This window comes from Staurois parvus, unplaced genomic scaffold, assembly GCF_062004578.1.
Source record: "Staurois parvus isolate SC_StPar_1 unplaced genomic scaffold, SC_StPar_1.0 ptg000417l, whole genome shotgun sequence".
Lineage (NCBI taxonomy): Eukaryota > Metazoa > Chordata > Amphibia > Anura > Ranidae > Staurois > Staurois parvus.
In genome coordinates this window covers 1654410-1726498 of record NW_028318213.1, presented here as the reverse complement: position 1 = coordinate 1726498, position 72089 = coordinate 1654410, and the positions used below count along the sequence as shown (strand labels likewise).

General features: G+C 40.9%; 1 protein-coding gene across 1 annotated transcript; it reads left to right on the top strand.

The window, feature by feature from the left end:
* Window positions 1–23582: 23582 nt before the first annotated feature.
* On the top strand, window positions 23583–34238 carry LOC149454774 (serine/threonine-protein kinase SBK1-like). The gene is made up of 4 exons (XM_089687096.1): window positions 23583–23750; window positions 29174–29231; window positions 33116–33318; window positions 33705–34238. Exons 1-4 carry the CDS (start codon window positions 23583–23585, stop codon window positions 34236–34238), a joined length of 963 nt encoding a protein of 320 aa, XP_089543222.1.
* Window positions 34239–72089: the final 37851 nt, after the last annotated feature.

Below are 72089 nucleotides of genomic sequence, written 5' to 3'. Positions count from 1 at the left end.
CCATCAACTTCTCCATAAAGCTCAAAATTTTTAGTAGCTATTCAACAGTACACCACCACCAAATAAAAAAAAACGTATCCCACAATGTTCTAAGACTGGAATATTCCATAGAAAGGATTGAGGCACAAAATTTAGAATAACAATGGTGTCTACTTTGAATAGCCAACACCTGATAGTCAATAGACAGAGGAGACATGATGAACAATGGTGATGGGATCCTGTATGTACAGTAAGCATGGAATGAACAATAGTACAGGTGGACCCCCCAGGAAGACAATAGGAACAGTAAACATTGGCAGTGTTATGCTAATAACTACCACAAGCAATTCACCAGCCAATGTTAGGGGGGCAGTACACCTCAAAAGTCAACCTCAACTTATAATAATGTATTCTAGATGTAACAGATATTAAAAACACAATCCAACAAATACGTATCTGCTAAACTGACCACACATACACAGCTCCATACCCTAGAACGTTTTTTAGCCTTGCACAGAAAGACCAAAACTCATCTATTTAAAATAATTGGAAGTAATGAATTCATTTCCACTTTCCCAGCAATGAGAATGCTTAAAACATTAAAATCATCTCCATAAGTTTCTCCTAGTTTCACTTTCCTGCAAAATAAAATGGGGTTGATTTAGTAAAACTGGAGAGTGCAAAATCTGGTGCATCCCTGCATAGAAACCAATCAGCTTCCAGTTTTGTTTGTGTCAAAGCTTAATTGAATGAGCTGAAGTTAGAAGCTGATTGGCTACCATGCAAAGTTGCACCAGATTTTTCACTCTCCAGTTTTTATAAATCAACCCCAATGCATTTCAGTGACACAAAATTTAAATAATGAAAAAACTGTTAAGGCTTTTATTAAAAAAAGTCAAGCTTTTTTACCTTATAAAAAAAAAATATCATAGTGAGAAAAAATAAGTAAAAACTTTAAAAAAAAAAAACAATCTTTCAATTCCCTCTCAATAAAAATATGTCACCAACAAAAACACAAACCCAAGAAACTGAAGTAAGTTGAGCACATTTTAAACAAATCAATTAAACCAAAAATTCCCTCTACTGATATCCCATTGTCTAGATAACTACCCAGGCACTGGATAGTCTCCACCTATTGTCACACTTTCAGGCATACAGTATCACCTGTAATTAATAATAGAATATCAAACAATTCCCATCTTTCTTCAGAACTTGGACAGATAAGACAACATATTACACAACCACATCCATCAAACTCTAAATAAAATATATTTCTTGTTATCAGATTATTTACATCTGTCAATGGAGATGTCACATAAACGTAGATTGTAACTCATGGGGACCATTATGTGTAATTCCACTTTAAGCTGAACATTGTCATATACAAATCTAAATGATTTACATTTTGTAGAAAGAGTGTCTATGCCATCCATTCTCAACTTTTTCAACAAGGAGGAACCTTTGACATAACTTCCAAGTCTCAGAGAACCTCTGCTAATAATAGATAGAGCTTCAGCTCCGTGTACATTAGTGTGATGGTCAGTGGGAAGAATGTTCCTTACATTTGTGGTCAATGGAAGAAAATGCCACCTACAGATAGCTTGAAAAGATCATTGGTGTCAGTGGCAGAAATTGCTTCTTTCTCATAAAATTATGTCACCAACAAAAACACAAACCTAAGAAATTGAAGTAAGTTGAGCACATTTTTAAACATATCAAATTAAACCCAAAAATGCCTTCTGATAAAGTAAACCTTTTAATATGCAAATCAGCAACAACAGTCCGGGTTTATTTACACAACATTTCTATTAGAAGTCAACCAATCAAAAACCTCCCTTCTCTGCCTTTCCCGCCCATCTCCCTTGTATAAAGCGGGCCTCTCCCTCCTCTAATCAGTGACTCTACTTCCAGAGATTCCGGTATACTCATCTACTACAGCCCAGCTGGAGATTCGGTGACGTTGTCCGCTGTTGATTTGCAGAGGAACCCAATACTCAAAGAAAACTGATTTGACTTCATCACAGCGGAATCTTCACCACATTAAGGTAAGGTCACTTTCATCCTTTTCTTTTTTTTCTCTCCAGGACACTATGGCCTCCAGTGCTTATTATGTGGAACGTCTTCTGGATAGAAAGGTCTCCTTCTATTCCCGAGGATTAAAGAAGATAGACTTAGAGAAGCACGTCCACATTGTGAAGAAACTTGGAGAAGGTGGATTTGGGAAAGTATTCTTGGCAAACGACAGGAAAACAGGTCAGTGAATAATTCTATCCACCATTTCAATATCCTCTATAAATATTTATGTATATGCATGTAAATACAATCTGCAACACATAGACTTTTTTTCAAGAGATCACTGATTTTAGATGTACTCTAAAAGCAGAAGTAAAGTAGAATTCCCATGTAACACTTTAAATGAAGAATATCAGGAATATGGAGTGAACCTATATGGCCCAATGATAGAATTTATGACATCTTTATGAAAGGAATACTTCAGGGTGCAAGAGATCTTATTAGAATGATTTTCAAGTAAAATATTCAGAAATTACCGGCTTAAAATGTCCAGTTATTGATCTAAGGTAAATTTTTTTTTTGCACAGGTGGAAGAATGGCATTGAAGGTCACAGAAAAAAACCGAACCACTCAGCGGTCTTTCCTCTGGGAATTCAGTATTTCGTGTATACTTTCCATTCATCCTAACATCATCAGATGCTATGGCAACGCCTTCACCACCACCGACCACTTTGGATTTATCCAAGAATTGGCACCTTTTGGTGATCTGCTCTCCATGATTATACCAAATGTAAGTACATTAAGATTGAAGTATAGAGAATTATTTTTTCTTTGGTTTGCATAGAGTTAAGAAGAGTTACAACTCCTGTCAAGTTATTTTATGTTGTCTGTATCCTTTTGGAAAGATCTCCTTTCACTTCCTCGCCTAGAGATGCAACAGGAAGTGAGAGGAAACTCTTTTAGTTGACATTAGTAGAGGTGTCCATGTTGAAAGATTTTCACTTGCCTTTTGTTCTGACTACTCGTACTTGTTCTGAGCACATACAGACATACTTATGACAAAATAATCCATCCCTAGTCTAAAACTAAAAATGTTGCAGCTATACATATCATTTAATTGTTTCTGGATAAATACTCTATATTTCCAATCTCTGGATAAGTAATCTGAAGTTCCCCTTTATTTTTTTAGGTGGGAATTCCAGACGATGCAGTAAAGAGGTGTTCTGTGCAAATTTCAAGTGCCCTTGAATTCATGTCAGAAAAAGGACTGGTGCACATGGATGTGAAGCCAGAGAATGTTTTAGTCTTTGACCGGGACTGCCATTCCATCAAGCTCACAGACTTTGGCCTTGCTAAGGTCAAAGGAACAGTGATTCGAGGCAAGTGTGGCACCGCGTCCTACATGGCTCCAGAAATGTTCCAAATTGACACTTCAGATGGCCTGGTTGTAGGTGGCAGCCTTGATGTGTGGGCGTTTGGAGTAGTCATCTGTTGTCTACTTACAGGAGAGCTTCCATGGGAGGATGCCATTCCGGACGATGAAAAATATCAAGGTTTTGTTGACTGGCAAAACAATGTCAAGAGTGAGAATCCTCCGGAAGCACTGACCAAGGTCGCCTCTGGGATACAAAGGATGATTAGTGATCTTTTGGCCATTGACCATACTAAAAGAAGTCGGACTACGGAAGTGCTGAAATACACAAAGGAAAGCTGGAAAGCAGAAAGCCCAGGTTTAGCCACAAGGCAAAAGGATGAAGATGCCATAGAAATCTATTCGTCTTTGGAATCTGATGAACCCTTGTGTGAGGCCTCCCACCAGAGCAGCAAATCCATTGTGTCAAGTTTCAGCTCCACATCTGGCCAGTTGATCATAGACACTTCTGAATCCCAGTCGGAGATGACTCCAGATCCACCCAAAGATGACATGGAAGAGGCACTAGTGATTTTTGACGATGAATTCTCTTTACACATTGGAGCAGAAATACACATTGAGTAAAGAAGAATTGGTGAGTGATGGCACATCTGAAAGAACATCACATATGGTCAACTTTCTCAGGTATGTGGCTTTCTTGAGAAAATTAAAGCATCAAAAGATCCTATATGTATTTTGTAGTAGTCAGCTCCACAATTCAAACTTTTAGGGGCAAGCCACACTAGAATTTCTGATCTAAGTGTGTAGTCATTACTCTTTGTCCCACCATATTACCACTGTTGAACTGACCACATGCAGTTTGTCATTATAAATTTCATTTTCTTGTTTGCATTTCACAGATCATTTCTTTATTTTCTTCTAACAATATTTCTTTAATTTTTTTAGCTGACAAGTCTTGACTATCCCCAATGGATGAACAAGACCCCTGCCTGGTACATGGGAGATGTAACTTGTACATATATAAGTAGTTACTCCTCCTTTGCACCGGGTGGTGCTCTTGATGTGTCTCTGTACAGAAAAAGAAGTCCAGTGAGCTCCTAAATTCCTCTTTGAGCTAACAACACTTTTTCTGTTGCACTGAAATTTCAAGCAAATCTTTCAGCCAGGTTTAGAAATACATGCCTATATGCATACATTAGTAAGTCAACCACTTAGCCATGTTTCTTGCATGAATTGGCTTCATCATCTCTTCATCTTTAATCCTCAGCAAACCAACCAGACTTGTGTAGGACAGTCAGGTACATAGAATCTTTAGAATGAAAGGTCAGCAGTGACTCTGTAATGATTTCATTAGAGGTTCTCTCTCTCACTCCCTTGTTTTTCCTTCTCTCTTTTTACCCTTTTTCCTCTCAAATTTCTATTGTCCTCGCCATCCTCCTTCCACTCCAATTTCCTGCTCTCTCTCTCTTTCCATTTTCTCTTTCTCTTCCCCTCTCTTTACCCCCCTTCACTCTCTCACTTTCCTCCACCCTCTCTCTCTCTTTCCATCCCTTCCAATCTTTCTCCTCCTTTCTTTCACCCATCCTGTCCCCTTTCCTTTCTCTCTTTGCCTTCCCTACCCACCATTCTCGCTTCCTCTCTTTTCCATTCTTTCTTCCTCATTTCTACTCCTTCTCTCTCTCATCCTCCTCTCCTGTTCTCTCTCTCTTTCCCAATCTCTACCCTTCTCTCCTCTCCTCTCCTCTCCTTTCCTCTCCTCTCCTCGGATTTTTATAATGATATTATATTATATTATATATATTATAGATATAATTAACCATTAAGAGGGTCCAATTATACTGTTTTCAAATATTACATACTTTCTATACATCAGGTATTTACACAGGGCAGGCGGCTTGCCCCCCCCAACTTTGTGGGGATCCCCTCATTGACTGGCCTCTCATGGTATGCCCGGATGCTCCCTCCCATTGCCTTTGTGCAGATGCATGTATCTTATGGTATTTTAGTCTTCCAACTGGTCTGATATGTATACAATTGGTAATGATTATAATGTGTGCTCATCACCTTATATCTCTTCATATAGAAGTCTCCTTACAGCTCCTGAAGAAGTGATATTATCACAACACATGTTGAGCTATCGCACTTACTACTATCAGAGTGTCTTCCCTTAACGTTTGCCGAGTTACAGTGTTTCTTACTGTGGGACCTACTAGCAGTACATGTATCTGCATTGATTACACATAGCTGTATGTTACAGGGGTGGTTCACACTCTGTAATCATTTTATAATTGTATGTATCATTGTATGTCTATGTATGCTTAATAAAGAGATATTCTTTTATGGACCATGTTGTAGTGCCTATAAAGTCCTTAAGGGTCTTGTTCTTCCAATAGTATTTTAATAGGACATGGCACTTTGGAGCGATGTTTATGTCCCCACAGTAACCACCCTGTGCTGGGAATTGATTTCCACATCTCAATGCTTTACAGGAACCAATCATCTCCATTTTCCTCCTGAAACTGCTGAAATCTGCTTGCATTTAGAGACTGCAGGAGGAAAATGTTCATTACGCTGTGCAAAAATAAAAAAAAATAAATTCTGATCCATTTTATCTAATCGTGGCCCTTGATTGGTTATGAAATCACTTACGTTGCCCTTGCTCTTCAAAAGGTTGAGCTCTCCTGATCTACATACTGTACAACATAATAGATTTCACCAAAAATAAGATTTGTCCATTGCATTTAAATTTAAAGAGGATTCAACCATCATATTTCATCAAGATTCACTCATCAGCAGTGAAACATATAATCAATTCATGAAAGTGGCAAATAAATTCTCATCAAATCCTATAAATCATACTTATAAGTAAACCATTACATATCTTTGTGATCAATGAAATAAAACGGTGCTCAGTGCAAAAAATAAAGGTGAATTTGTGCAAGGATCCACTTCCAGAAATCCAACCAACAAAGACTGCGGGTGGGATACCAAATACCCTTGTTTTCTGTGTCTATGGGACATTCGAGACCGACAAAATCACTGGACAAAGAAGAGTTGGCAGCCGAGGGTGCTAACAGTCGGTGAAGAAAATGTCCTCCGAGAAACTTTGGTACCTTCCCATAAAGTTCTTCTACCACCTCTCCACATTAATATTGGGATTGATGAAGCAATTTGTAAAATCACTTCCAACAGATGGAGAATGCTTCAAATACTTGGTCACCAAGACTCCAGGCCTGTTGGAGGCAAAATTGAAGGAAGGTGTGTTCGTCGGACCAGACATTAGAAGGCTTATAGTTGATCAAGAGTTTGTCAATGCCATGATGGATCCTCACAAAGAAGGGTGGATTGCATTTAAAGAAGTCGTACAGAAATTTTTAGACAATAACAAAGATCCTAACTACAAAAAGATCGTCGGACAAATGCTGAAAGCATTTCAAGCTTTAGGTTGCCTGATGAGTTTGAAAGTTCATTTCCTCCAGTCCCACCTTGACTACTTTCCTGAAAATTTGGGAGCTGTGAGTGAGGAACAAGGTGAACGATTCCACCAAGACATTAAAGAGATGGAAAGGCGATACCAGGGAAAATGGAGCATTACAATGATGGCAGACTACTGTTGAATGCTTCAGAGAGACATTCCAGATGCTACTCACAAGCCTAAATGCACCAAGAGGAGCCTCACAGGGAAGAAGAATCGAGTTTAGTGTGTGTAGGTGAGCTCATTTCAGTTCAAAAAAGGATTTTCATGAAAAAATTGTAATAAAACTTTAATTTTATAAGTCTATTTCCATTTATTTTGAGGTATTGCCTTATTTAACATAGTTACCTAAATTGTCAGGAAACGTGATGTCCTATGACAAAATGGAGGTCATGTTCAGGTTCAGCGCAACAAAAAAACAAAGATTACGGGGAATAACCAAAACTGCTCTTCAAAAAAATTTTTTTGCAGACCTGTGTAATAGTTGGGTTGTTGATGTTTATGGCAACTCTTGCAATGGTTGCTAATGTAAGCAGTTGTGTCCCTTCCAATACTAAGATTATCATGCAAAATTGGCATTCCTGAGGGCCACAGTTGGACACCCCTAGTCCCAACAATGGAGGGTGGCTTCCATAAACATGTCCATTGTGATGGGAACAGTATCATCAGTCACGCCTCAGCCAGGTGTTCTATCTCCTCTTTACCATATCAGTTCACAAGTCCATCACCATTATTATGGTCAGTTCTGTCCTGGGGGTAAAAGTTCTCTCTATATTTAGCAACTACATTTTGCTATGAAGCAAAACCAAAGTGTATTTTAGTGAATATCACAATCTCTATTGTATTGTTACATTTACCTAAATTGTTACATTATTTGTTTTATATTTTTCACTACATTTCAGATTTTAGGTGCTTCTTTTAGTGACCATCTCCATGCAGTAGGCCTCCTTGATGAACAACAGCTGACATGAGGGGGAAGCTACACAGCAAGTGTATTGATTGTATTCAGTCGGTTCAGACAGGTAGAACAATAATGAGAAGAGGTGAATTACAACAAATATGATAAGATGGAATCAGATTCTCCTTATAATGAGCCAATATGACTACCTTCCTGCAACCCGGTCTATTGTTATGTCATACAGTATCACCTGTAATTAATAGAATATCGCCCCTTGGCAGCTTACATTTAAATCAAACAATTCCCTTCTATCTTCAGAACCCGGACATACAATATAAGACATATTACACAACCACATTGATCAAACTCTAGCTTTGGGGGGACTAGACCCTATAGGCAGGCAGCAGGGAGGGGGACTAGACCCCATAGCCAGGCAGAATGGAGGCAGATTGGACCCCTTTGGCAGGCAGCATGGAGGTAGACTCCAGTACAGCTCTGTGATCTCTCTTCCATAGATCTGGATCTCAATATCTGTAGTCCATCATTTGCTCTGGATGTACTAAGTTCATAATCACAAAAGAAAAAAAAAATCACAGATCACAGTTCTCAGTAGTCCAATAATAAATAAGTCTGAAATGCGATCTGATCATGTTGCATTTTTTTCTTTAACATCCTTCCATAAAGATTTTAATTTGGTATAGCTGACTTAGTTAAGTCCTTTGGATCAGCTTTCTTGGCTTCCTGAAATTATACTTTTTTAGTGTGAGCACAAATTATTATTATTATACAGGATTTATATAGCGCCAGCAGTTTGCTCAGCTCTTTACAATATAACGGGAGACAATACAGCAACAATACAGTTCAATACAAGAGGGATAGGAGGCCCGGGTATCCAAAGATACTCAGTCAAAGTTCTTCTTTTTGAACCTTTAAATATTCACACTGCTCAACCATCCAACAGCAGCAAATGTTAGCCTTGTCTTTCCATCACATTTACTGAATTTTATTGACAAACCTTAATTTCACATCCTCCTGTGTCTGGTGCCATGGGCTTCCTTCATTACTTTTATCATTTCAGTCCTTTCTTCAACTTAACCAATCTTGTCCATCTAAACCATATAAATGCTGCGCTACATTCAAACTAATTTGGGTGAATGTGGAATTCAATATCTCAAATTAAAATAATAACAATATCTCAAATTAAAATAATAACAATAATAATATAAATGTAGATGTGCTTAGTGATAACAAAAATGATGGCAAAACACAAACTTGAATCCATACGCATGTGCATAAAAAATGCACATACATATATTACATCACACGTGCAAAAATGTGGAGTGAAATGATATCTAAATAATAAACGCAAACTCAAAGTCCAATAATGGAATATTAAAGGTGAAAAAAAGTCCAATAATGGAATATTAAAGGTGAAAAAAACTGTAAACTGTGTTTCCAATAATACTGTAAAGTGACCACAGGTGAAACAAATCGTGCAGATATCTGAGTGTAGATAGAGCTTGTGAATCCAACCACCTTCTGGATTAGCCTCTCACCTCATCACTTCGACCCTTGCGGGTCAAAGAGCAGTAATGGATCCCTCTCACAGATCCTCCAGGCACCAAAGCACTCCAAAACCACTTCTCAGGATATAATATTCCCACTCAGCTCTTCTCCAGGTATAGGTGAAATATCAATTTCTCAGAACAAAACAGAGGGATCCTCCCATAGTGTAGTATGTTTAATATACCATAGGAACATCAAATCTTTAGTAAAAATGCACTTACGTAGCAGCCAGTCCACATTAGACCCTCATGCTCTCAAATGAGGATATATCTATGTTTGTAGGGTGTACAGCTGCATCCACAGGTGTACCAAGATGGCCGCCACGCCGGAAATACGTCACCGCGCTACGCCGACGCGTTACGTCACAATATCACGTGACTTCATCAGGGCATTTATATGGTTTATATTCACTTGATCACTGGTATATGATTTAATGTTAGCAGCGGTTTGGGGTTCATTTATTTTTTAGTTTGTCTAAACACACATTTGGAGCGCAGGAGGGTCACACCATTATTGCTACAATCTTGTCCATCAACTTCTCCATAAAGCTCAATATTTTTAGTAGCTATTCATGGGTACACCACCACCAAATAAAAAAAAAACGTATCCCACAATGTTCTAAGACTGGAATATTCCATACACAGGATTGAGGCACAAATTTTAGAATAACAATGGTGTCTACTTTGAATAGCCAACACCTGATAGTCAATACACAGAGGGGACATGATGAACAATGGTGATGGGATCCTGTATGTACAGTAAGCATGGAATGAACAATAGTACAGGTGGACCCCCCAGGAGGACAATAGGAACAGTAAACATTGGCAGTGTTATGCTAATAACTACCACAAGCAATTCACCAGCCAATGTTAGGGGGGCAGTACACCTCAAAAGTCAACCTCAACTTATAATAATGTATTCTAGATGTAACAGATATTAAAAACACAATCCAACAAATACGTATCTGCTAAACTGACCACACATACACAGCTCCATACCCTAGAACGTTTTTTAGCCTTGCACAGAAAGACCAAAACTCATCTATTTAAAATAATTGGAAGTAATGAATTAATTTCCACTTTCCCAGCAATGAGAATGCTTAAAACATTAAAATTATGTCCATAAGTTTCTCCTAGTTTCACTTTCCTGCAAAATGCAATGGGGTTGATTTAGTAAAACTGGAGAGTGCAAAATCTGGTGCATCCCTGCATAGAAACCAATCAGCTTCCAGGTTTTTTTGTCAAAGCTTAACTGAACGAGCTGAAGTTAGAAGCTGATTGGCTGCCATGCAAAGTTGCACCAGATTTTTCACTTTCCAGTTTTAATAAATCAACCCCAATGCATTTAGGTGACACAAAATTTCAATAATGAAAAAACTGTTAATGCTTTTATTAAAAAAAGTCAAGCTTTTTTGCCTTATAAAAAAAAAACCATACTGAGAAAAAAATAAGTAAAAACTTTAACAAAAAAAAACAATCTTTCTGTTCCTTCTTAATAAAAATATGTCACCAACAAAAACACAAACCCAAGAAACTAAAGTAAGTTGAGCACATTTTAACCAAATCAATTAAACCAAAAATTCCCACTACTGATATCCTCCCCATTAAATTGAACTGTGTTTAATGGTTCTTCCAATATATTTATGGGAGATCTAAATATTGAAAAACAATTCTGTGGTGTATCCTCCCTGTTTGTTTTGGAGGGCTTCTAATACCCACTATGTTGCACTGAAACCCTCAGTTGAGTGTTCTGACAAGTGGTCACAAATTAAGTTACCCAATCAATATACTTTACTAAATTATACCACTAGAGATAATAGATCTCAGAGAGTTCATTGTCTCAGCAACCTTTCAGCACATTTTTTTGGAGCAAGAATTACAGGGTCTCCAATGGTCAAGTTATGCATTCCTGGAAGGCTGGACACCCTTATTGCATATCTAACCAAGAGGATCCTTTGAAATGGATATCTGGAAAACAAAGATTTGGATCCCATTGTCTAGATAACTACCCAGGCACTGGATAGTCTCCACCTATTGTCACACTTTCAGGCATACAGTATCACCTGTAATTAATAATAGAATATCAAACAATTCCCATCTTTCTTCAGAACTTGGACAGATAAGACAACATATTACACAACCACATCCATCAAACTCTAAATAAAATATATTTCTTGTTATCAGATTATTTACACCTGTCAATGGAGATGTCACATAAACGTAGATTGTAACTCATGGGGACCATTATGTGTAATTCCACTTTAAGCTGAACATTGTCATATACAAATCTAAATGATTTACATTTTGTAGAAAGAGTGTCTATGCCATCCATTCTCAACTTTTTCAACAAGGAGGAACCTTTGACATAACTTCCAAGTCTCAGAGAACCTCTGCTAATAATAGATAGAGCTTCATCTCCGTGTACATCAGTGTGATGGTCAGTGGGAAGAATGTTCCTTACATTTGTGGTCAATGGAAGAAAATGCCACCTACAGATAGCTTGAAAAGATCATTGGTGTCAGTGGCAGAAATTGCTTCTTTCTCATAAAATTATGTCACCAACAAAAACACAAACCTAAGAAATTGAAGTAAGTTGAGCACATTTTTAAACATATCAAATTAAACCCAAAAATGCCTTCTGATATCCTCCCCATTCAATTGAATTGTTTTTAATGGTTCTTCCAACATATTTATGGGATATCTAAATATCTACAGATCTGGGTTCCTTGCCTCAACACTTGGTTTGTCATTCACCCAGAACATCATGTCAGTATGATATTTTCCATTACTTGATCTACACATGGCTTGTTCTAGGTCACTGACCCACCAAGTAGTGAAGAAATGATGAGGATGTTTGGAGATGAATCTCCAGAAATAAGCTCAGACATGGAAGCTCCAATATTTCTATCCTGACAGGTCCTTTTAATCCTGCAAACTCGTTTTCTATTGATTACAGTTTATAGTCATTTATTTTTTATTTTCAATCAAGTCATTTTTAAACTAACCCCATTGGTGTACAATGCTGCCAGAAATAAGACCTAATGGTATAAAAGAACAGTAAGAACCTACAGCCATTGTGACAATGAGATTTTTTTCGTTTTTTTCATATTTCATTATCTGGTTAGTACTCACTCTTGCATTAGTTATTTTAAAATTCTAAGTTCTTCTAAAAATATAAATCTTATAAAATAAAACTAATTTTCCATTTCATTGTTAATATGGTGGAAAGTTTCATTTTAAAATTCAGTAAAGTTTCAACATTCTTGGGTTTCATCATGTCTAATCAGTGACTCTACTTCCAGAGATTCCGGTATACTCATCTACTACAGCCCAGCTGGAGATTTGGTGACGTTGTCCTGAGCTGATCTGCAGAGGAACCCAATACTCAAAGAAAACTGATTTGACTTCATCACAGCGGAATCTTCACCACATTAAGGTAAGGTCACTTTCATCCTTTTCTTTTTTTTCTCTCCAGGACACTATGGCCTCCAGTGCTTATTATGTGGAACGTCTTCTGGATAGAAAGGTCTCCTTCTATTCCCGAGGATTAAAGAAGATAGACTTAGAGAAGCACGTCCACATTGTGAAGAAACTTGGAGAAGGTGGATTTGGGAAAGTATTCTTGGCAAACGACAGGAAAACAGGTCAGTGAATAATTCTATCCACCATTTCAATATCCTCTATAAATATTTATGTATATGCATGTAAATACGATCTGCAACACATAGACTTTTTTTTCAAGAGCTCACTGATTTTAGATGTACTCTAAAAGCAGAAGTAAAGTAGAATTCCCATGTAAGACTTTAAATGAAGAATAGCAGGAATATGGAGTGAACCTATATGGCCCAATGATAGAATTTATGACATCTTTATGAAAGGAATACTTCAGGGTGCAAGAGATCTTATTAAAATGATTTTCAAGTAAAATATTCAGAAATTACCGGCTTAAAATGTCCAGTTATTGATCTAAGGTAAATTTTTTTTTTGCACAGGTGGAAGAATGGCATTGAAGGTCACAGAAAAAAACCGAACCACTCAGAGGTCTTTCCTCTGGGAATTCAGTATTTTGTGTATATTTTCAATCCATCCCAACATCATCAGATGCTATGGCAACGCCTTCACCACCACTGACCACTTTGGATTTATCCAAGAATTGGCACCTTTTGGTGATCTGCTCTCCATGATTATACCAAATGTAAGTACATTAAGATTGAAGTATAGAGAATTATTTTTCTTTGGTTTGCATAGAGTTAAGGAGAGTTACAACTCCTGTCAAGTTATTTTATGTTGTCTGTATCCTTTTGGAAAGATTTCCTTTCACTTCCTCGCCTAGAGATGCAACAGGAAGTGAGAGGAAACTTTCTTATTTGACATTAGTAGAGGTGTCCATGTTGAAAGATTTTCACTTGCCTTTTGTTCTGACTACTCGTACTTGTTCTGAGCACATACGGACATACTTATGACAAAAGAATCCATCCCTAGTCTAAAACTAAATATGTTGTAGCTATACATATCATTTAATTGTTTCTGGATAAATACTCTATATTTACAATCTCTGGATAAGTAATCTGAAGTTCCCCTTTTTTTTTTAGGTGGGAATTCCAGAAGATGCAGTAAAGAGGTGTTCTGTGCAAATTTCAAGTGCCCTTGAATTCATGTCAGAAAAAGGACTGGTGCACATGGATGTGAAGCCAGAGAATGTTTTAGTCTTTGACCGGGACTGCCATTCCATCAAGCTCACAGACTTTGGCCTTGCTAAGGTCAAAGGAACAGTGATTCGAGGCAAGTGTGGCACCATGTCCTACATGGCTCCAGAAATGTTCCAAATTGACACTTCAGATGGCCTGGTTGTAGGTGGCAGCCTTGATGTGTGGGCGTTTGGAGTAGTCATCTGTTGTCTACTTACAGGAGAGCTTCCATGGGAGGATGCCATTCCGGACGATGAAAAATATCAAGGTTTTGTTGACTGGCAAAACAATGTCAAGAGTGAGAATCCTCCGGAAGCACTGACCAAGGTCGCCTCTGGGATACAAAGGATGATTAGTGATCTTTTGGCCATTGACCATACTAAAAGAAGTCGGACTACGGAAGTGCTGAAATACACAAAGGAAAGCTGGAAAGCAGAAAGCCCAGGTTTAGCCACAAGGAAAAAGGATGAAGATGCCATAGAAATCTATTCGTCTTTGGAATCTGATGAACCCTTGTGTGAGGCCTCCCACCAGAGCAGCAAATCCATTGTGTCAAGTTTCAGCTCCACATCTGGCCAGTTGATCATAGACACTTCTGAATCCCAGTCGGAGATGACTCCAGATCCACCCAAAGATGACATGGAAGAGGCACTAGTGATTTTTGACGATGAATTCTCTTTACACATTGGAGCAGAAATACACATTGAGTAAAGAAGAACTGGTGAGTGATGGCGCATCTGAAAGAACATCACATATGGTCAACTTTCTCAGGTATGTGGCTTTCTTAAGAAAATTAAAGCATCAAAAGATCCTATATGTATTTTGTAGTAGTCAGCTCCACAATTCAAACTTTTAGGGGCAAGCCACACTAGCATTTCTGATCTAAGTGTGTAGTCATTACTCTTTGTCCCACCATATTACCACTGTTGAACTGACCACATGCAGTTTGTCATTATAAATTTTTTTGTTACAAGAAATTTTTATTGAGATATGAAAGGCATAACAAGTCATAAACAAATACGGATCGCAGTCCGCGCAAGTCTTTAAGCAAGTTCTCCCGTAACGCAGACGGGTTCAGGACATATAAGTAAATGGTAGCTCAACCTGAAATACAGTCCTAAGGGGAAGGCATAGTATATACCCATAGCAATGATGTTAGCAGTATGTAATTTATAGAAATACGGGGTACAATAGTCCTTGTGTAGGGAGATCTAAAGAAACAGGACAGTGAGGTATATAACAATTGTCGTGTCAACTCAAGGCATATATGTCTTAGGATTCCGTACCTGAACATTATAGATTCGATTCGAGGAGTATTGTTACACCTGTGTATCTGTAAGTACTCTGTACCTTATGAAAAATATAGTAAGTTAGAATATGGTAAAGAGGTGAAACAGAGAGAAAGAAGAGATGGGAATGAGACGAGCAAGGGAATGGAGGAAGAGTATGAGGAAAAATATCATAGTGGGGCGAGGAGGGACGTAGGGGACGAATACAGAGGAAGAGAGAGAGAGAGAGAGAAAAAGAAAAAAGAAAAAAAGAAAAAAGGGGAGGGGGGGGGGAGGTGAATGGGGGAAGGATGAGTTATATAACTAAATAGGCATAACCAAACCAGTCATATCAGTTAGCAGCTTCCAGGCTGAGACAGATTCAATCTTTACTTAGAAATACAAGTTCGTTAAAGTCCCGTAATGGAACTATTCCTGAGGTGAACGTTCTAGGGGTTTCCGTGTCACCAAATCTCCTCTCGCTCATTCCTTCATTAGACAATGATAAGTATCGGTAGTTTGGAAATGATTCCAACACGCCCAAGTCTTCCTGAATCTCTCGGGGTGTTCTTTTGCCACTGAAATCAGCTCCTCCATTTCTGCGATCCTGATGATCCTAAGAATCCACTCTCGCACGGTGGGAACGTATTCCGATCGCCAATGGATCGGAATACACTGTCTTGCCGCATTTATCATGTGTAAAGCAAGCGACCTACGATAAGTCCGCACAGAAAGTGAGGAATGATGAAGTAGACACTGTGCTGGGGTAAAGTCTAGGGTGTATGTAGTTACTTGTGTGATTATGTCCAAAACTTTTCTCCAGAAGGGTTGCAGCCGCGGGCAGTCCCACCAGATGTGTAGAAGAGTACCTGTTGCCCGGGAACATCTCCAGCATAGATCTGAGGCGTTAGGATCAAATCTACTAACCACAGACAGAACTCTGTACCATCTGGAAAATAATTTATAATTGCCTTCTTGTGTAGAGACACACATGGAGCCTTTATGCATATGGTCGTAAATGTGGTCCCAGTCCTCTGGTGAGATTTGAAGTTGTAGGTCACGTTGCCAGGCTGAACAGGTCTTCCGCGAATGAGATGTGTTAGTACTTTCAAGATAGGAATAGAGCTTAGATATAACATGCCGCTGGGGGATGTCCGTAAAGCAGAGCTTCTCAAATGCAGTAAGCGGTCTTGAATAGTCTTTTAGATGTGGGGAGTTACGTAAGAAATGGTGGATTTGTCTATACATCCATGGTGTTAGTGTAATGGATGGCCACGTCTTTGCAATGTCTTCTTTAGATAAGAGGCTAGAATCTTTGAAGAATTGACCCACTGTAAGATTCTCATCACGGCCATACCCAGCGAGAAAGGTCGGAGAAATCCCTGGAATAAAGTCCAGATTCAATTTGATCGGAGTAAGAGGGCTCGGAAAGGAAGACAGTTCTTTTTTCTGGAACAACTGAGCACTACAGCAGAGAGTGGGACCTATAAGTGGGTGTTCTCGAAACTCGGAAGGGACGTGAGAGGTTTTCAGCCACGGGGAGGTGGATAGTGGTATCTTTGAGAAATCAGCCTCTACACCAACCCACACCTTACGAGTGTGGTTTGTTGTCCAGTCCACTATTCTGGCTAGGTGACAGGACCTGTAATAACGGTGAATATCCGGAAGTCCTATACCTCCACTCCTCTTGGGCATGGTGAGTTGGGCAAAGCTAATTCTTGGGTGTTTATTATACCAAAGAAAGGAGGTACAGAGCGTTCTATAGGATTTGAAGAATGAGTTTGGTAATTGGATTGGTATTGTCTGCAAAAGATATAATATTCTGGGGAGCACGTTCATCTTTAGTATAGCTGCCCTACCAAACCAAGAAAACCAGGGTTTATTCCATGTCTGTAGGTCTTTGGAGATGTCACGTAAGAGGGGTAGAAATTTTTTTGTATATAATTCCGAAAGATGTGTTGGTAATTGGATTCCTAAATAAGTGATAGCTTCACGTTGCCAAGTAAAAGGAAAATTTGATGTCGCTTGTTTCAACACATCCGGAGTTAATGATACATTAAGTGCTTGAGATTTAGAAAAATTGATTTTAAAGTTAGCCAAGTACTGAAATAGTTTGAAATCTTGTAGCAAGTTTGGCAACGTGATATGCGGGTCTGTTAGGAAAAGAAGTATGTCATCAGCAAAGGCTGCCACTTTATGTAGTTTGTCATTGATCAAAATCCCCTTGATGTTAGCATTATCCTTAATGCAATTCAATAAAGGTTCCAATGTAAGGATAAATAAGAGGGGTGACAAGGGGCATCCCTGTCTGGTCCCGTTGCCAATTGAGAAGGAGTCCGAAAGGTGACCATTAACGCGCACTCACGCTGTGGGGGCTATATATAGAGACATAATAAAAGTCAAAAAGCGCAAAGGCAGTCCTAGTCCAATCAAAACTGCCTCCAGGTAATCCCATGCTAGTCTGTCAAACGCCTTTTCGGCATCTAAAGAGAGAAAAAATCCAGGCTGTCGCTTTTGAAGTAGCCAGTGATGTATATTAATGGCCCTAATTGTGTTATCTCTGGCCTCTCTGCCCGGAACAAAGCCCACCTGGTCCGGAGATATGATGGATTCTATAACAGGTAGTAAACGGTTAGCCAGAATTTTAGCAAAGATCTTTAGATCAACATTTAATAGCGAAATCGGACGATAATTCACTGTAGAAGTTTGGTCTTTATTCTCTTTGGGTATAACCGTAATGTGAGCCTCCGAAAGATGACTCATAGATTGTCCTGGCGTGTCTAATGTGTTGAAGGCCTGTAGAAATGGAAGCGCTAAAATGTCAAGAAAAGATTTGTAATAAGAGTTGATAAAGCCATCGGGTCCTGGGCTTTTACCAGGTTTCAACTGTGTAATAGCCTGTTGTAGTTCCTGTAGCGTCAAAGCTCCCTCCAATTCTTTCGCTTGTGTCCTTGAAACTGGTTTGGGGAGATATTGCGTGAGGAAGGCCTGTATAATGGTCTTACGTGGCCTAATGTCACCTGTTGGTTTGGGCTGTAAAGGTAGGTTGTATAGGTTAGAGTAAAACTCTTCAAATTCCGCCGCGATTTCCGACGATGTTTTCAGTAGGCGTCCATGCTTGGAATGGAGCTGATAAATGTGTCGAGCTGCCTTTTTAGATTGTAGCGCCCGAGCAAGAAATTTGCCACTCTTATTGCCATGTTCATAGAAAAGCTTCTGTTGTAGAATAAAATTACGCTTAGTTTTCTTCTCTACGACATCACGGAGTTGTTGTCGTGCTCGATCTAGTTCAGTAGCCGATCTTAAGGCTATAGATCGTTTATGTGCGCACTCAAGTGAGCGAACTTTTTGCAATAAAGAATAAAATGATGCTTGAGCCCGACGTTTTCGCGCAGCTGAGATTGACATTATAAGTCCACGTATTACACATTTGTGCGCTTCCCACCGTACGAGAGGGGTCGTTTCCAAGGATGTATTTTCTCGAAAGTAGTTTGTCAAAGAATCACGGATCTGGAGGGTAACTGAGGAATCCGTAAGGAGAAATGGATCCAGTCTCCATATTTTGGATATGCCTGGTGTATCCAGGAATTGCAAAGTTATCATAATCGGGTGGTGATCTGAGAGGATCTTTGGTTCGATCGAGGCAGACTGCAAGGTATTTAAATCGTTTTGCGAGAGAAAGAAGTAGTCGATTCTAGAGTGGCGTTTGTGAGGAGCAGAATAAAAGGTATAATCTCTGTCTGAAGGGTGAAGGGTACGCCATGCATCATGAAGGAGAAGGTCTTTCAATTCAATTTTGATTTGTTTGAGTGCTTGGAACGGTATGGAGGAAAACCCCGAGGACGTATCTTCCAGTGGGTTCAGAGCCACATTAAAATCGCCTCCCAGAATCAGGATACCCGATTGAAATGTAGCAAGTAACTTGGTGATTTTACGAAAAAAGCTTACTTGTGCAGTATTGGGACTATAAACATTGACTAGGGTAAGTGGTTTATTAAAGAGGGTGCCTTTGAGAAAAAGGAACCTGCCCTCGGGATCTTCAAGAGACTCAGTAAGTTCAAACGGGAGCGTTTTAGAAAGCTAAATGGATACCCCCTTAGCTTTTACTTCCGCATTAACTGAGTGAAATGCCGTGGGGTAGTTAACATTAGAGAATTTAGGGACTTGGTCTGCTCGAAAATGAGTTTCTTGGACAAAGATCACATCTGCACGTAGGCTTTTCATATAAGTGAGTAGTTGCGAGCGTTTTTCAGGCACATTTAGGCCCCTTGCGTTGAGAGAGGCCATGGAAAGTGTGCGAAATGACTGTTTAGAAGCGTGTTTATTAGCCATTATGAAATCTACACGAACTGGTTGCTTGAGGGCTATAAGTGTACTCGATACGTATCGCTGAGGCAGGGAGAGGAAGGGGAAGGCGAAGAGAGAAAGAGAAAGAGAGAGAGAAAAAAAAAAAAAAAAAGGGGGGGGGACAAGGGGGTATCAGAAGAAAAAAGATCAATATAGAGTTTCTAAACTGTTGAAATAGAAACTAAATTATAAAGGAACAGAGTCAAAAAATTAGGTAGAAAAAAAGAGAGAAGTGTCAGGTGTGTTTCATATATGCCCGTATGTATGTATTAATCTATGTTCCTTCAACTTCCTTTAAAACTCGACTCCAGAGGCAGAATAGTCCAGCTATTCTATCTCATAGTAAAGCTCCTATGGAATGGTTGTTTGCAAGACGTTGTGTGAGAATCTCGAATATACTGTCGGAGAGGTGTCAAACCCAGAAACGGCCGTATTAAGAATATATAGTATAGTTCTAAAGAGGCCTAACTCTCCTGAATAAAAGGTGTAGAGGGGGAATGATCCAATATGATGTGTCCTTGACACATATACGTAGGTGGGAAGTGGCTAACTTGTATCGAGAGATAAGTGGAGTGTAACAGGGGAGGGATGAATGCTAAAAGTATTATATGCAACATCATGATAAACTCAATGTTGTAGGTAGTCACTTGGACCCTATCAAGGCTCGTAAACAGTGATGTGCAACAATAGGTGTAAAAGTGAATGTATGCCAAAGGAGAAGACCCAATATTGAAAACTGTATGACATAACTTGGACAGTCATTGGAAATACGTTATGCAATTGAGCGTAGCCTATTTTACCATATACATATTATGTTATCACGAGTCATACACAATGCAATCTGTGATCTGTCATTTCCTAAAAGATACTTTAAACCGTACCACATAAACACTCGAGTCACTTGAAAAGGGTCTGCATAGGTCATATCAATTTCGGATAAAGATAGCTACTGTACATGAAAAAGTGCATGGCAGGAGCAACAAAATCCCTTATGCCGAAACTGAGATGTAAGCCAAGGGCCAAATATCTCCTGAAACCGTTTTCCAAAGATAATGTAAGTAATAATCCCAACTGAGGGATCCTAAGTAGTGTTGAACACCCCATCGCCTACAAAACAGAGATAGGTTGCTGGGGAAGAAGCATCTATAATCTGTGGCCCAACGAGTCTGCGTCAAAGTAGAGCAGCTAAATGTATAGGGCCAAATTGCACCCATCCACGGAGTGAACTATACATGTGAAAATCATATAGTATGGACTCATACTCCAAATCAAAAATACCACAGTACTCACATCTAGTTAGGAGGTATGTAACATATCATAAACTGAATTGCAGATAGAGGTATTCCAAGAGTTTTGTAAGACGAACATAATGTAAGGAGAGCAAATAAATAATGCAAATAGACTATTAATATGACATTAGCATTGATCTAATTAAGAGACAAGGGTCAGAGGCAAGCACGTACAGCAGTACACCAAGATGGTACGAAATCTCATGAATCCAGATTATGGTATTATTGTTTAGGATGCTTCAGGAGAGATAAACACATCTCGGTACACTACTGATCCGCATAAGCCCCCATCCCCCGTCCCACCAAAGATGGTATGTACAAGCGTATAGGCTAGTCCCGAGGCATTTCAAGGCTTATGGAGAATTTATCTGCAAGATCAAGACAAATAGCTTTTCAGAACCATAGTATTGCGCACTAGCCAAGCAAAAAAAGAGCTCTTCAATACCAGCAGGTACACAACCAATAGCTCCACAGATCCCAACATCTCTCTTTCATAACACAAATAAGGATACCTCAGCACTTACATGCCTACAAAACGAATATATATGATTGATACATATTACATATATGAAGCTTGGCAATTTGATGCGATACACATACCCTTGAGAAGTACAGGTGATGTTAGTTATGTCACATAAAGGAACCGTGGATAAAAAATAACAAAACCTACTCGATTCACTAGTAAAGCAGCCTCAGACTGTGGGGGTGTTTATACTCATGAGCATGAATATCAGAAAACGGGAAAAGGTCATTCATGACGCGCCTTGCGGTGTGCAGGCGATGCTGGTAAACTGTCATCATTAATAAGCCTTCTTCGTACCGGGGAAGTTGAAGCTGGGTGTGAAGATTTGCGTCGTCTTTCTCCAGATAAGTGGCCAGCAGATTGTGCTTCCATGGGGCTTTCATCTAGCTGCAATTGTAAAGAAGAAACACTGGACCAGTTAGGTATATCCGGTAAAGGGATATTCAAGGTTTCACAGAATGGTGCAAGGTCTTCCGGAAATCTCATGAGAGCTGATCTCCCCATATGTGTTGCAGCAAGACCAAACGGAAACTTCCAACGGTAGGCGATACCTTTAGAGCGAAGTAAATCTAGTAAGGGGCGCAGGTCTTTCCTACGTTGCAGGGTGAGATGTGAGAGATCCTGAAATAATTTAATTTCCGTTTCCTGGTAAAACAAGCGCTGTTTGTCCCGAGCTCTACGTAATATTTCCTCTTTAAGTCGGAAGTCGACTAGGCAGCAAACTATATCTCTCGGTGGGTCCGTGTCTCTGCCTTTGGGACGTAGGGCCCTATGGAGACGTTCGATCTCAATAGGAGATTCATGCGGTCTTTCCAAAAGATCATTAAAGATGGTTAAAAGAACTTGGGCGAGCTGGCCAGACTCTATTGCTTCCGGTACACCGCGCACCCGCAAGTTATGTCGTCTTCCCCTATTATCCAAGTCCTCAATATGACGATCGAGCTCTCTTAGGTGCATTGTGTGCGTGTCAACCTGCTTGCGCACCTCATGAATAGCAAGGCCTTGCATACTAACTTTATCCTCCACTGCGTCCAGCCTATGCGCTACTGCCTGCAGGTCAATATGTAGCTCAGCTATTGCCGCTGAAAGAGTCCCTTTAATATCTGATGCAACCGCTTTCAAATCCCCGATGGTGAGAGGGGGAGGTTCGACATGTCCAGGTATGGCCGCTGTTGTGGCAACTGTTGTCAAACTAATAGACTGTGATGGAATCTCCTTTGTAGGCGAATGTAATGGTGATGCAATAGAAGAGGATTCTGCGTGATCCGGAGTGTGAGACCGGAATAGCTCCGGGATACTGCGATTAGCAGGACCACCTGTACGGCGAGGGGATCTGGAGCGAGGAGTAGTAGCTTTCCTGTCTGCCTTCCCCATGTTTGCGTCGCCTCTCTGTGAAGATTGCGTAGCCCCACCTACGTGTGTCAAGGCTCACGGTATTATATTGCCATTTTCTTGGGGGTCAAGCTGGATCCCCCAGAACAGATATGTGAAAATGAGAATAGGTAGTTTACAACAGGCCCAGAATTGCACTATATGCCTCAGCGTGCAGGAAAGGATAAGCAAAACAGGGGGGGTCAATGGTTTCTGCTGTGCGGACTTACGGATACAGGGATTACCACAGCCTTCCCCTTATATGAATCTGTATGGGATGTCTTCTATAGGCCTATCCTCAGCACAGCTTCCTGTTGTAAAGGCTGTAGCAAGGCCTCTACAATATGCCGATATTTCCTGGGTTTGTGTGGGGGGTGACCCAATGGATCGTGAAGTGCTGGCAGTTCTCCGTGGGAGAAGGAATGTGCTCAAGTATGATGTGTCTCCCTGGACTGAAAACGCACTCAGCCTGTACCCTGATGGGAGAGATCCTGGGCTCACTAGGCCTCACTACTCCACACCGCCCCTGTTTCACATATTGGGGGAGGGAGGGTGACACTTATATTCCTGTCGTCCCGTCTGGAACGGAGGGACGACAGGCGGATCGTTCACTGAACGAGTAGGAGGGGGGGTGACCAGTCTTCCCCCTTCCCACCTCTGCACCGCGTGCTCTGTCACCACCGACTGGCCCGATGTGAGCCGGAGGACTCCGCGGCTCCACCCGACCGCAACAAGGCCACACCCGGTCACCGCCTCCGAGTGGCGCCAACAGCGCCCGAAGCTGCCCAGCAGGGATGTCGCGGGGACGGGTGAGTCTCACACTCACCCCCGCCCTCAGATGTATGCTGGATGCCGGTGAACTCCGCGGCTCCACCCGGCCGCAACAAGGCCGCACCCGGTCACCGCCTCCGAGTGGCGCCAACAGCGCCCGAAGCTGCCCAGCAGGGATGTCGCGGGGACGGGTGAGTCTCACACTCACCCCCGCCCTCTGATGTATGGTGGATGCCGGTGGATGCCTGTGGATGAAGAGATGAGCCGTCGGAGCTCCAGTTCAGGCGACTGGTCCGATCGCCATCTTGGACACGCCCCCTGTCATTATAAATTTAATTTTCTTGTTTGCATTTCACAGATAATTTCTATATTTTCTTCTAACAATATTTCTTTAATTTTTTTAGATGACAAGTCTTGACTATCCCCAATGGATGAACAAGACCCCTGCCTGGTACATGGGAGATGTAACTTGTACATATATAAGTAGTTACTCCTCCTTTGCACCGGGTGGTGCTCTTGATGTGTCTCTGTACAGAAAAATACAGTTTGATCCTGCCAGAAGTCCAGTGAGCTCCTAAATTCCTGTTTGAGCTAACAACACTTTTTCTGTTGCACTGAAATTTCAAGCAAATCTTTCAGCCAGGTTTAGAAATACATGCCTATATGCATACATTAGTAAGTCAACCACTTAGCCATATTTCTTGCATGAATTGGGCTCATCATCTCTTCATCTTTAATCCTCAGCAAACCAACCAGACTTGTGTAGGACAGTCAGGTACATAGAATCTTTAGAATGAAAGGTCAGCAGTGACTCTGTAATGATTTCATTAGAGGTTCTCTCTCTCAATCCCTTGTTTTTCCTTCTCTCTTTTTACCCCTTTTCCTCTCAAATTTCTATTGTCCTCTCCATCCTCCTTCCACTCCAATTTCCTGGTCTCTCTTTCCATTTTCTCTTTCTCTTCCCCTCTCTTTACCCCCCCCCCCCCCCTTCACTCTCTCACTTTCCTCCACCCTCTCTCTCTCTCTCTCTTTCCATCCCTTCCAATCTTTTTCCTCTCTTTTCTCTCTTCCCCTCCTTTCTTTCACCCATCCTGTCCCCTTTCCTTTCTCTCTTTGCCTTCCCTACCCACCATTCTCGCTTCCTCTCTTTTCCATTCTTTCTTCCTCATTTCTACTCCTTCTCTCTCTCATCCTCCTCCCTTGTTCTCTCTCTCTTTCCCAATCTCTACCCTTCTCTCCTCTCCTCTCCTTTCCTCTCCTCGGATTTTTATAATCATAGTGGTATTAACCATTAAGAGGGTCCAATTATACTGTTTTCAAATATTACATACTTTCTATACATCAGGTATTTATACAGGGCAGGCGGCTTGCCCCCCCCCCCCCAATTTTGTGGGGTCCCCTCATTGACTGGCCTCTCATGGTATGCCCGGATGCTCCCTCCCATTGCCTTTGTGCAGATGCATGTATCTTAAGGTATTTTAGTTGTCCAACTGGTCTGATATGTATTTTTTGCAGACCTGTGTAATAGTTGGGTTGTTGATGTTTATGGCAACTCTTGCAATGGTTGCTAATGTAAGCAGTTGTCTCCCTTCCAATACTAAGATTATCATGCAAAATTGGCATTCCTGAGGGCTACAGTTGTACCCTCTAGTCCCAACAATGGAGGGTGGCTTCCATAAACATGACCATTGTGATGGGAACAGTATCATCAGTCACACCTCAGCCAGGTGTTCTACCTCCTCTTTACCATATCAGTTCACAAGTCCATCACCATTATTATGGTCAGTTCTGTCCTGGGGGTAAAAGTTCTCTCTATATTTAGCAACTACATTTTGCTATGAAGCAAAACCAAAGTGTATTTTAGTGAATATCACAATCTCTATTGTATTGTTACATTTACCTAAATTGTTACATTATTTGTTTTATATTTTTCACTACATTTCAGATTTTAGGTGCTTCTTTTAGTGACCATCTCCATGCAGTAGGCCTCCTTGATGAACAACAGCTGACATGAGGGGGAAGCTACACAGCAAGTGTATTGATTGTATTCTGTCTGTTCAGACAGGTAGAACAATAATGAGAAGAGGTGAATTACAACAAATATGATAAGATGGAATCAGATTCTCCTTATAATGAGCCAATATGACTACCTTCCTGCACCCCGGTCTATTGTTATGTCATACAGTATCACCTGTAATTAATAGAATATCGCCCCTTGGCAGCTTACATTAAAATCAAACAATTCCCTTCTATCTTCAGAACCCGGACATACAGTATAAGACATATTACACAACCACATTGATCAAACTCTAGCTAGTATATATTTCTCAGTACAAGAATGTAGTGGATTGTGATAGACAGTCCACGTTTTATTAGATGATCAGTAAAATGACAATTTTATAGTCTTGCTACTGTCTGTATCTTGCTCTTTAAATTCCTTACTCTCTTAAGTAAACAATCAGATATAGGTTGACAGAACAATGATGATAATTAAGATGGCGCCTTCATCCGGAGTCTCACCCTTGGTGACTCATTAGGAGAAAAGTATCTTTTAATGTAAACAACCCCCATAAAAGGGAATGAGTCTCTTTGGGGACAATGATTGGAAGGTATCAACACGGATGGACGAACACGCAGAAACCCAGTGGACTTTTCACCCAATCAATGTATATGCTTTGCCTGCATCATATGCCCTATAAATGATACTGTTAGTTCCTCAATAAAACAGAATTTTAGGAACTTGGCATTACTGCGAAGTGTCAGTGTCTTACTTCCACGTGCACGTATTCTCATATTAATTTGGCTCACTGGTAGATCACGGTAAATGGTCTGTAAGTGACCTAGTCCAGGACAAAAACTATTGATATCTACCAATGGAGATTTCACATAAACTCCTATTGTAACAGTCACCCCCTTGTAGCCAGTAAAACCAGACCACACATGTAATAATGGTTTATATGCAATCTCCTTTACGATTTATAGTTTTGCCTTTGTATTCTGAAGACTCTTTAAGCACAAAATGAAGTCTACTGACCCATTGGACCCCTTTGGAAGGCAGCAGGGAGGGGGACTAGACCCCATAGCCAGGCAGAATGGAGGCAGATTGGACCCCATTGGCAGCCAGCATGGAGGTAGACTCCAGTACAGCTCTGTGATCTCTTTTCCATAGATCTGGATCTCAATATCTGTAGTCCATCATTTGCTCTGGATGTACTAAATTCATAATCACAAAAGAAAAAAAAAATCACAGATCACAGTTCTCAGCAGTCCAATAATAAATAAGTCTGAAATGCGATCTGATCATGTTGCATTTTTTTCTTGAACATCCTTCCATAAAGATTTTAATTTGGTATAGCTGACTTAGTTAAGTCCTTTGGATCAGCTTTCTTGACTTCCTGAAATTATACTTTTTTAGTGTGAGCACAAATTATTATTATTAAACAGGATTTATATAGCGCCAGCAGTTTGCTCAGCGCTTTACAATATAACGGGAGACAATACAGCAACAATACAGTTCAATACAGGAGGGATAGGAGGCCGGGGTATCCAAAGATACTCAGTCAAAGTTCTTCTTTTTGAACCTTTAAATATTCACATTGCTCAACCATCCAACAGCAGCAAATGTTAGCCTTGTCTTTCCATCACATTTACTGAATTTTATTGATAAGCCTTAATTTCACATCCTCCTGTGTCTGGTGCCATGGGCTTCCTTCATTACTTTTATCATTTCAGTCCTTTCTTCAACTTTACCAATCTTGTCCATCAACTTCTCCATAAAGCTCAAAATTTTTAGTAGCTATTCAACAGTACACCACCACCAAATAAAAAAAAACGTATCCCACAATGTTCTAAGACTGGAATATTCCATAGAAAGGATTGAGGCACAAAATTTAGAATAACAATGGTGTCTACTTTGAATAGCCAACACCTGATAGTCAATAGACAGAGGGGACATGATGAACAATGGTGATGGGATCCTGTATGTACAGTAAGCATGGAATGAACAATAGTACAGGTGGACCCCCCAGGAAGACAATAGGAACAGTAAACATTGGCAGTGTTATGCTAATAACTACCACAAGCAATTCACCAGCCAATGTTAGGGGGGCAGTACACCTCAAAAGTCATCCTCAACTTATAATAATGTATTCTAGATGTAACAGATATTAAAAACACAATCCAACAAATACGTATCTGCTAAACTGACCACACATACACAGCTCCATACCCTAGAATGTTTTTTAGCCTTGCACAGAAAGACCAAAACTCATCTATTTAAAATAATTGGAAGTAATGAATTCATTTCCACTTTCCCAGCAATGAGAATGCTTAAAACATTAAAATCATGTCCATAAGTTTCTTTTAGTTTCACTTTCCTGCAAAATGCAATGGGGTTGATTTAGTAAAACTGGAGAGTGCAAAATCTGGTGCATCCCTGCATAGAAACCAATCAGCTTCCAGGTTTTTTTGTCAAAGCTTAACTGAACGAGCTGAAGTTAGAAGCTGATTGGCTGCCATGCAAAGTTGCACCAGATTTTTCACTTTCCAGTTTTAATAAATCAACCCCAATGCATTTAGGTGACACAAAATTTCAATAATGAAAAAACTGTTAATGCTTTTATTAAAGAAAAGTCAAGCTTTTTTGCCTTATAAAAAAAAAAACCATACTGAGAAAAAAATAAGTAAAAACTTTAGGAAAAAAAACAATCTTTCAATTCCTTCTTAATAAAAATATGTCACCAACAAAAACACAAACCCAAGAAACTGAAGTAAGTTGAGCACATTTTAAACAAATCAAATTAAACCCAAAAATTTTCTCTACTGGTATCCTGCCCATTAAATTGAACTGTGTTTAATGGTTCTTCCAATATATTTATGGGAGATCTAAATATTGAAAAACAATTCTGTGGTGTATCCTCCCTGTTTGTTTTGGAGGGCTTCTAATACCCACTATGTTGCACTGAAACCCTCAGTTGAGTGTTCTGACAAGTGGTCACAAATTAAGTTACCTAATCAATATACTTTACTAAATTATACCACTAGAGATAATAGATCTCAGAGAGTTCATTTTCTTATAGTCACGAGATGCAGGAAACAAAAATTGCTTGATTCACCCACCAACAGCAGTCAGTGTTGATGGGGGAATCCTTCCCATGAAGCTATTGTGTTCCCCTGGTGGAGATAGGTGGCGGGGGAGTCTATATTAGCTGCTAGCAATAATCACATAGAAAACCCAACAGGTTGGTTGTACTCAATTTAATCGATCAATCAACTTAGGTACATTCACCCTGCCTATACATAGGTTAAATCTTGGCAGGTCCCTGCTGAACCGTCCAAGATTTGAACCTTCTTTAGTTACAAAGCTTTCCATACTAGATATGGCAGCCATTTCTAGCAGATGGTGCCAACAGTTTCCAAGTAATTACCTTAAAACTTTTCAGAGTTCTGCTAACAAGTTGAGAAAACAAGTGATAGAAAAATAAATGACACAAAGAAAACTAATTTTTTTTTATTTTTTTAAGCCATTAGTCTGAGACTACAATATTCAGTACACCCAAGGTGTTGGAGCACAGAAATTTACCATAACAATAAGATCTACCCTGAATGGTTTCAGCCGACACCCAACAGACAATACACAGAGGAGGAACTGAAGGCAATGGGGATGGGATTTGGTAATTACAATAAACAAACAATAGTAGAGGTGAACACCCAGACACTCAGCAGAAACAATTGACAATGGCTACCATTTCCACCAACAACAATGTTTTGTAGTGTATATCAAAAGAACCTAAAATACTCCATACTCTGGTCCACTGACCACACACAGCTTTATACACTAGAACGTTTTTACAATGCACAGAAAAAAAAATAAAACTAATTTATCTGCAACATCTGTATTCACTTTATTCATTTTCTTCAAAGTTCCACTTTTCCAAAAATGAGGATGCTAAAATGTGAACATTACCAAACATCCTCCCTGCAACATTTAGCTTTAATTTCATACAAATACAATGCATTTCAATAAAACAAATCACAATAAACTAAAACAAGTTTTAAAAAAATAAAAATCTTTCAATTCATGATTTTTTTATCTTAATAAAATAAACCAAAAAAAACAAAATCAAACAAAATAAATTTCCTCTTCAGTTTACTATTATTCCTATTAAATTGACCGGCTTCAGTTGGTTCTTCCAATATCCTTTTCCTGAATATGGCAATCCTGCAATCTAGTAATATAGAAGGTAATTATCAAGCATGTTCTACTATCCAACCTAATGCAGAGTAGCTGCTTATTTCCTGCATTTCCTCCACATTTGGTCTATGATTCCCTATGCCTTGCTCAATAAAGTACTGGAAGTATGGGGCACACTGGTGAGGCCACCTCCTTACCTTTACTATGGCACCCCAAAAACACTTCATTACCCTTAGAGAAGAAAATCTGGATTTTACCAACATCAGGGGGTTTATTAACCTTTTCAGTTAAAATAATTTGGCCCCCAATGGGATCTGGACTTGTCACAATGGAGTACTCTCTACTTTCGGTTTAGTGACCTCAAAGTGAACATTTAAAGTAAAGTAGATTGTGGAGACAAAATACAACAAATACAAACCAAACATGACAATAAAGACATACATTTCACCATCTCAGGGAAAGTTCCTTCATCTCCCCAATGAACATATATGTGTATGAGCGCAGTGCTGAGTCTGAGCAGTTCCACATTACTAAAAATGACTAGTGACGAAGCCCCATAGCAGAAAAATGTATTTTGGCCCTCAGACTTTATATGTAAATCCTCTGCTTGTAAAAGATTAGTATATATCGTAAGAATCTGCAGAAGATTTTTGAAGCTTTTAGTGATGGAACATCTTTGTTAAAACCTTTAAAGAATACCTTTACTTTCAGGGTCCCAATCACAGCTCAGCATTCCAGCCTTTGTCAGTTCATATATATTGCCCACTTTATAGTCTCAGGTGGGTGGAGTTCTATGTTGGTTTTAGATTGTATATTTATGATTTATATATGGATGCATGTTTATATTTCATTTATTTAGACAGATATTTTATACATAAACTTTCCATGGTTAAATTGGGTCAATGTGATATTTTGCATTCTTGTAAATTTATGTTGAGCGATTTAATAAAAATATATTATTAAAAGAAAATTAAGACATTTTATACATTAGCTCTTTAAATCTTAGGATCTAGAAACGGTTTCCTTGGTAATTAAATCAATCAAAATTAGTAATTTTCCCGCCCTCATCACACTGGCACAGCATAAACAATCCCCATTCATATGGACCTACCTGCTCCACCCTTCAGGAGCCCATTCCAAAGTCACCAATCATATGTTAATGAGCAGCTCCTCTCTGTTGGCCAATCAGAATCTCCCATCAATTAACAAATTCCATTTTCTCCTCACATATATACCAGACCTCCACTCCTTACTTTCAGTGACTCTCATTTTGCTTGTAGCAAAAAGTGATTTATATTCTACATTGCTTCCCACCAGAATTGATTTTCAGAAGACCACATAGATTTCCTCCGTGAAGACCGACTTGGAGACCATCTATACCTTCATTTTCCAAAGTAAGTCATAGAACTTCATAGTTTTATAATCCTCAGTTTTATCCTTAGCTAGCATTTTTCTCTACTATTAAGAGATGTACTTAGCAGAAATGTAAATAGTATAAATGTAGAATGTTCTCTATTTTTTTCACTTACCTGTTATTTATTGTCAGACAAATAGGCCTTTTATTTTAGAGATTGATATATTGATTAAATATCCACATGATATTGTGATCATTTATTTTTAAAATATATTCATCATTAAGCTTTACAATCAGATATTCATTCTTCATGTACACTTGAAATAGTAAAAAAAACAATGACGCCTCAGGTTGTCTGTTAGATGGTAGATTAGCAGTTGCTTGTTAAACACAATTCAAAATCAAGTTTTCTTACTGAGTTCAAAATTTTGCCATTCCTGTAATTTTTCCATTCCTGTCTGACTTTTTCATACATACAAGTGTTTTCCTAATTTTCTTTGTCATCATATTTTACAATGACAGCCTAACAAAAACCGATTTCTTAGCAGAAGGTTAAATTGCCCTACAAAAGGGATTCAATGATTGTCTTTGGTTAGAGATCCATAGATTGATGGAATATCCACATTATCCTGCAATATGTAATTTCTACAATCTACCCAACCTCATGCATTACATTCAGATGTTCTTTCTTCATCTTCCCTTGAAATAAAATGAAACCGTTCCATCCGAGGTTGTCTGAGAGATTGTAGATTAGTAGTTGTGTGTTAAATAACAATTCACCATCAAAAGTTTTTTTTCACCATTCCTGTCTGTCTTTTTGTACATGAAACTTTGTTTCCCCCCTAATTTTCTTTGTTTTTCCAAATTTTCCAATAAGAACCTGTTTTAGCAGTAAGTTAAATAGACAAACGTTTTTATGTTCCCTCAATTAGATTTTTTTCTCTTTTATTTAATTTGCCTGTTATTGCCCTACAAGTATGAATAAATTATTTTCTTTTGTTTAGAGGTCTGTGTATTGATTACATTTTTTTTTAGAATATAACCAACGTCATACATACATTGAGATTTTCTTTCTTCATGTATCCTAGAAGTAAAATTATACCGGTTTTCTTAGGTCATCCTAGATTGTCTGTTAGGTAATTTTCAGTTTGGTTTGAAATCACAATCCAGCAAAAACATTTTTTTTATAATAATCAGGTTCCAAATTCCACTATTCCCATTTGTCATATTTAGTACATGTGGGGTTCTATTTTCTCTTCCACTATATTGTTACAATGACAAGCTTACATAACATTGACTAGAATGTTGGCAACTCTGACCAGCAACTCAATACAATGGCTGTAGCTAGAGGCCAACTCCAGCCAATCCCATTTATTTGCTTGATTTATGAATGAGTTATAACTTCTGTCGGGTTTTTATTACCACCTGGGTCCTTATTGGGAAGATCCACTAGTGACCCAATACTGGGACACACATGGCAATAAACACATCTGACAAAGATATGAGTCTGAGGGCTCCAACTATCTTGTGCTATGACATGCTCAGATCATTTGTTGTACTTTGCGCTTCATATTTAAATATACTGTGTGTATATATATATATATATTTATTTATTTATTTTTTCTGTTTATCTTCATGCCTTGCTAGTCTGGCTAGAGTATTCTATGGCAATCTTTTTCAACCAGGGTGCCCAGGTGCCCTGGGGTGCCTTCTTGAGTTCTTCAGCGATGCCTTGGTAGAATTGCCCCAAAAACTGTAAACATCCAAGATCTAAGAATCAACAGAATTCTTCGGCTGCAGAACATTTCCAAACCTTTGAGCAGCATTTTTTAAGTTTCTAAGTTTTCCAAGCCCCCCTTGCTTCCAGTGTTTGAGTGATGATTATGGATCTTAATAAATCAGAGCTTTTAGATTTACAGAAACTTTTAACTAACTTTAGCAAGCTTCATCATTTCTCTAATGTTGGGTTTATGATACTCATTGTCTTTTTATGTCTTTCTTTTTAACAGATGAGTTGGTGGCTATGAAACTGATGAGTAAAGAGACAACTCCAATGGACAACTTCCTAGTGGAATACGGAATGTCTCTTAGTCTCAGCGGCCATCCAAATATCATTGAAACCCATGAAATCGCTTTCCAAACCAGCAACGACTATGTCTTTGTCCAGAAGGTGGCACCAGCTGGAAACCTTCATTCAATAGTAAAGCTAAATGTAAGTTTGTATCAAAAATGTATTGATCTTTATAAAGTCACGATTTCTAGTTTTAGTTGCTTTTGAAGCATTCTGAGTTTTAAAGATTCCTTTCCCAGGGCAGTGAGTTGGTAGGATGTATAGTTGGCATACGCTTGTTGTTTTAGGTATGTGTATCACTCAAGTTATGAAGCAAGGTTTAAAATGGAGTAAGATGGGTTAAGATGGATCTTGCACCATTAATGGCACCATTTTGTATGCTGACAGGTTTCCTTTAATCATACTCCTTGTGTATTCAGCTAATGTATGTTTGTTTCCCTGTACACGAGGTAAGGTGGGTTCAATATGTTGGGTAACATTGTGCTATATTTGTGTCTAGTGACTAATTTTCTTTTTTTTTTCTACAGGTTGGTTTAAATGAAGATCTTGTAAAGGGTTTTGTTCCACAGGTAGCGAGTGCCTTAGACTTTATGCACAGCAGAGGAATGGTCCATCGGGACATTAAACTGGACAACATTTTGCTCATGGACATTGAATGTAAGGAAGTCAAATTAGCAGATTTTGGACTGATGAGGCTCCGGGGCACTCAAGCACCATGTATGGCCTGGTCCATCCCATATACTGCTCCGGAATTGTGCAGCTTAAAAGAAGGGGATCAATTGCTGCTGCACCCGAGCATTGACGTGTGGGCGTTTGGAGTCCTGTTGTACACAGCTATGACCGGCTCATATCCTTGGGAAGAAGCAGGGGGTCATGACCCCATGTATCGGGAGTTTGCTTGGTGGCAAATGAAGAAAGACCTAACCTTGGCACCAGGAAAGTGGCAACAATTCTCCATTGAAGCCAGGCAGATGTTCTGCGACTTGTTGGCACTCAATGCCTCTGAGAGGTGTTCTGTTATGGACATTTTAAAATATGTCCACCTGCCATGGACAGCATAAATGCCTCCAGAGAATCTAACCAGGAAAACGGTCATACATGTGATATAACAAAGTGCATGATATCCATTGTGGAGCCTCATCAAGTGCTGCCTCATACAAGTCTCATGTCCTAGGGGAAGGTAAGTCTAAATCTTAGGACTGCTGGCTTTTTCTGTATCTGGTCACATGTTTGCTTATCTACTGTAATTGCTGATTTCAGAAATACTAACTCATAGCGTAGGAAAACCGTATATAATGAGCCACAGAAGCACAGATCTAATTGGACCACATGTCCACTTCTTTCCACCACAGTTCTCAAAAACAATTTCACTATTCAAACATATACCATTCTAAAGCTATAACACCGATGTATGCTTACATGGTACCTACACTAATTACACATTCATTCTATTTGGCTTTAGTCTCCCAATGCTTCCCCTGCCTAAGAAAATATTATATGGTCAAATTACGGGACCCTCTGCTCCAGGGCCACAGAGCAGCTAATGGCATGGTTATACTACATAGAAATTACATTGCACTTCTTCTCACCATTGATTTTATTGTTCTCCTTAAATGGCCTTAAAACTCATTTACAGTTTTATTCTTTCATGTGGTAGGAGGGGGGCCTGTTTACAAAAACAAGCAATGTTCACCCTCCTCAAGCTCTAGTGCTGCCCCATATTGTCTTTGCTCCAGATTCGGTCTTTTCCAGGATTTGACACCCAATGTTATGCAACATCTTCTGTGAGCTGACAGGGAAATGATTCAGGGAGCCAAGCTCACCGCATCACATGAGCCCAGTTCTCTGCAGCAGCATTCAGGACCTGTTCCCTGCTGGAGGATAGATGAGGATGGGAAACACATGTGAATCATATGTCCAGCCCGGCCAGCAAGAAAAAAGACAGATTTAAATAAAGCTCCTAAGCATGTGTACTATATGAGAACAAATTGACATTTTTTTACATTTTGTTGGTTTTCTTTTCCCTTTTTTTGTTCATTGTCAAGTGTATTGGAATGTGTTCTGCAATCCTTCTGTACAAGGCATATATGGTAAGTATAATATTGTCATAATAAATGAAGACTTTAATGACTCTATTGCAGTATGGACTGAGGAATCCTTGGATACATTGATGGAATGATGTTACATTACCGAGCCTGAGATCAGCAAGCCCCCCCCCCAGCTGCATAGTGTAGTAACTTTTGCTAATCTGTGGTTACTCCTCCTGTGCACTGGGTGGTGCTCTTGTGCTTCTTCACCTCTGGTTTATTCAATATTGTATTATTTTGTTTATACAGCAATATGACTATTACTAATACTACTATCACTTTATACTACTTTACTACTTCTGCTGCTATTACTCCCACATGTATGGAAAACCTCTATTTCTTTGATGTTCCAGTGTTCAGAGTTTGATTTTTCTGTTCTTTTTTTCCTTTTAACATTATTTTGAAAACTTTACACTCTATTACCTAGCAGAAGAAATGTTGGGCTCCACTGATTGATACTTTCCAACCGTTCCTGATTTGCCAGGGCATTCCCATTTTTTAGTTTATTGTCCCATGACGGTTGTGTCTGGGCTGTGTCCTGGGATCACAGCATGAGGGTCTGATGGTTTCAGCAGTAACAGCATCAGTGTTGGCTTCTAGTCCTGTTCCTTGTTTGCCCACATTCCCAGAAGCAGCTGTGCCCACTGATCTCGCCCTTTACCAAGTCACAAATACCAGTGTATTGCATGCTGTGCCAGATGGCCCTTCTGGCCAAATTAGGAAAAGGATCTGATCTGGTGGAGGCTCTTACTGACTTCATGGTTGTGTCCGTTTTATAAGACTTGGTTACAAGCTGAGGGGTATCCACAATCTCCTGCAAGGGAATTTTTTTCCCCCCAATATGCTGACCCAAGTTACCAGTCCAAACATCCAGGTTGTGAGCCACACATGCAGCTGCCAAGGCTGGTGCCACAGATGGAGAACTTGCATCCTAGATTATCCTAAGGAGGTCCTCTATCTTCCCATCCATTAGGGTTAAGATGAAGGTTTAGTCTGGATTTTCCTTTAACGCCCAAACCTTTCCCCAAGCATCATATGTAGGAGCTGTATTTCTAACAGTCCTACATATGACAGCTTCCCACTGTCACAGGATTTTAGGAACCGCTGCTGTCACTGGGAATCCCCAGCCATGTGGGGGGGGGGGGGGCTGCATATGGGGACCACTTATTTTATAGGGGGTTTCCAGGTTCCAATAAGTATCTGCAGAACCGAACAACCACCAATCAGGGTTGTGCGGAAGAGACCCTTGTCCTCATTTATTATAGGGACAAAGTGCTTTGCTAAGGGTTCCCCCTGGCAAGCCACCCCTGAATGTTGAGGGCATGTGGCCTGAGGCTGAGATTTTTTTTCTTATTCCTTCCTCTGATTGAGGTCCTTCAAGGATTGATTCATATGAAAGACCCTCCCCTTTTTGGTCTAGCAATCATGCAGGTCTTTGCAAAAGCTCAATGAAAAATATTGTTTTCTGTGTGCCCTGTTCACACCACACCATCTGCACATGACATTAGCATCGTGGTGTGAACAGGACACATAGAACGCAATGGTTTTCTTTATACCCATGCAGAGACCTGAGAGGTGCATAAAAATATGTCAATGCACATGGTGTGAGCGAGCCCATAAGGTACACCCAAAGCAATATTGTATCCATGAAGTCTTCAATAAAGAGGTAATGAGGTAAGCATTAGGAATGCCATTCCCACAACCATATGGAGGGACAAGAACCTACCAATGAAGGGTAGCCTGGGGAAAGAGACAAGAAGGAAGTGCACATATCTGTGCTCCCAATGACCACTGGCCCAACAGCCATCCGGTAAAAAAAAAAAAAAACCTACATCACACTTTATTCCTGTTGGCAGTATACACAAGAAGAACTGGAGGGGTGGGTGGGATATTGTATGCTGTCTTGTATTTCCTGTTGAGTAGAACTATTTGTCTCTGGTTGGACCTTGAAGATGGGGATATACCCTGAAAACTTGTCCTGAAAATTGAATGTTAGTGCAAATAAAAAAAGTATCCAGGACAGTACTCAATTGTTCTTGTTAGCAGAAAACTAAAAAAAGAAATGTGTGGGTGGGCAAGACTTTAAGGCCTTAGATCACTTTTCACAGAGAAGCACAGGGGCAGCTGACAAGCATCGTGAGGCCATACTGCTTCTTCCTGAATGTTTTTGGTTGTCTTGGACAGTTGAAGTATTTGCAATGGTATTTTCAGCTGCAAGCCTAATGTTGGACAGACAGTTGCAGCACAGCTCTATTCACTTGAATAAGTCACGTTCAGTGACAGTACTGCCTACTGAATGTGATTTAGGGAGATAATTTTGGATGTTGAGCCCCACTGAATCAATGGGTTTGGGCATTTTCAAAATGGAGGTCATTGGTGGTTGACTTCTTTCTGGTTCCCTGTGCTGGCCCATTGATGTCCTGTTTTATAAAACATTCTTAAGTTAATTAATGTAATTATTTCTAAGAACACAATTACTAGTTCTTATAATATAGATGGACAGCATAAGAATAGCAATGTTAGGTGATTGGGCCCCATATTGTTGTGGGAGGGTGTGACCTACAGTTGGGTCCATCCTTCTCAGCATAGTCTATTTGGTAGGGCATCTCCCACTCCAGTACTGTATATGTATTTTGGTATGTAGTCAGTGGGGTCGCTGCATTGCTACGTGTCCTCTTTCACAATTCTAGTTATTCTGATTGCAGAAGGTTTGGCAAAACCTTAAGGGAATATCCCCTTCTCTTATTACTGCTTGGAGCCACCTTTGTGGGCCGAGGCCTGGTTATGTACCCCTCCCCCCTCTTTTGTATTTCTAATTTGCATTGTTTATTGTAAACCCAGTGTCAGGGAACAAGAAGATCGCCGCAGCACATGAATCTGCGCATGTGCAGGATCCCGACAAGGCATACAGGCAGGCGGGCACTAGGACCCAGGCACGTCTGTCGGCGCTGGGTGGGCTATTTAAAGAGCACCTCGGTGCTCATTCAGTGCTGACTGGTCTTCAGCTTCCCCCGTGTCCTGCTTGTTTCCTGTGCGATTTCCTTTGGTTCTGACCCGGCTTGTTCCTGACCCGACTCTGAGTACTCTCCTGCCCCCCCCCGGTTCCTGAATTCGGCTCTGTTCCTGATTCTGGCATTTCCTCCTGATCCTGTACCGCGCTGCCCGACTGTTATGACCCTGGCTATCCTATACTCCGTTCCAGTCCTGTGTCTTGGCTACATACCTGGCTCTGCTGTGCATCTGGCAATCCACTGTACCTGCCTGGTCTATCTCCACAGTACCCAAATCAGAGGATATCCTGCCTACCAAGGTTATCATCTGCAAGAGCCGCAAGCAAAACCCTGGCGCTCTTGTCCCCCTGGTCCTCAGATGCCTTCTGTTCCAACTTCAGCGGGCTCAGGATTAGTGACACAAGTGAGGCCGACCTCATCAATTCAGTCTCCCATCAGGTACGTGACACCCAGTTATCTGATTTTTTTTTTCCTTTTTTAATTTCTTGTTGATTTGTTTTTTATCTGCAGTAATTTTTGTATCTTGTATTCTTTGTACTGTATTTTGTAATCTCTTAAATTCTGATCAATAAAATATTATGCAAAAAATAGTCACATGCCTGAAGAAGGGGCCTTGAGGGACTCAGAGACAACGATGTTGTTATGGTGTGATGTGACCATTTAATAAAATGTTTGGATGCTTTTTGGAGATCCTTCATGTGCTTCCGGCATATCTCTTGTTCTATTATATCTAAAGGTGAATTCCCAAAACATGACCTACTTGGGGTACTTGACAGCTAAGGTTGGGAACCATTGCTATACACAAACTTTGCTAACCCCAAAAAAATCAATTCACTGTAGTGAACGTGGGTTACATTTGGCTTCCATATCCACTTCCCTCAAAAGAACCGTACCTGTACATCCTCTGGTTGAATTTGGTATAACAGGGTCATGGCTGGAGCTCCAGTCATAACCCCAATACTTTTTTTTTTTTTTTCAGACAGCAATGCAACAAAGTAAAAGTGAACCAAGTGGCTAATGAATCACTGGATTGCTTTTGCATGCAACTGAATGGGGTTCCCCTAATGCTTTCTTGGGCTCTCCCATCCCACCAGGGAGCCCCACACTGAAGTCACTGGTCCTGCCTGCCAACCATAGAGATAACTAAAGACCAGAACATCCTCAATCATTTCTATGATCAAAGAAACTGGAAGCAACAAGTATTTCGTCACTTCTGGTTTTGGTCTAATGTAAACAATCCATTACCAGCCTGTGAAAGCATCTGATCACACCAATCTCAGTCTGATCAGATGTTTGTAAGGGCAGAGAAGAGATCTGGGGTCTAATGGACCCCAGATGTCTCAGTAGAGAGGGCCTGTCACTGCCCATGCTATCACAAGGGATGTTGTTCCTCCCTCGTGATAGCAATAAAAGTGATTTAAACAAATGAAAACAAATAAGTAGTAAAAAATAAATAAATACAAAAATAAAAAAAACACTTCAATACCAGAATCTCCCCCCCTCTCCTTCCTGCCCAGGCCAATTTTCAGCTCTTAGTTTTGTTGCACTTTGAATGACAATTGCACTGCAACGATGTAGTCATAAGAAACTTTTTTTTTTAGACAGATACAGCTTTCTTTTGGTAGTATTTAATCACCAACATTTTTACTTTTTTCTAAACAAATGAAAAAAGACCGAACATTTTTTAAAAAAAAATCTTAGTTTCTGTTATAACATTTTTCAAATAAATGATTTTCCTCCTACACTGATGTTTGCTGATGAGGCTGCACTGATGGGTATTGATAGGCGGCACTGCTGAGGAGGTACTGATGGGTACTGATAGGCAGCATTGATAGGCGGCACTGATGAGGACGTACTGATAGGCGGAACTGATGAGGAGGTACTGATGGGTACTGATAGGCGGCACTGATGAGGAGGTACTGATGGGTACTGATAGGTGGCACTGATGAGGAGGTACTGATGGGTACTGATAGGCGGCACTAATGAGGAGGTACTGATGGGTACTGATAGGCGGCACTAATGAGGAGGTACTGATGGGTACTGATAGGCAGCACTGATAGGCGGTACTGTTGAGGACGTACTGATAGGCGGAACTGATGAGGAGGTACTGATGGGTACTGATAGGCGGCACTGATGAGGAGGTACTGATGGGTACTGATAGGTGGCACTGATGAGGAGGTACTGATGGGTACTGATAGGCGGCACTGATGAGGAGGTACTGATGGGTACTGATAGGAGGCACTGATGAGGAGGTACTGATGGGTACTGATAGGTTGCACTGATGAGGAGGTACTGATGGGTACTGATAGGTGGCACTGATGAGGAGGTACTGATGGGTACTGATAGGCGGCACTGATGAGGAGGTACTGATGGGTACTGATAGGCGGCACTGATGAGGAGGTACTGATGGGTACTGATAGGCGGCACTGATGAGGAGGTACTGATGGGTACTGATAGGCGGCACTAATGAGGAGGTACTGATGGGTACTGATAGGTGGCACTGATGAGGAGGTACTGATGTGCACTGATTGGGCTGCACTAATAATCAGGCACTGACGATCAGTGTAAATATCCCCTGTCAAAATCGCTGGTAACTGGTTCTCCTCACACTGTGACAGAGCGTGAGGAAAGGATTGCCGATAACCAGTAAAATTAGTTTACAATGTGATCAGCTGTGATTGGACACAGCTGATCACATGGTAAAGGCCACTGTGATTGGCCCTTTACCATGATTTGTGATGAGATCTATAGACACCCTCCCAGAACTGGATGATTCCGGACCATCTTTTGGCTATAGCACAGTTGGGAAGGGTTAAAGCCCCCCTGTGTTTGTGCACAAAGGTGAACGCATACAGAAGCCCCGCCCACATATATAAACAGTGTTCACACCGCACATGAGAGGTATCGCAGTGATCGTCAGAGAGAAAGCAATAATTCCAGCATAAAGCCTCCTGTGTGACTCTAAACTGGTGACCTGAAAAGGCTTTTAAAATGTTGTCTATGGAGATTATTAAGTAGTGCGGTTTGTCTCCATTCCATGAGTGCGCACAATTGTAAAGCGTGACAGATATCTAGTTACTCGGTGTAACACCATCCTTTACCACACAATTGACTATTATATCGGGTTTTGTGAATTAAAATTAAAGTGCATTTTTTCCCCCTTAAAAAAATGTGTTTGAAAAACTTCAGCACAAATACTGTGTGACATAAAAATTGCAACACCCACCATTTTACTCTCTAGGGCCTCTGCTTAGAAAAAATATATAATGTTTTGGGGTTCTAAGTCATTTTATAGAAAAAAAAAAAAACAGGATTTGAAGGGGCAACGGATTTAGAAAGGGAGAGGATCTGTGCTGGGAAGGGTACCTTGACGGGGGGTTTTGATAGAAGTAGGAATTTAGGGGAATTTTTCAGGGGATATTTGTACTAGGAGGGGGGATTAGCAGGGGGATTTGTGCTAGATGGGGTAATTGGGGGAGATTTGTGCTAGAAAGGGGGGTTGGAGAGGTTTGTGCTAGGAGGGGGGATTAGTGCCAGAAAGGGGATGGGGGTATTTGTGCTAAGGGGTGAAGGAATTTGGGTTAAGAGCGGGGACTGGGGGGGGATTTATGCTAGGAGGGGAGATGGGGGGGATTTATGCTAAGGAGAACTTTGGGGAGATTTGGGAGGAGGGGGAATTGGGGGCATTGGAGGTGGGATTGGGGACAAAGATTGTGCTGGGACGGGGGTTTATACTGGGAGGAGGAGGAACTTTTGCATTTTTTTTTTGCAGATAATTTTGGCTTGCAGACAGAAGTTATGCTTGATTGGGGGGGAGGGGAGCGTGCTGACTGGTGCTTTTTTTTTTTTTTTTTTTAGGGTGGAGAAGGATTTATGTTGAGACAGGAAGCTCACACATAGAGGACTTAGTTTTTCATCTTCGCCCTGGGAGCTAGATGACCTTGTCCTGGCACCACACACAGGGCAGTCAATAGATGTCCTCCTCCCCACACAGCACATAAGATCGTATTCCCTTTCAGACACAATCTGCAGTGTATAGCTGGCTGCTATGTTGCAGTTTTGACCCAATCCTCTTCTCTTCTGACCCCTGTCCTCTACACTGCTGACCCTCTGTACCCTGCCCTGCTGACCCCTGTCCTCCATCATGCTGATCCCCACGCACTGCCTTTCTCACCACTGTCCTCAGTCATGCTGACCCCCTTTTTTCTGCCCTACTGCCCTGTCTTTGCCCTGATAACCCCCTCCGCCCTGCTGACCCCTGTCCCCCATCCTGCTGATCCCCACGCACTGCCTTTCTCACCACTGTCCTCAGTCATGCTGATCCCCTTTTTTCTGCCCTACTGCCCTGTCTTTGCCCTGATAACCCCCTCCGCCCTGCTGACCCCTGTTTTGTCTATTGACCCCTGTCCTTTGCCCTGATGACCCCTATCTTTTGCCCTACTGAACCCCTGTATACTACCCTACTGACTCTTGTACAATTCCCTGCTGACCTCTCATCCCTGACATCACCCCAAAACACTAAACCAAACTACAACCTTTTTTGGCTTAAAAAAATAAACACAAACAACCTATTAACAAAATAAGGAACTCCCACCATTAAAGAAGCAGTCAAAGAAAACTAATGGGACTAATTACAAATTAAATTGTAGTACAAGGAGGCTTACACTCCACGCTCTCTAGCCGCAGATACTGCAAAATCATCAATAGATAAATATATACAGCACACAATATAGTAATACATACAGCACTGAATACAATTTATAGCACGATACTGACAGCACACCACTGTAAACGGTCTCTTTCCCTTTAACAAATGTCAGCTGTCCTTCACTCACACTAAATTCACCAACACTGACAAAGGGTGCTGTGAAGTCGGCCCTTTATGGTGTGTGGGCTGATACTTTACTGTGACCCAACATTGGCCAATTTCTTGCACCTGAACAGAGGACACGTATATGACCTTAGCCAACGATGGCTCAAGCAATGCATTGGGGGACATTTGGTGGGGAAATTCCAGCCAAACATCCTTAAAGTTCAGATCTTTTATAAACAGTCAAAACAGAGAATGTTCAGTTTATAATTCTGCTTGGTCTGGAAGTTTTTCTCTACCCTACCTACTAACGTATCATGAGTTGTAGATAGTTATTTTATCAGGGGTTCCCTGAGACCAGAAAATTATTTCAAAGGTTCCTCTGTGTTGAAAAGGTTGAGAAGCTGAAATTTTGCCAACACTGATTTTTTTTGCGCCGGAAACATTTCATTTTAACGGTTTCTTTGCTTATCTAAAGTATTTTCTTGAGAACTACGGATCAATCATGTGAGCACAAAAAAAGAGGAGTGAAATGAGATGATCCAATGATCATGTAGAAGACACAGCAGCACTTACAGTAGCTCCGAAATGGAAATCATTTGCTCTGTATGCTATATGTAGAACTGTACTCCTTGTAAGGGTTTCTGAAAACATTTGTGCTTTCCATGGCAGAGGTTTTAGAATGTTTTAAGAAGATGTAGCACCCTCTAGGTAGCTAGTTTTGTGGTTTTGTTTAGACAGAGGCTGGTTCAGCCTGGGACTGAGGTAGTGATTTTGCCTCAGGAAAGGCTGGGAAGCTCTACAGGTCAGGGGTTTTGGAGCCCTTCCACCCTTCCAGAAACCCAGAAATGGTTCTGGAAGAGGGGAGGAGGAGGGGAGGATGCCCATATCTGCATGTATGAGGGAAGGTGACCAAACAACAACCCTTAAATATGACAAAGCCAGGGACTCGGGTGGAAGATGGACTGAGAATACTGGAGTGTGGAGCCTGAGAGGAGGCCCCAGGGAGGGGAGCCTACCTACAGGCAGGATGCTGGAAAGAAGGATCTTCACTGCCCAAGGTCTTAGGAAGGACATCCTGTGCAACAGAGAAGGAGCCAGCCCAGCAAAAGGCCTGAAAGCAGCTACAAACCCTCCATACTGACAGGACAGTGAATACTTCTACACCCCCTAGGCCAGATGGAGGGAGGGAGCAGTTAAGTGCAAGACCCAACTAGTTCTCATCCAGGACTACTTCATTGTTACATCTTGGAATTCCTTGCCCAGGGATAGCCTCAGTGCAGCTGGGTGAAGTGGAATGATTCATCTGGGGTCTGAGGAGGTACATCAAGGGGACTTTAGCGCTCCAAAAGAGACAGTGCTACATGCTGCTTATCTGGATTTCACATTTTTGTACAGTGTACAGGCTGCTAAAAAGCTTGTCCTCAAGTTTTCAGTTCATTGGGAATCCCATATACCCCTAGACCCCGGCCAAGTTGTTAACCCTTAAGACAATTAAAAACCCAGCTCAAGGACTGTTGAAAATGCATGTTGCCTGGCTGTGCAGAGCTTAGGGCAATCCAAACAAATCAAGCAGCCCTCAAGATGTTAGTACTACAAAAGTGTACCTGAACCCCAGTGTTTGGCTAGAAGCACCTTTCCATTTGAACCTGTCCCAAGTTCTTGGATGGGGTCACATTGTTCTGAGAGGAGTTTAAGGACATACCTTGTGGTGTTTTTGGCCACTTTCTGGAGGTTAGAAGGCATTCTGGAATCATGACAAAGAATATAGATTAGTTTCTAGTGACATTTTTAGTATGTTACACATGAACATTCCTCAGTATCTAGGGTCAGGCTTTTAGAAGCATACTTGTCCCAGTTGGGGAGGTCATGTCCTGTGTTATCACCAGTGAAGTTTCCCCAGCAGGGGCACATATGACAATTAGTATCTGACAAAGGTCACAAACCAGAAATGGACTTGGCTGGAGCTGGTCTCTAAACTTCAGCACTTGTAGAGAGTTTATGGTCAAAATAATCAACATTCTAGCCAGAAATAGAGGTGATAATGTGTTCTGGTCATTGTAAAAATATGGAAAAAGAGAAATTAGAATAATGCTTCCATGTGAATTAAAAATAGATGGGAATGGTGGAATGTGAAAGCCAAGCTATTAAAAAAGAATTGGTTTGTACTGTTACATCCAAGTGTTGGATGATGGAGATTACCAGACAACATAAGATGGTGCAGTTTATATTTTCTTCACAGATATATGAAGAATGGACATCCCTATGTATGCATGACGTTATTTACTAAAAAAAAAGTGTTGCAGGACAATGTGGATATTCAATAAATAGATCTCTACTCTGGCTGTAAACGCCAAGAAAGAAAAACCACAAGCTAAATATAAGTCCTAAGGGCAGATACAATCCTAGTATTTTAAAGGAAAATTATGTTTTAACTACATAACCTCAGAAAATGGAGGTGTCCTGGACCAGCCTGCAGAGTTCTGTTTCTTACCTCCTGGCTGGAGAGGTTCTGCTAGATTTGTAATTTCATTCACATGTGTTGCTGGTGTCTCTTTCCCTATGGGCGCCGCCTGCTCTACTGTGGATTTATATCCTTTTCCCTTCTATTACTTCCTGGGTCACTCCCAGTTTACTTCCCTATATATACACATGTGCTCAGTGCAGGTTGCTTTACTGGAGCAATGGGATAGTTCTTTGAGCTGCTGGGGCTGTAGATGGTCATCTGTGTACATCCTGGCTTTGTCTGCTTGTTTTCTGACTTTGGCCAATCTACTGGATTTCCTGCTGTTGTACTCTACTCATGTGAGTGGTCTCTGCATCCTCAGCTGGGTGTACCTGGGGGCTGTGACCTGGTTCCAGCTTGCTGCAAGTCCATCCCCACCATCAGGGGCCCTGGTGAAGAAGCAGGCTGGGGCTTAGATTCCACACCCTGGGGAACCCTGAGTCTGATCTACAAGGGCTCACTACCACTGATGCATGACAGAAGGTACAGATGGATTCTTGCTCTGTCTTCACTAATGGAATCTTTGTTAACTTCCCAACTTGTCATTTCTTGAAATAATTGCAATATGACAGTTGATCCCCCAACTCCCTTTTGGTTCACACAAGATCTCTGAAAGTAAGGACTGGAGGTCTGGTATAATGAGGGGAGAAAATGGATTTATTAATTGATGGGAGATTCTGATTGGCCAACACAGGAGATGGAGACTTTGGCATGAGCTCTAGAATGGTGGAACAGGTAGGCCCATATGGATGGGGTCTGTGTATTCTGTTGTGCTGAGGGTGGAAACTTCACCCTGAAACCATGGGGTGCAGGAAAGTGAATTGTTCAGTGTTGGAGGAATCCTTCCCACAGAGCCATAGTGTATAGCTGCTGGCAATAGTCACATGTACAAATCTGACATGCTGGTTGTACCCAACTGTGACCCTCTGATGTGGCATTTAGAGGGTTTATACAGGCAGTGAGGAGGCAACATATTGTCTTCTCATTATCAAATCCCTCTGAAAAGTGAGCTGAGTGTGGATTGCTTTTCAGAGGAGCAGGACTTAGTTGTCTAAATGAGCCCCTAAGGAAAAGCCTCTATGTTGTATTTATTGCAGTGAGGACTAAGTCCATTCCTAAAGTTTTTTTTTTTTTTTTTTTATTAGTATTTTTCTTCTCACCTACTCATAATATTTTTGTGCCTGACTTTTAAAGTTGTATAAGTGGTTCAGTTTACATGTTGATCACAATTACTGAAGTCACAGGATAGCTGCAATTTGTTAATGCTGTTTGGAAAAAAATAGCTCTCCCCAAAAAAGTGTCACAATTTTATAAAAAAAACAAGGGGAAAGATTTCCTAAATCTGGTGCAGCTGTGCATAGTAACCAATCAGCTTCTTACTTCAACTTGTTCAGTGAAGCTTTGACAATAAAACCTGGAAACTGATTGGTTACTATGCAGAGCTGCACCAGATTGTGTGCTCCTGCTTTAGTCTATCCCCCAATGTTATAATCTACCTAAACCCCTCACATCATACTTTACATATGTCCGACTTTGCTTCAATCTACTGATTGCCCTAGATCAGCCAAAATGGATTGAAAACCTAAATATCCAAAGCTTGGCAATTGCCAAAGGTGTGACCTGGGGACAGTGGAGGAGATGAAAGGGGAAGACATGGATCTCTCCAGCATAGCTGTCCTGTCACAATATCCTAGAATCCCATTATGATATCTCACTTTTCCATCACCAAACATTCTATACTGAATACTTGTTGGGTCTATAGGAGCCCAGAACCCCTGTAGGAGTGACCACCATGCTCCATTATACAAATATAAATAAGGGAAGATATGTTCAGTGCTTCTATGTTATCGGGGACATAATTTAATCCTACCAACTCCTTTTCCCCAGACAATGACCAAACTTGTAATTGAAGAAAGCAAAGAAAGCTGATCCAAGAGACTTTACTGAATCAGCTGTAGCAAATTAAAAATTTGCCATGGAGGGTTGATCCAGAAGTTGGTGCAGCATGATCAGATCAGTGTTTCGGAACTTATTAGTGGACTGTAATTAGGATCCATGTTTGTTTTTATGTATGTGGACTTCAGATGCTGAGATCCAAAAATCTGGACTGTGCAGACCATTAGGTGCCTAAAGGGTCTCTTCAGAATACACTACCAAAAGCCCCAAATATTAAAGGAGATGACATATAAACCATTGTGTGTCCTAGTCTCACCGAGACATGAGGTCATGTGATATCTCCATTAACAGATGTAAATTATCCTGTAATTAGAAATATATATTTTTTATTTAGTTTGTGGGTGTGTAATGTCTCCTTATCTGTTCATGTTCTGAGAATAGTTGGAAATGGTTTGATTTGGCTGTAAGCTGCCAAGCAGGGTATTCTATTCATTATGGGTGGTACTGCTTCTTGAATGGCATGACAATAGGCTGAGGGCAATCTGGTGCCAGGATAGTGTTTATCTGAACTATGGATTTGAAGCTGAAATCTGGAATTGATTCCTATTCAGAAACACTAAAGGTGGCTGACCTTTATCACACCCACACATGTATGATTTTCTCCAAAGGGGCCCACCTGCTGGACATAGAGTAATGGAAATTTAAATGATTCAGCAGGGACCAGCAGAATTTTGATCTGTGTGACCCCCCTCCTGCTTCATAGAAGTTGATTTAATGATTGACTTCTGTTGGGTGGTTTTCCAAAATTCCCATTCAAGTTCCATGCAACGTGGTACTATGAGACAGCAAGTGCAGAGGTGCTGAACCTGCCCAATCTACTCTGGCTCACAAGCCAGTATACCCTCTTCAATTGCTCATCCTTGCACATTTCATTATCACCAACATCTTCAGGGGTATGGAGGAAGGGTAACATAAGTGTATTTGTGTGGGTTGGCCCAGCTGTATGAGCGGCATCTGCATAACTGACTCACTGCTCAATCATCCAAGTGTAGATAGAAGCATATCTAGAGGACCACGGAGGCAATATACAAAATAACTAGACTGTAAAAGTTAAGACCATGCATTGAGTGGTAGAACCTCCAACTCTAGAACAACTCCATATATCCATTACTCTTGTAAATATATGAAATATGTAAAACATTTAGACCAGAAAAATGTGTATATACAGTGCATCCAGAAAGTATTCACAGCGCTTAACTTTTCCATGTTTTTGTTACAGCCTTATTCCAAATTTGATTTGATTCCTCAATTTTTAATGACAATGTGAAAGGTTTGTTTTGAAGTTTATTAAATAAAAAACCCCATGTACATAAGTGTTTACAGTCTTTGCCGTGACACTCATAATTGAGCTGTGGTGCATCCTGTTCCCACTGGTCTTCCTTGAGATGTTTCCACAACTTGATTGGGAGTCCACCTGTGGGAAATTCAGTTGATTGGACATGATTAGGAAAGACAAACATGTCTATAGAAGGTCCCACAGTTAACAGTGCATGTCAGAGCACAAACCAAGCCATGAAGTCTAAGGAATTCTGTAGATCTCCAACACAGAATTGTATCAAGCCACAGATCTGGGGAAGGGTACAGAAACCTTTCTGCAGCATTGAAGGTCCCAATAAGCCAGGGAGGTAACCAAGCACCCGATGGTCCCTCTAAAAAGAGCTTCAGTGTTTCTCTGTGGAGAGAGAACATTCCAGAAGAACCCTCTCTGCAACACTCCACCAATCAGGCCTTTATGGTAGCGTGGCCAGACAGAAGGTAAATGGCAGTCCATCTGGTGTTTGCCAAAAGGCACCTGAGGGACTTGGGCCATGACAAACAACTCTCTGGTCTGAAACAAAGATTGAACTTTTGCCTAAATGCCAAGCGTCATGTCTGGAGGAAACCAGGCACCACTTACCACCTGGCCAATACCATCCCTACAGTGAAGCATGGTGGTGGCAGCATAATGCTGTGGGGATGTTTTTCAGTGGCAGGAACTGGAAGGTTAGTCAGGATCGAAGGAAAGGTGAATGCAATGTACAGAGACATCCCTGATAACCTGTTCCAGAGCACTTTGGACCTTAGACTGGGGCAACAGTTTATCTTTCAACAGAACAACCCTAAGCACACAGCCCAGAGTGGATACATGCCAATTCTGTGAATATCCTGGAGTGACTCAGCCAGAGGCAAGACTTGAACCCGACTGAACATCTCTGGAGAGATCTGAAAATGGCTCCCCTGACATTCCCATCCAACCTGAAGAAGCTTGAGGTACTGAATGGGAGAAACTGGCCAAAAATGTTGTGCTAAGCTTGTAGCATCATACTCCAAATGACTTGAGGCTGTAATTGGTGCTAAAGGGGCTTCAACAAAGTATTGCACACAGGCTGGGAATACCTATGTATTTTTAACTAATACATTGCAAAGATTTTAAAATTAACTTCTTTGACATTGTCATTATGGGGTATTTGTAGACTGTTGAGGGGGAAAAAAATAATCAATTTTGGAATAAAGCTGTAACATAGCAAAATGCGGCAAAAGTTAAGGTGAATTGTGGTTTAGGAGTGAATAGAAGTGGAGTTTTGTGGATTTCCTCTAGTCAGCCTGTGAGGCCTAATTGGAAGACATACTGCAATATAGGAGATCGGACAAAACACCAAGTGTATGCTGGAATGGTTTCCATTTATTACAGATGTGACATAAGTATATAAGAACAGAAGATGCAAGGCATCCAGTCTTTGGTCAGTAGTCAGTGACAATGTTAAGATGCTGGTGACAATCAGGTGGTGGTGACTATCAGTGGTCATGTTTGACAGCTTTTGGGTCTTAATGGAATTTTTAATTTCCACGTTCATGATGTAATGTCTTGAGACTTGGCACTGATGTTTGTGGTCCTCAGTTGTGACTCTCAAATGCATATTAACAATAAAACTAAGAGCTGAGATTAACTTGGGGGCTAGCTTATAAAGTCCTCAGTACATAAAATCATTAGTAATTTTAATGGCATACAAAAACATATCAAGGTATGGGAGGGGAGTGAGGATGAAGATTATGGAAGAGGATAATATTTTGGGGCACCTTTTTGGAGGGGTCTTTTATTTCTATAAAAGAGTGCCATTTTCGGTTTATTTTAAAACAATTTTCTCAATGTGTATGAAAAATAGTCCTTGATCAAATAGTTTTGAATGTGTGAATTGTCCTTAGGACAGTGAGCCCTCCCCCCATGCTGTTCTTTTATAACCCTTTTACCTATTAACCCAGAAAATGGCTATTTTGATTCAGCTACCATTGATTTCAATGGGGTTCAAGTTCACCATCTGGTTTTCTTTGTAGTTTCCCAAACCCTGCTAGAACATATTCCAGGCTAGTTTGACTCCTCCCTAAAGCTGTTGCTCCCTTAAAATATATAATAAATGACCATAACAATCAAGCTAAAAAGTACAAGAAAGTGAGAATAAAAAAAACTCCTACCCAAAACATTAAACCAAACTAACACCTTTTTTTGGCTTTGTGTAAAGGATTAAAAAAACTAACTAGTATTGACATAATGCTAAACACCCCAAACCAATCAGGTTAACCTCTTGCCGACTGCGCATAGCCGAATGACGGCTTCACCGCGGCTGGCCAGTTCTGGGTGGACGTCATGACGTCCTCCCAGAACGCGCTCTCCTGCGCACCCCAGGGGGCGCGCACCCGGCGATCTCCGTGATCGCTGTGTCCTACGGACACAGCTGATCACGTGATGTGGTAAAAGGCCAATCACAGCGGCCTTTTACCACGTGATCAGCGGTGTCCAATGACACGCTGATCACAGGGAAATGCAAGTGCCGGTTCTCGGCTGCACTTTCCTCACGCTGTCAGATTGTGAGGAAAGTACTGCCGAGAACCGGCAGTTGTCAGAGCGGGGATCAGCACTGATCAGTGCCCTGATGATTGGCGCCCACCAGTGCTGCCAGTCAGTGCCCAGGGGTGCCGCCTGTCAGTGCCGCCTATCAGTGCCCGTCAGTGCTGCCTCATCAACGCACATCAGTGAAGGAGAAAAAATACCTGTTTGAAAAATTTTATAAAAGAAACAAACTTTTTTTTTTTTCAAATTTTTTGCACTTTTTTTATTTATAGCGCAAAAAGTAAAGCGCCCAGTGGCGATTAAATACCACCAAAAGAGAGCTCTTTTTGTGAGAAAAAATGATCAAAACTTCATATGGGTACAATGTTGCATGATCGCGCAATTGTCAAAGTGCGGCAGCGCTGAAAGCTGAAAATTGGCCTGGTAAGGAAGGGGGTATAAGTGCCCGGTAGGCAAGTGGTTAAGGGGACTTAAACTCAGCTCTTCCTAGCCATAGATGACCATTCACTGCAAAAGTATCAATAGAAAAATATATACAGCACACAATATAGTAATACATATAGCAATGAATGCAGTTTATAGCACAATACTGGAAGCACATGACACTAACCGGTCTTTCCCTTCAACAAATGTCGCTCACACTAAATCCACCCACACTGACAAATGGGTGCTGTGAAAGCAGCCTTAGTGTGGGGGTGCTAACTTTAGTGACAAACATTGGCCAATGTCTTGCTCCTAACTAGAGGTCAAGTATGACCTTGGCCAACGATGGCCCAAGCAATGCATTGTGGGACATTTGGTCAGGGGATTTTCGCCAAACAAAGTTCACGTTTTCTATGAACAGCCAAACTGCAAATGTTCAGCTTGAACCTATGCTAGGACCAAATGTTGTTCTCCTCTCTACTTTTCATAAAGATTTGTCCACTATTAATTCCTGAAGCCTATCACTTCCAGGGTCATCATATTATGATACACTGATCCATAATTATAAAGACTGTAAACCATGTAAGCAAAAAATCAACAGTGTTCTAAGATGTAAGTGTTCAGCTAGGACAGGAGGCTTGTACAGTTCACCAGAGTGGATTCAACAAGTTGGTCTCTTGATTATTAGGTGGTTGAAAAGACATATGCAATTTCTACCTCAGCTCCAATAGTCAGGGAGGTTGTCTCATGGTCCGGTATAAGACATGGGGCAGCACTGGCAGTAGCTCTGGAATGGACATCACTTGCTCTATATGCCATATGTTCTGTATAACAGTACTTGTAAGGTCTTCTGAAAGCAATTCATCTTTCTATGGCAGATGAAGATATTAGAATGTCCCTGGATGAACACCTTTTGCTAGCTTTATATTCACAAACTAAGGGTAAACAATTTGTGTACACATGGCTTCAAAGTCGTCCTGTTTGTCTACAGGTAAGCAATTCTATTGATACCTCCTTGCTGCAGAGGTTCTGCTAGATCTGTAATTTCATTCACATGTGTTGCTGGTGTCTCTTTCCCTATGGGCGCCGCCTGCTCTACTGTGGATTTATATCCTTTTCCCTTCTATTACTTCCTGGGTCACTCCCAGTTTATTTCTATCTGTATGTATGTTCAGTGCAGTTAGCTTTGCTTGAGCAATGGCACAGTTTGAGCTCCTGGGTGGTTGCTGGTTCTGTAGCGGGTCATCTGTGTACAGATCCTGCCTCTGACTGCTTGTTTTCTGACCTTGGTCAATCTACTGGATTGCCTTCTGTTCTACTCTACTCATGTGAGTGGTCTCTGCATCCTCAGCTGGGTGTACCTGGGGGCTGTGACCTGGTTCCAGCTTGCTGCAAGTCCATCCCCACCAACAGGGGCCCTGGTGAAGAAGCAGGCTGGGGCTTAGATTCCACACCCTGGGGAACCCTGAGTCTCTGATCTACAAGGGCTCACTACCACTGATGCTTGACAGAAGGTACAGATGGATTCTTGCTCTCTTCACTAATGGAATCTTTGTTAATGTCCATACTTGTCATTTCTTGAAATAATTGCAATCTGACAGTTAATCCCCCAACTCCCTTTTGCTTCACACAAGATCTCTGAAAGTAACAATTGGAGGTCTGGTATGAAGGGAGAAAATGGCTTTGCTAACTGATGGGAGATTCTGATTGGCCTACACACAGGAGATGGAGACTTTGGAATGAGCTCTAGAATGGTAGATCATGTACCCCCATATGAATGGGGGTCTGTGTATTCTGTTGTGTTGTGTTGCCTGTATAGAGCCTCTGAGGCATTCTATACAGGCAGTAAGGAGGCAGCTCACTTTTCAAATCCCTCTGAAAAGTGAGCTGTGTGAATTTTCAGAGAAGCAGAACTTTTTAGTTTAAACGAGCCTCTAAGGAAAAGCTTCTATATTGTATTTATTGCAGTGAGGAATAAGTCCATTCTAAAGTGTTAATTTTTTTTGTTTTTTTCTTCCCTCCTACTTTTAAATGTTTTTGTGCCTGACTTAAAGTTGTATAAAAGTGGTTCAGCTTACATGTTGATCACTATTACTGAAGTCACCGGATAGCTGCCATTTGCTAATGCAGTTTGGAAAAGCGAGAACCCTCCCAAAAAATTGTGTCAATTTATAAGAAAACGAGGGGAAATATTTACTAAAACTGGTGCAGTCTCTAGTGCAGCTGTGCATAGTAACCAATCAGCTTCTTACTTCAGCTTGTTCAATAAAGCTTTGACAATAAAATCTGGAAGCTGATTGGTTACTATGCAGAGCTGCACCAGATTGTGTGCTCCTGCTTTAGTATATCCCCCCCAATGTTATAATCTATGCCTAAACCCCTCACATCATACTTTATACATGTCAGACTTTGCTTCAATCTATTGAGCAAAATGGATTAAAAACCTAAATATCCAAAGCTCGGCGATTGCCAAAGGTCTGACCTGGGGACAGTGGAGGAGATGAAAGGGGAAGACATGGATCTCTGCAGCATAGCTGTCCTGTCACCATATCCTAGAATGTATATAATATGTGCCATTGTTTACCTTCTCATTATGATATCTTACTTTTCCATCACCAAACATTCTATACTCCATACTGTGTCTATTGGAGCCCAGAGCCCCTGTAGGAGTGACCACCATGCTCCATTATACAAATATAAATAAGGGAAGTTATGTTCAGTGCTTCTATGTCAATGGGGACATCATTGAATCCTACCAACTCCCCTTTTTTCCCATACAATGACCAAACCTATAATTCAAGAAAGATGATCCAAATGTCTTTACTGAATCGGCTGTACCAAATTAAAATTTTCCATGGAAGGTTGATCCAGAAGTTGGTGTAACATGATCAGATCAGCATTTTGGACTTTATTATTGGACTGTAATTGGGATGTGTGTATATGGATAGATATTACATCTAGAGTAAGTGATGGTCTTAAGATACTGAGATACAAAAATCTGGACTGTACAGATCATTAGGTGCCTAAAGGGTCTCTTCAGAATACGCTACCAAAAGCCCCAAATATTAAAGGAGATGACATATAAACCATTGTGTGTCCTAGTCTCACCGAGACCATTAGGTTATGTGATATCTCCATTAACAGGTGTAAATTATCCTGTAATTAGAAATATATTTAGTTTGTGGGTGTGTAATGTCTCCTTATCTGTTCATGTTCTGAGAATAGTTGGAAATGGTTTGATTTGGCTGTAAGCTGCCAAGCAGGGTAATCTATTCATTATGGGTGGTACTGTTTCTTGAATGGCATGACAATAGGCTGAGGGCAATCTGGTGCCAGGATAGTGCTTATCTGAACAATGGATTTGAAGCTGATATCTGGAATTGATTCCTATTCAGACAAGCACTAAGGGTGGCTGACCTTCATCACACCCGCACATGTGTGATTTTCTCCAAAGGGGCTCACTTGCTGGACATAGTAATGGAAATTTGACTGATTCAGCAGGGACCAGCAGAATTTTGATCTGTAACCTCTCCTGCTTCATAGAAGTTGATTTACAGATTGACTTCTGTTGAATGGGAATGTTGGAAAACCACCCAAGTTGCATGCAATGTTGTACTATGTAACAGCAAGTGCAGAGGTGCTGAACCTGCCCAATCTACTCTGGCTCACAATCCAGTATACCCTCTTCAATTGCTCATCCTTGCACATTTCATTATCACCAACGCCCTCAGGGGCATGGAGGAAGGGTAACAGAAGTGTATTTGTGTGTGTTGGCCCAGCTGTATGAGCGACGTCTGCATAACTGACTCACTGCTCTATCATCCAAGTATAGATAGAAGCATATCTAGAGGACCACGGAGGCAATATAAATAACTAGACTGTAAAAGTTGTTTATACAAAGCATTGAGTGGTAGAACCTCCTCAACTGGGGAACTCCATATATCCATTACTCTTGTAAATATATGAAATATGTAAAACATTTAAATTTCAATGCTCTGAAGACCAGAAAAAACGTATGAAATGTTCATGAAATTATTAGAAAAATGTGTATATACAGAGCATCCAGAAAGTATTCGCAGCTCTTAACTTTTGCCACATTTTGTTATGTTACAGCCTTATTCCAAAATGGATTAAATTCATTTTCCTCAACAATTTGACAACATGATGTAAACAATAAAAATATGAGCGCTGAGTGACAATGAGCAAGATACAGACGGGAGCAGCCAGTATAGGAGAGGAAACAACCTCAAATCCTCCAAGAGATGCCAAGAATAAAAGTACAAAATGCAGCGCTCTGATAATATTTACAATATGCAGATGGTATCACAGAGTATTCAAACTTATTAGGTATAATACATATGAATTAATGTGACTGTTGTGATACAGTGAGCAATAATAAAACTTTTTGTGACTGTGGTACTAAATACCAGCAACAAAGCTTATTGGATATAGTTCATGCACGGTGATTGGACTATAGGTACACCAAAAATAAAGGTTGATATTTGCGACTGCTGTGGCTAGAAGCAAAAAGCATACTATGCACCAATTAGTGTCCCATAATAACAAACTTGTAGGATATAGTTCATGCGGAATAATGTGACTGTGGTGACACAGAACAGCGGATAACTTTCGTGACTGCTGTGGCTGGAAACAATGAGCATACTATGCACTAACCAGATAGCACAGATTAATGTGCGTTGGAGTAAATAAGACCTACTCCTCGGTACTCTGGGGGTGGGAACTCAGCATGCGGATGTGATCATCAGGTGGAGGTAATTCACCAGCTGTCATCTCTCCAATGCAGGATTCCACATCTCAGGTCAACCGTGTCCAGCAGTACAATTTCCAACCATCAGGGGGATCATACAAGCAGGTGGGAACCAGGGAAGGATCCTTCAGGATGAGGACTCTCAGTGCCAGATAAATGAGCCCAGAGAAAAGAACTCCAATAGTGTAGTATGTTTAATGGTAATATGAGAACATCAAGGTACATGTAAATAAGCAGAGCCAGCACTTACATCTGAGGTAGTTGGCAGGTAATGTAGTTAATATTCGATGAGCGAGGGTATCTCTCTAACGCGTTTCGTGTAATAACACATTTTCAAAGGGAGAGAACCCTGTCCCAAGAGCATCCTTAAATAGTAACAGACCAAATGAGTTCATTCTATGAATCTGCGGCATTGCGGGCTTCCCGCGCATGCGCACTAGCGCGAGTGGCTGCCATGTTTTTGGCTATATTGTCTAGAGGACAAATAGCAGTTGCGCATGCCCAGAGACCTCCGGCGGCCATTTTTCTAAGGATTAGAACAGCACAGTGATACAGGATACACACTTGAAGCAGAGAAAATATTCCTGAGTGTCAAAAGTTTGTCCGGGCATGTGGACATATAGCAATTAATTCTGGGTGGTGCAATAGAGCCTCTAATGCTAAAAGTATGATCTTTAATATTATACTGCAATCTAAATTGCTATGTAGAGATCTAATGAGGGCCGCAGCAACATCCCCACCTAGTGACCAAATGTGGAATAGATGGTATAGGAAAAGGATCTCTCCTTATAAAGCCATAATTCATATGTAAAGCAAAACCTCTGACACAATAAGGTTTAGCGAAGAGATCTGATAATGACAACATTAAAAATAAAATACCTCGTGATGGCTGGATTAATAATAAGTTAAAAACAATTCAAAAAACAAGTATGATAAAAACATAAAAATTATGATAATCGTATTCCATAATGGTGAAACATATATAAAAAAGGTAAGAAGATGATAATCTATATCATAATGCTTAAAAAAACCAACAAAAGGGCCATTAGAGCCCAATATGTATTAGATAGTGACATAGATGAATAATAAGAATATAATATACATGATAAGAATATAAACTAAAAAAAACCACTCCTACGAGGGGTGAAAGGGATAATGATGACCATAAAAATCAGAAGAAAGGGCGTACTCTATTAGGGGATATGGGATTGTGTGATGTTGTTAACTGGTATCAATGAAGCAGTTAATATCAAGATCGATATTCAGGCCAGATGGTGACAGCATTTGTAATAAGTAAATCCACTTTGTTTCTAGCTTAGATACAGCTTTTACTATATGTACCTCGCCATTGTTTTTTGATAACATCTATTCCTGTAAATTTCAGACAATGTGGGTTTCTGTGATGATGTTGTCTGAAATGCATGGATACAGAGTGTTCCCTAAACCCCTTTGTGATGTTCTTCAAGTGTTCACGCAACCTGTCTCTCAGCCTTTGGGTTGTTCTCCCAACGTATTGCTTCCCGCAGGAACACTCTAAGAGGTAGACCACATGTGTAGTGTTACATGTGATGGTATTTTCGATGTGGAAAGTTTTACCTGTGGTATTCGATCTGAATGATTTTACAGTACTCTTGTGTATGCCGTTATAAACGCACAACATGCATCTGTTACAGGGGTAGAAACCACTGCGGTTAAAGAAAAAGCTAGGTTGTTTGGGAGGGTTAATTATATTAGGTGCCAGTTTGTTCCTGAGTGTTGGTGCTCTACGGTAGGTGATTTCTGGTAAATCCGGTAACGTGTTGCCTAACACTGGGTCATTTTTGAGGATGGTCCAATTCTTCCTGATAATTTTGGCAATATCTTTGTATTGTGTTAAAGTTGGTGATGAAAGGACAAACTCTTTCAACTTGGACCTTTTTGGTTTGATGGTTAAAAGGTCATTCCTATCCATATTGATTTTGTTAATTTCACTCTCTAATGAAGTGGCATTGTATCCTTTCTCTATAAACCTATTTTTGAGAATGTTGGATTGTATGATAAAATCTTCACGATTAGTACAGTTCCTGTGTATACATAAAAATTTGTCCTCTAGGTATATTAGCTAGCCATCTTGGCAAATGGCAGCTGTCTTTGGGAATGAAACTGTTCCTATCCGTTGGTTTAAAATAAGTCTTTGTAGAGATGGTGTTACCGGTGTTAAAGTGTAAGATCTAAAAAATTGATAGTAAAATAATCATACTGAAAAGATAACTTTATGTTTAATTCATTATAATTTAAAGTGGTAAAAAAATTCATTAATGTAAACTTGTCCCCCTCCCATAAAAGCAGGATGTCATCTATGTATCTGCGGTAAAAAATTAGTTTGGGCCAATCGCGAGAATAAATCAGGTCTTCCTCCCATCTTGCCATAAATAAGTTGGCAAGGCTGGGTGTGAACTTCGCACCCATAGCAACTCCGGTCCTTTGCAGATAGTACTTATTGTTGAACCAGAAGTAGTTGTGACTCATAGAAAAATCAAGTAACTCCAGGATAAAGTGCTTTTGTATTAAAGGGATGTCATCAGCAGTGTCTAGATAGAACTCAACAGCTGCGTGGCCATCAGTATGTTTAATGTTGCTATATAAAGCTTCTACATCCGCTGTTACAAGATATGTAGGATTGCCGAGTGTGATGCTCTTAATGTCTCTTTAGAGCTTGTTTAGTATCTTTTAGATACGATGGTGTGTTACCAACTCAGCTGTGGTGCATTCTGTTCCCATTTATCATCCTTGAGATGTTTCCACAACTTGATTGGGAGTCCACCTGTGGGGAAATCAGTTGATTGGACATGATTAGGAAAGGCATAAACCTGTCTATAGAAGGTCCCACAGTTAACAGTGCATGTCAGAGCTCAAACCAAGCCATGAAATCCAAGGAATTGTCCGTAGATCTCTGAGACAGGATTGTATCAAGGCACAGATCTGGGGAAGGGTACAGAAACATTTCTGCAGCATTGAAGGTCCCAACGAGCACAGTGGCCTCCATCTGTAAATGGAAGAAGTTTGGAACCTCCAGGAAGCTTCCTGGAGCTGGCTGCCCAGCCAAAATGAGCGATCAAAGGGCCTTAGCCAGGGAGGTAACAAAGCACCTGGCGGTCCCTCTGAAAGAGCTTCAGTGTTTCTTGAGAAAAGAGAACCTTCCAGAAGAACCCTCTGCAGCACTCCACCAATCAGGCCTTTATGGTAGAGTGGCCAGACGGAAGGTAAATGGCAGCCCACTTGGTGTTTGCCAAAAGGCACCTGAGGGACTCGGGCCATGAGAAACAACTCTGGTCTGAAATGAAACAAAGATTGAACTCTGGCCTGAATGCCAAGCGTCATGTCTGGAGGAAACCAGACATCACCTGCCACCTGGCCAATACCATCCCTACAGAGAAGCATGGTGTTGGCAGCATCATGCTGTGGGGATGTTTTTCAGTGGCAGGAACTGGGAGGCTAGTCAGGATCAACTGAAAGATGAATTCAGTAATGTACAGAGACATCCTTGATAACCTGTTCCAGAGCACTCTGGACCTTTAAACTGGGGTGACAGTTCATCTTTCAACAGGACAACCTACGCACACAGCCCACATAACAACAAAGCAGTGGCTACATGCCAATTCTGTGAATGTCCTGGAGTGGCCCAGCCAGAGCCAAGACTTGAACCCGATTGAACATCTCTGGAGAGATCCAAAAATGTCTGCCCTGACATTCCCATGCAACCTGATGAAGCTTGAGGTACTGCATGGAAGAATGGGAGACATTGCCCAAAAAATGTGATAAGCTTGTAGCATCATACTCAAAATGGCTTGAGGCTGTAATTGGTGCTAAAGGTGCTTCAACAAAGTATTGCGCAAAGGCTGTGAATACTTGTGTACATTTTTTAAATTTGCCAAGATTTCAAACAAACTTCTTTCACATTTTTGTCATTATGGGGTATTTTTAGAATGCTGGGGGGGGGGGGAAGAATAATCCATTTTCAAATAGAACTGTAATATCAAAATGTGGCAAGTTAAGGTGTCTGGATTAGTAGCAAAAGGAGAGGAATGACTCTGTGCTCTCACCGTTAGTGGCTTATTCGGGACCCAAGATTTTTGGAGGTACAGAGTGATTTTTAGTGGAAAAGGACCTCCACTCCTGACTAAAGTGAGATTGGAGGACTAAGAATGGAAGAGGACTGAGACATGAGAATTGAGGTTTAGGAGTGAGGATAGAATTGGAGTTTTGTGGATTTCCCCTAGTCAGCTAATGAGGCCGAATTGGAAAACACATACCACAGTATAGGAGATCTGACAAAACATCAAGTGTATGCTGGAATGGTCTCCATTTATTACAGATGTGACGTGTATATAAAAACAGAAGATGCAAGGCATCCAGTCTTTGGTCATCAATCAGTAGTCTGTGACCCTTTTGATAGGGTGGTGGTGACTATCAGTGGAAATGTTTGACAGCTTGTGGGTCTTAGTGGAATTTTTCATTTCTACATTCATGATGTAATGTCCTGAGACTTGGCACTGTTTGTGGTCCTGGGTTGTGACTCTCAAATGTATCTTCAAAATAAGAAAGTAAGAGCAGAGGTTGGCTTAACCCCTTCACGCCTAAAGGGTAAACCAAATCTAAAGGCCTAAGCACAATTCTGCACCGTTGACATGTGATAGCAAAACCGTACATATCATGACAACTACTCTGCACATCCAGGTGGATTATACCTTGATTTTTTTCAGGACAAATTGGGCTTTCATTTGGTGGTAAATGGTAATGGATATCTCCTGATTTTTTTTTTTTTTTTTTTTTTTTCAAAGGAAAACTGGCCAAAAATAGTAAAAAAAAATCCTCTTTTTTTATTTAGCTATGTGTTTCTTGTTATGACCATAACCTACCACCAAAGAGAAACCCAAAATAAATTCTCCAGCTCTTGACGATCGCAGTGATACCATATATGTGTATGTTATTTGTTTGTACCCGTAGTACAGCCCAGAAACCATAGTGCGCATTTTGTTTTTGTGGTGTGTGTTTTTTTTTTTTTTTTTTTACACCTAAAACACATTAACACTAACTGACACTGATACCAATTTTTTTTTAAACCCTGACCTAAACACTAACCCTGGCACTGAACTAGATCAAACCTTGATCTAGGTATTTTTTTTACTTTTTCTTTTATTTTTTTTAATATTTATTAATTTATTTATTTTTTAACAAACTTTTTTTTTTTTTTCTTCTCTCTGACAGGAGTTTGAGAGATACAATGTATCTCTCTTCTCCATTCATAGAGAGAAAAAAAACAAGGGGGCCGGGCTGCACAGTGACTGATCACTGTGATAGCCAATCAGAGGCTATCACAGCGATCATGTGACCCGGGACCGGATCGTTAGAACGGGACCCGGTGCTCTCAGTGACACCGCGGTCTCGGTGCTGGGAGCGCGCTGAGGGGCGCGCTCCCAACACAAAGACAGGTACGCAAATATGCGGCCCCACGGAAAAAAGCCCAGGTCCGTGAGGCCGCATATTTGTTACGTCGGCGTCAAGGGGTTAAGGAACTGGCTTATAAAGTCTTCAGTAAATAAAATCATTAGTAATTATATTAAAGACATGCAAAAATATATTCAGATATAGAAGAAAGGAAAATGGAGTGCTGAGAATGGAAATAAAGGAAGAGGATACTGTTTTGGGGGACATTTGGAGGTGTGTCCTATGAGGACAGTGCCCCCCTCTCCCCCCATGCTGTTTTTATAACCCTTTACCTATTAACCCAGAAAATGGCCATTTTGAGTTGGCTACCATTGATTTCAATGGGGTTTAAGTTCACCATCTGGTCTTTGTAGTTCCCAAAACCCGGGTTGTGACTGTCAGATCTTAAATAAGAGCAGAGGTTAGCTTCAGCAACTAGCTTATAAATCATTACATAAAACCATTTGTAATTTTAATGGAATGCAAAAATATATCCAGGTATAGGATGGGAGTGAGGATGAAGATTATGAAAGAGGATAATATTTTGGGGGACCCTTTTGCTTCATATAAAAAAATACCATTTTCCCTGAATGTGTATGGTAAGTCCTTGATCAAATAGTTTTGACTGTGATTGTCCTTAGCACAGTGAACTGCCCCCCCCCCCCCCCCCCCCATTGCTGGTGGGTTTTTCTTTTTTTTTCCCAGAAAATGGCCATTTTGATTCAGCACAGGTTTTTTTTCTTGTAGTTCCCCCAAACCCTGCTTGAACATATTCCAGGGTAGTTTGACTCATCCCCAACACTGCTGGTCCCTTACAATTATATATGACCATAACCATCAAGCTAAAAACTACAAGAAAGTGGAAATAAAAATGTAACTCCTACCCAAATCATTAAACCAAATTAAAACCTTTTTGGCTTGGTGTGAAGGATAAAAAAAACTACCTACTATTGACATAATGCTAAACACCCCAAACCAATCAGGTTAAGGGGGCTTAAACTCAGCTCTTCCTAGCCATAGATGACCATTCACTGCAAAAGTATCAATAGAAAAATATATACAGCACACAATATAGTAATACATATAGCAATGAATACAGTTTATAGCACAATACTGGAAGCACATGACACTAACCGGTCTTTCCCTTCAACAAATGTCACTCACACTAAATCAGTGTTTCTCAACTCCAGTCCTCATGGACCCCCAACAGGTCATGTTTTCAGGATTTCCATTATTTTGCACAGTTGATTTGATCAGTTTCACTGCCTTAGTAATTACCACAGCTGTTTCATCTGATGGAAATGTTGGGGGTCCATGAGGACTGGAGTTGAGAAACACTGCACTAAATCCACCCACACTGATAAATGGGTGCTGTGAAAGCAGTCTTAGTGTGGGGGTGCTAACTTTAGTGACAAACATTGGCAAATGTCTTGCTCTCCTAACTAGAGTTCAAGTATGACCTTGCATTGGACCTTGCATGCACAACCAATGCATTGTGGGACATTTGGTCAGGGGATTCTAGCCAAACAAAGTTCACATTTTCTATGAACAGCCAAACTGTAAATGTTCAGTTTGAACCTATGCTAGGATCAAATGTTATCCTCATCTCCTTCATGAAGTTTTGTCTGCTATTCCTGAAGCCTATCACTTCCAGGGCCATCTTCATATTATGATACACTGATCCATAATTATAAGGACTGTAAACCATGTAAGCAAAAGTTCAACAGTGTTCTAGAATTTTAAGTGTTCAGGTAGGACAGGATGCTTGTACAGTTCCCCAGAGTGGATTCAACAAGTTGGTCTCTTGATTAGGTGGTTGAAAGGACATATTCAATTTCTACCTCGGCTCCAATAGTCAGATTGTCTCATGGTCAGGTATAAGACATGCAGAAGCACTGGCAGTAGCTGTGGAATGGACATCACTTGCTCTATATGCCATATGTACTGTATAACAGTACTTGTAAGGTCTTCTGAAAGCAATTCTGCTTTCCAAGGCAGATGAAGATATATTAATGTCCCTGGATGAACACCTTTCAGAGACCCCAGGTCCCAGAACATTTATTTAGCTTCAAGACTTCTTCCACTTTGCTTGGTGGCAAGTCAATGGATCTCACATTAGCACCAGAAAAGTCCCTATACATTGGGTCACAGCCCTCTACTCCTTTCCAAGGGAATGACCTAGTCATAGCTGTGTAAATGACACCAAAGGTCCATGCATTAAATACTTGGTGTAGATGCAACTGTTTTCCTTGTTTCAGGCTACATTATTCTAGAGCTGTGTACGGTATGAACCAGGACATAGTTGATGCTTCCGTACCTTGGAGCCTCGCCAGTCCAAAATCTGCCTCTTTGATCATATTGCATTCAAAGTCCATTAGCAGAATAATGTCCAGCTCGACACGGATCATCCCTTTGCTGTGCATGTATTCCAATGTACTCGCTATCTGAGGAATGCATCGCTTCACAGTATCTTCATTTAAACAACCTATTAAAAAAAGACAATTAGTCAAGATGCCAACATGACAAAGTATGGATAGCAACATGGAAAATGTAATCCAATAAATTCATCATACCATCCTGAGACATAGAATATTTGCTCAAAAGGATGATTAAAGGGAACCTGTTTGTATACAATTGTGAGCCGCCATTGATGGTGCAAGATCCTCAAATACTTTAAGGACAGATTTTATTCTTTTCATACAATTTACATTTGGCTTGGCCTCCTGGACAAACCTATTCTTTGCTTATATGAAAGGCAACTTCATGAGTCCTGATTATGTTTGGGTGGCTACTGAGGCTGACAGGCATCCCATATTCAACTAGTCCATTAGCAGAATATTGTCCAGCTTGACACGGTGGATCATCCCTTTGCTGTGCATGTATTCCAACGCACTCACTATCTGAGGAACACATCGCTTCACAGCAACTTCATTTAAAGCACCATGTAAAAAAACAGGACAAAATTAGTCACAAGATGCCAACATGGCAAAATATGGACAGGAACATGGAAAAATGTAGTAATCAATCATACCATCATGAGACATAGAATATTTGAGGAACACATCGCTTCACTAGATCTCAATTTCAACCAACCTATGAAAAGTAAACTGGACAATTAGTCACTAGACACCATGTGTACTGTATAACAGTACTTGTAAGGTTTTCTGAAACCAATTTTGCTTTCCATGGCAGATGAAGATATATTAGAATGTCCATGGCTCTGCACCTTTCAGAGGCATTGAGGGCCAAAAGGTCCCAGAACATTTGCCTGGCTTTAAGAGAACTTCCACTTTTCTGGTGCTAACGTCAAGCCCTTTGACTTGCCACCAAGCAAAGTCCCTATACATTGGGTCACAGCCCTCTGCTCCTTTCCAAGGGAATGTCATAGCTGTGTAAATGACACCAAAGGCCCATGCATTGATGCTTGGGTGTAGATGCCTGAAACAAGAACAGTTGCTACATTATTCTAGAGCTGTGTACAATATGATCCAGGACATAGATGGTGCTTCCGTACCTTGGAGCCTTGCCAGTCCAAAATCTGCCTCTTTGATCATATTACATTCAAAGTCCATTAGCAGAATAATGTCCAGCTCGACACGGATCATCCCTTTGCTGTGCATGTATTCCAATGTACTCGCTATCTGAGGAATGCATCGCTTCACAGTATCTTCATTTAACCACTAGCCTACTGGGCACTTGTACCCCTTTCCTGCCCTAGCCAATTTCCAGCTTTCAGCGCTGTCACACTTTGAATGACAATTGTGCGGTCATGCAACACTGTACCATATGAAATTTTTATCATTTTTTGTGACTAAGCTTTCTTTTGGTGGTATTTAATCACCTCCTGGGTTTTTTATTTTTTCTTAAACCAAAAACCACTGAATTTTGAAGAAAAACGTTTTTCTTAGTGGTTATAACATTTTGTAAAGTGATTTTTCTCCTTCACTGATGTGTGCTAATGAGGCTGCAGTGATTGGCACTGATAGGTGGCACTGATTGGCATTGATGGATGACACTGAAAGGCAGCTCAGATGGGCACTGATAGGTGGCATTGATATGCACTGATGAGCACTGGCACGTGGCACTGCTGGGGCTACACTGATCATCATTGCCCTGATGATCAGTGTACATGTCCCTTCCACAGAAAGCAGATTACCGGCTCTCCTCTCAAGCTGTGTCGAGGTCCTACCTTTTCCCTGAGGTTTTGTTACTCCATGTGCTGGCGTCCATCTTGGATTCTGCTGTGCATGGTGAGAATCTTTTTATGCCTTCCTTCCCCCAGAGGGGTGTGGCTGATGAAATAAGCCTGTGACCCGCACATGCTCTTTGCACTTGTGTCTTGTGTCTTTGTCTTCCTACAGCTCTGTGTATACGCTCGTGACTCTTCTGGTATCTGACTCTGCTTGTGATTAAGACCATTCTCTGTGTTTTCCTTCGATCTGACTTTCCGTTGCTGAACCCGGCCCGTGACCTGTGATTCTGTCTACTGTTCTGTACCGTTTTTTGTCCCGTTGTTGTCGACCCGGCTTGCCTGACTACGCTATTGTCATTCTCACCAGCTACACGCCATTGGCGGCGGCCATTACCGCAGCCGGGGTGTCTCGGGGGCCGCGACCTGGTTCCTGGCTGCGTCAAGTCCATCCCCACCATCAGGGGCCCTGGTGAAGGGCAGCCTGGGACTTAGACTCCGTGCCCTGAGGGACTTCGGTCTGTTGGTGGTGGTTGTCGTCAGCCAGTGCGTTACCCTGCCACTAGGCCTACCTGTCCATTCCACAGCCCTGCCCTGACAAGCTGTCAGCATGACAGCTCGAAAGGAGAGAAATGCTGACAACTGTCATTTCCGTGTTTACATGTGATCAGCTGTGATTGGACACAGCTGATCACATGACCGAGCCAACATCTTCGGCTCTTTCCGTGATTGGTGATCCGCTGTGTCCGAGGGACACAGCGCATCGCCGCGCATGCGTGGCGAGAATGGGAGGACATCATATGACGTCTTCTCAGAATGAGAGAACCACCTTGCACCCGTCATTGGACTATTGGTGGGTGGGAGGTGGTTTAAAGAGCCTATATAAAAGACAAAATTAGCCAAGATGGCAAAGTATGGATAGGAACAGGGAAAATGTAATCCAATAAATCCATTGTACCATCCTGAGACATAGAATATTTGCTCAATACACTCAAAAGGATGATTAAAGGAAACCTGTTTATATACAATTGTGAGAGCCACCATTGATGGTGCAAGATTCTCAAATACTTTAAGGACACTAAGAACAGATTAATTCTTAAAGATTATTTTCATACAATTTACATTTCTCTTTATTAGAGTGCAGAGTTCCAGCTGTTGCCACCTCCTGGACAAACATTCTCTGCTTATATGAAAGGCAACTTCATGAGTCCTGATTGTTTGGATGGCCTCTGAGGCTGATGGACATCCCATATTCAACCAGGAAGTTGTGCATTGGAACCTTTTCCTTGCTAAACAACTTTACAGCCACTAACTGAACTCTCAGAAGATAATTAGCAACATAAACCAGATGCAGAATCTTACTAAAAGCTCATTGAAGTGTGCTGAAAGCTTGATTAAATCAACAGCAGTGACCCATTAAGATCCATAATCATCACACCAAAACTGGACGCGCGGGGGGGGGGGGTGCTATAAGAACTTACAAGAATGCTGCTTAAAGGAAGGTTAATGCTTTGTAAATGCTTCCTGTACACAATGCTGAGGCTAAAGCTGTTCATAGATGGTTTGATTCTTGACCAGTTCAGCAGGGACCAGCCAAGATTCAAACCATGTATGCGCAGGCTGAATGTACCCAAGTTGATCAATCATTCAACTTGGGTACAACCAACCTGTCTAATTTTACATTTGATTATTGCTGGTGGTTATAGCTTCTAGAAATAACTGTGCTCCTGGGGACGGCACCCCCTGACCCCCACTGGGGGACCTCAATGGCTCCACAGGAAGGAAATCAAATGATTGTGAATATAAAGCTGGCAATTTTCTCCTTGTAACAAACTAAGGGTAAACAATTTGTGTACACATGGCTTCAAAGTCACCCTGTTTGTCTACAGGTAAGCAATTCTATTGAATCTTGGATGTCAGATTCTGCATAATTTTTTTTTTTTTTTTTTTTTTTTTTTCCCTTTTCCATAACAAACCTGCCTCTTTCAGAGACCTGCTGGCAATTTGGAATTAGAAAAATTTAATTATGAAATATTCACGAAATTATAAAAGCGTAAAATGATTTATATAATTACGGGCTTCACCCATGATGGGTGAAGAAGTCTGGAGTGGTAGCAAAATGAGAGGAATGACTCCATGCGCTCAACATTAGTAGTGGCTTATTTGGGACCTGAGATTTTTGGAGGTAGAGTGATATTTAGAGGAAAAGGACCTCCACTCCTGACTAGAGACTGGAGGAGGACTGAGACTGGAGGAGGAGACTTGAGAAGGAGTAAGAATATAGGTGGGAGAATTGAGTATGGAGAGAGGAGAATGGAGGATTAGAAGTAAGAATAGAGGAGTTTTGTGGATTTTCCCTAGTCAGCCAGTGAGGCCTAATTGGAAGACATTCTGCAGTATAGGAGATCAGACAAAATGACAAGTGTATGCTGGAGTGTTCTCCATTTATTACAGATGTGACATAAATATATAAAACAGATGCAAGGCATCCTGGCTCTGGTCATCAGATGTTTGACAATCAGGTGGTGGTGATCAGCGGACATGTTTGACCGGTTTTGGGTCTTAGTGGAATTTGACTGTTTATAACCTAATTTAACATGAAGACTGTTTATAGCACAAGTCACTAACCAGACTTTCCCTTAACAAATGTCATCCGTCCTTCACCCACACTAAATCCACCCACACTGACAAATGGGTGCTGTGAAAGCAGACTTGGTGTGTGGGCACATGTTTTACAGTGGCCAACACTGGCCAATGTCTTGCACCTAACTAGAGGTAAAGTATGACTTTGGCCAATGATAGCCTGAGCAATGCATTGGGGGACATTTGGTGGGGGGAATTCTAACCAAACATCCTTAAAGTTCACATCTTCTATGAACAGCCAAACTGCTAATGTTCAGTGTGAACCTATGCTAGAACCAAGTTTGCCTCAACTCTACCTACAATATGAAGATTTGGCCACTTTTTTTTTATTTTTGAAGCATATCACTTCCAGGTCCATCTTAAACTTGATACGTTGATCCATAATTATCAAAACTGTAGATAAGCAAAAAAAGTGTTCTAGGTTTTAAATATTCATTCTTTCAACTAGGACAGGAGGCTTGTACAGTTCCCCAGAGTGCATTCAACAAGCTGATCTCTTGATTATTAGGCAGTCGAATGACTTATACAATTTCTACCTCAGCTCCAGCAGTCAGTGAGGTTGTCTCTTGGTCAGGTAGAAGACATGCGGCAGCTCCAAAATGGACATCACTTGCTCTGTATGCCATTTGTATACCAGTACTCCATTTTTGTAAGGTTTTCTGAAAGCATTTCTGCTTTCCATGGCAGATGAAGATATATTTGAATGTCCATGGCTGAGCACCTTTCAGAGGCATTGAGGGCCAAAAGGTCCCAGAACATTTGCTGGCTTCAAGCAAACTTCCTCCACTTTTCTGGTGCTAAGGTCAAATCCTTTGACTTGCCACCAAGCAGAGTCCCTATACATTGGGTCTTGGCCCTCTTCTCCTTTCCAAGGGAATGTTCCAGTTATAGCTGTGCAAATCACGACACCAAAGGCCCATGCATCAGTGCTTGTGTGTAGAAGCAATTGTTCTTGTTTCAGGCTACAGTTCTGGAGCGGTATGAACCAGGACATGGGTGGTGCTGCAGCTACATTGATGCTTGCCAGTCCAAAATCTGCCACTTTGATCATATTACATTCAACATTCATTAGCAGAGTTTTTTGTCCAGTTTGCTGTCACGGTGGACCATCCCTTTTGCTGTTCATATATTCCAACGCACTCACTATCTGAGGAATTCATCGCTTCACAGTATCTACATTTAAACTGAAAAAAAGAAATCTGACCAATTGGTCACTATGCGTCAATATGGCAAAATAGACACCGACATGGAAACATGTCATCAAATAAGAAGCCTCTTATCCATCATATAAACATATTAGTCACCATTGATGGTGCAAGATCTAGGACTATTGTCCATAACATTGCTTCACGGCTGAGAAAGTTACATGCCTATAAATCAAACCATCTCGCCAACTTACTGTAATGAGTGGGGAGTTCTTAAAGCTCAAATACTTCCAGTCCGGACACTTCTCCCCCCCCCCCCTTCCTGTCCAGGCCAATTTTCAGCTTTCAGCGCTATCACACTTTGAATGACAATTGCATGGTCATGCAACACTGTACCCATATTAAATTTTTGGATTTTTAGACTGATAAAACTTTATTTTGGTATTATTCACCACTGGGATTTTTATTTTTGCAAATCGCATCATAAATCTTGGCCAAAATGTAATTTTAGTTGAACAAAAAAACCCAAATTGGTTTATAACCAGAAATTTTGTAATTTTTTAAAATTTTCATATACCTTTTTAACAGTCACCCTAGCAGTACAGTGTAACCATAGTGACACTGTACTAATGGGTGATTTTTACTGCAAAAAAAAGCTATTCATCCGTGGCTACATTCTTGCAACCATTTGAGAAATACTGAGCTGTGATTGGTCACAACTTATCACATGGTACAAGGCTGTTGATAGCCCTGTACCATGTGACCTCTGTGATCATTCACAGATTTCACTAGTAAGCAATGATGTCAGAAGTGATATCTTGCTTACTACTATTCATGTGATCAGTGATCACATGACTGGGACCTCACACAGAGGTTCCGTACAGCGAGCCCAGGGAGCACAGAACCTGAGAATGCAGGCACCATTTATGAATGGCAACCTGCTCCTGCACTTGTCCCGTCTGGCCATTTATGTACATGGGCCAGATGGGAAGTGATTAAGCACAGACATTAAATCTTTCATAACTTTTTTTTTTTTTCTTTCTTACATTGGGCTTTATTAGGGAGTAGAATTCCAGCTGGTGCCACTTCCTGGACAAACTGTTTAAAGATCCAGCCGAAGTTAAAGGGGCACTCCACATAGGCTGCTGGTTCCAGGTGTGAGGCTTGTCCGATTTCAGCAAATTGAGACAAGAACTCACTGGTGAGCAGAGCTGATACAGATGACAGCCAGGTAGGCACTCAAACCAGATGCCATGTGTACTTGTAAGGTCTTCTGAAAGCAATTCTGCTTTCCAAGGCAGATGAAGATATTAGAATGTCCCTGGATGAACACCTTTCAGAGACCCCAGGTCCCAGAACACTTGCTTGACTTCAAGAGACTTCTTCCACTTTTCTGGTGCGAATGTCAGATCCTTTGACTTGCCACCCAGCAAATTCCCTATACATTGGGTCACAGCCCTCTGCTCCTTTCCAAGGAAATTACCTAGTCATAACTGTGTAAATGACACCAAAGGTCCATGCATCGATTACTTTGGTGCAGATGCAACTGTTCTCCTTGTTTCAGGATACATTATTCTAGAGCTGTGTACAGTATGAACCAGGACATAGATGGTGCTTCCGTACCTTGGAGCCTTGCCAGTCCAAAATCTGCCTCTTTGATCATATTACATTCAAAGTCCATTAGCAGAATAATGTCCAGCTCGACACGGATCATCCCTTTGCTGTGCATGTATTCCAATGTACTCGCTATCGGAGGAATGCATCGCTTCACAGTATCTTCATTTCAACAACCTATTAAGACAAAATTAGTCACTAGATGCCAACACAGCAAAGTATGGATAGGAACATGGAAAATGTAATCCAATAAATCCATCGTACCATCCTGAGACATAGAATATTTGCTCAATACACTCAAAAGGATTAAAGGAAACCTGTTTGTATACAATTGTGAGAGCCACCATTGATGGTGCAAGATACTCAAATACTTTAAGGACAGATTTAATTCTTGAAGATTAATTCTTTTCATACAATTTACATTTGGCTTGGCCTCCGGGGCAAACATATTCTCTGCTTATATGAAAG

Excerpts from the sequence above, each read along its gene's own strand:
- LOC149454774 (XM_089687096.1), top strand. The coding sequence starts at position 23,583 with ATGTCGCGGGGACGGGTGAGTCTCACACTCACCCCCGCCCTCAGATGT. Across the intron at positions 29,232-33,115 it reads GGCAATGGGGATGGGATTTG|ATGAGTTGGTGGCTATGAAA; the intron begins GTAATTACAATA and ends TCTTTTTAACAG. Across the intron at positions 33,319-33,704 it reads ATTCAATAGTAAAGCTAAAT|GTTGGTTTAAATGAAGATCT; the intron begins GTAAGTTTGTAT and ends TTTTTTCTACAG.